The sequence below is a fragment of the Sparus aurata genome, chromosome 6, assembly GCF_900880675.1.
Source record: "Sparus aurata chromosome 6, fSpaAur1.1, whole genome shotgun sequence".
In the NCBI taxonomy this organism is placed as follows: domain Eukaryota; kingdom Metazoa; phylum Chordata; class Actinopteri; order Spariformes; family Sparidae; genus Sparus; species Sparus aurata.
The window spans coordinates 24,162,390-24,234,478 of NC_044192.1; the positions used below are offsets into that span (position 1 = coordinate 24,162,390).

The window sequence follows — 72,089 nt, forward strand, 5'->3', positions numbered from 1 at the left end:
GGCTGAAGTCTCATGAGGTGATAGAACAGATGCTGCGTATGCCACAAAACACTTTTTGTGTACTTCTTTGTTAATTCTCAATTTTTTCCATCTCCCTCTCTACCTGCGCCTCTCTCCCCTTGCAGGTTTGGCACATGCCCTGCAGCTTATCTTTAAACTTGTGCCGCGCTGTGGATGTGTTGCCACAGGGAGAAAAAATGGAAACTGGCTGGATGCTTTTTTGGAAAGTTGAAACTTTGTTTAATCTTGTGCTTTTAGTGAACTTCTGCGTTAGTCAGCTGGGAGGAAACTCACTCTTGACGCTTAAATCCCTGTGACATTTGGTTTTGGGAAAGACCCCATCTTAAGCCTATTTCACACACACATGCACACACACACACACACACACACACACACACACACACACATACGCATACAGAAACACACTCACTGGCATGCACACATCATGAATACTAAGCAGAAAGTTAGTATATACTTGCACAAGGTGAGCCAGGGTGCAGAGCAACACACAAAGAGGTTATTCTTGGCGTGGCACAGTGGTGTTTGGCATAAAGCTGATACTGAAGGTCTGAATGTATTTCTTAATGCTCATCTGGACAGAGTGAGCAGTAGGTGTGTGTGCACGAGTGTGTGTTTGCCAACCAGTTTGGGTGTCTGTAGAATTTGCACACGTTTTAGCATCTGCTTGCCGGTGCATGTGCATGGACTTGCAATTCTAAATCACCATGCAAGTGTGTGTGTGTGTGTGTGTGTGTGTGTGTGCACGCGCGCGTGCGTGCGTGTGTTTGTGCGTGTGACACTGTGGGTGTGGAGGGCTGCAAGTCCCAGCAGCATGGAGAGCACTGAGGTCCAGGCAGACCCTGTGAGTCACAGAATAAATTCACAGAGAGCCATGCTTACATCTCCGTCTCTCCCCGCTTCACTCCCTCTGTCGTCCTCCTCATCGCCTCGTCTTCCTCTCCTCATCTGTGGCTAAAGGAGCGGGACGTCCTCCAAACTACAAACAGTGCATTGACTCACTCAAAACAAACTCAACATACTGTGGATCATGCGTCCACATGGATCTGCTTACCCAGTTTAATGAGCTCAGACTCTCCCTCTATTCCTCTTATTTCTATTTTTTTTTTATTTACCCTATGGACTGACAACTCTCGAAGCACATTCAATGAACTGATAAAACCTTGTATGATGTTGTTTGCTTTGTGTACATCTGTACGGCTTTAATTCTAACCATACTTTATATCAAATATGTAGAAAATGATCCTTTTCTTTTGCACAAACTGGGCTTCATACTGGATGAAGATGTCAAAAGTTATTACGGCTATGCTATATACACTATGTCATTATTTTATTTATTTACTTGTTATGTTACAAATGTTTTGGGTCAACTAGACCGGAGTTGTAGTTGCTTTGAACACACGTTCATGTACAAACAATGGCTGCCTCGTGTGCCTACGTTTGTTTTGCGCACATCCACAGAAATTAACGCTGAGATTCAATACAGACATGGACCAGCAAGACCAGTATGGGGATGTGACATGGTCAGAGGTCAGGTTAGCGAGGTTGGCTGACAGGGTAACCTCGCTAAACACCTATGTGATTATCTACATTGTCAAAAAATTTGAAAAACACTATACACAAAAAAGAGCTGTGAGCTATTAACGATGTAGACTAAGCCAGCTGTGAAAAGTGAAGTATTTTTTAACTAAGTCGGGGATGAAAAAAAACCCCACTGTGAATGCTACAGATGAATACTGTAGAGTTGGCACTGTAAACAAACCCCTGTTGAATCATATTGTCATATTCCTAAGGTGACTTCTGAAAGTTCTTAGAAAATGTTAAAGCAACACGTAATTGTAATGTAATTTTTCCCCTTAAAATAACAGCTTCAGAATCATGTTGATGGTTCAGTGTCTTGTAACAGGGTGAACGGTGTCTCTGTCTCAGCTATCACTTGTTTCTGCACTATGCGGCTTCAGTGAGAGGGTAGGATCACAGCGTTACATACATGTTTACTGCAACACACACGTTTTCAGCATATTGCATTGTTACGATGTAATAGTTTTGTCTGTGGTTAGCACCTACATTATGTCTGAAACATTGTTACAGACCTGGGATTTGTATTTACGACAGTGGTGTATTTATTCAAAACACTTTAAAAACGAAGCTGCAAAGCGCTGCTCAAGATACAGATAAATGAACAACATACATATAAAATAAAACACAAAGTAATAAATATGTTGAAAAATGTTTATTGAGCTTTTGAAAGAGGGTCTCCTGGATATTATGATTCATTGTTAAGTTTTGAAAATGTTCCTCGCATGCTTTCATCATGTTTTTATTCAAGGTCATCCAAACATATGCAAAATATTCAAAAAGCGACGAACGATTTGCTCTGGTCATCATCACTTTTTCAGCCGTAATCAATATCACATGCTTTCACCTGATTTTGAATTCACATGAAAGTAACTCAATTGTAAGCAACATTTAAAAAAATAATAAAAAATGGAAAGAACAAGTTTCCCAGATGCTGGGTCATTGTCCTGGTTTTTAAATAACTAGCTTCCAATTGTTTGAGTCTCACAAGTATTCTTTTTCCTCCCAAGAGAAGATATGAGACTGATGAGAAAGTGGATGAAGCTGCACAACTCCATGTGTGGCAAAGAGAGAGAGAGGGAGACAGAGGGGGAGACAGAGAGGGAGGGAGAGATACAGCGAGAGAGAGAGAAAGGGTAAGAGAGGGAGAGAGAAGGGGGAGGGAGAGAGAGGGAGAGGGAGAGATAGAAAAAGAGAGAGAAAAGGGGGAGGGAGAGAGAGAGAGAGAGAGAGAGAGAGGGCCCCAGCTACAGAACAAAAGCATCTTTGTGAGTGATTGGAACCACATTTTCACCCTCCTCTCTCTCTCTCTCTCTCTCTCTCTTTCTCTCTCTTGCTCGCTCACTCTCACAGTCACACCGGACCGTTCACCACTGTAACAATCAGCGTCAAAAGTTTAAAATAATACTCAGAGACGGTCTCAGCAGATACTCTGTGTGTGTGTGTGTGTGTGGCTCCAGTTTCGCTCCCCTGTGAACACACACCTACACACACACACACACTCTCTCTCTCTCTCTCGGCCTCTGTCTGGACCCCCTCCCTCTCTCAATCTCTACATTTCCTCTGCGTGCCCCTCCCACCCCGCCTGTCTGCTGATCTGATGCCGGGGAGGGTCTGGATGTGACACCTCACGCAGTCTGGTCAGTTGTCCCGGAGCGGTGGAGCAGCTCTCACCTCAGTCCTCCAGCGCTGGCGAGCTGGAGAAGGCAGCCTGCTCTTTCTCTGCTGGATCTCAGTGGACTGGAAAGCCTTGAAAGCCTCAGAGGCCTAAGCCAAACAAAGAACAGGTCTACGTGCTGTGAGGAGGGTAGAATCGCTTTCGACATAGTGAAGCATGGCATGATTGCTTCTGTGAGGACAAGTTGACCTTGGTGCAGTATGTAGCAGAACTTAGAAAGGACCTGTATGCTTTGGTACATAAATTATACCTTCCAGCTTGAGGTGTGACTGAAAAAAAAAAAAAAGAGAGAAAAAAAGACTTTCAACTAAGCAGTAAAATAAAAGGGGGTGCTGTATATTTTTATTTCAATGTTGGCCCTCTCTGACTGACACACAGTAAAATTCCCTTTTATGACGAGAACATCGTTGACTTTCAAGGCAAAATATTGTAGAAGCAACTCATCGTTACAGTGCACCATGTGAGAAATAATATTCTATCATTTACTATATCCCCAAAAATGAAAATTGACTAGTTATCTGCTCACCCTCATGTAGATGGACAGTCAGGTGAAGTTTCCTAGTCCACAAAACATTTGAAGAGCTCTCAAATTAGCATTCTACTCAACAACTGACGTAGACGGGGACCTGTTTTGAAACGTTACGACAGAAAATAAAAATGAAAACAGATTGTCTAGCATAATGCTTTTCAGGAAAGGCCCAGGGTCCCAGATTGACGCGCAGTCTAGTGATACAGTGAGGATCTCAACTTTAAAAGGGGTGTAAACAACGTCTTTTATACATTTATTTGGGATCTCAGGGCTTGCATTATGCCGGACTGAGCTGTAAGGAGTCGTTTTATGTTTGTTTCCCATTCTTTAATTTCTTTAGTCCCCATCCAGCCCTGTGGTTTAGGAGAATGTTGCAACACTGTTGTTTTTGCAGACTGAGATATGTCATCTGACTTTCCATCAGCATTCGGGACGGTAGACAATGACAGAATTTTCATTTTGGGTTAACTTATCCTTTAAAGCAGTATTTTAGCATTTTCTTGCCGAGAGTTAGATCATAGGCTGGATACCAATGTCATGTCTGGTAATTACGTACCTTAGTAAGGAGCAGCCGGTTAGCTTAGCTTGGCATAAACATTTGAAACAAACGGTAACAAGTGAGATTAAAGATATTACCGTAATTAATGAGCTTCAAAGGTGCAGTTCTGTGTATTTGGCAACCATTTAAAGAGACAGTCTGGCTGTTTTTGCATTTCCTGTACAGGCATTAGTGCTTTATCAACTTTGTTATCTGACTTTTCTGCAAGAAGACATTTACTGTTCAGGATCAGGGCCAAGATGTAATGTTATTTGCAGTTATTTCTGTCTCTCTGCATGTAATAAAATCCGTGTGTGTGTGTGTGTGTGTGTATCTGTGTGTGTGTGTGCTTTAGCAGCGGCTCTTGCTTCATAATTGGAAGCTGATTTGATAGTGCTGTTGGAGGTGAGGAATGTGGAGGGACGCTGCCATGTTCTTCTCCAGCCAAGAGTCCCTGCTCACATCTGAAGGGAGGCTGCCACCAGAACAAAGGGAAACAGCAACTCTATAAGGTGTTAAGCACCGGCCACCTCCTCTGTGATAAGTGTGTTTAAAAACCATTAAATAACCGTTAAATGAGGTTTGATTTAATTACCACAGAGCACCTGTGAATTGCTTAAAAAATTATGTAAAACACAGAGCGAGGAGTAGAAATGAAAGTTGTGTGAGCGTTCTGTAGAGGGCCTCGCCCTCGAGGGTGCGGTGAACGGCGAGGCTGGGTGTGAGTCATGAACGGAAGTAAGAGGAGAGAGGGCACGGAGCTGTTCAGGAAGCCGATGACAAGAAAACGTCTCCGCTCTCATTGTTCAGAGCTGGATTAGGTGGAGGGACTGAGTCTTGTCCAAACACACAAGACTTTAATGTAGCCACGGCGTCATGTCAACAGTCCGCAGGCTCTTTTGAAGCTCGCATCTGGTTTATTTACGCAGCTCTTCTGTTTTGATTACACTCTAATTGTACTGTATCAGGTTCAGCTGATGTGATGATGCCTGATAAAAGACAAAGCTTTTTTCTCATTAACACGTTGTGATCCTGCAAATTAGCTGAAACGGGTTTGAATTTTAATTTGATACAATTTGGGACTTGTCCCATCCTGTTAAAAATCCCCTGCAGTAAATGACACATTGGTAAGTTATGCATGTAAAGCAGTGGGGAGCCAACTTTTTGAAAAATGCTTATATCAATTAGCTCAAAGAGACTTTGAAAATGCTGCTGTTGGCTGTCACTGCCATACCTCTGTTCAGCGGTAGGGTTTTGTTAAGATCCTTCCATTTTAAATGTTAAATCTGTAAGAATTATGTGTATGAAAAATATTTGGATCATAAAGTGGGTCAGGTCTGCTGAACTGTAAGTACACAGCTGTCCTTAGTAAAACAAAGTATGTCTGGATTTCTTTCACAAACCAAAAAATAAACAGCCAAAAAAAAAGAAAAAGAAGATTCCTGCTGGAACTAGATCTCTCTAACGCTACCATTGCCCACACACACTCTGACCCTCGTGCCCAGACAGACACTGAGCGCCCACAGAGCACAGATCCTACAAATACTTCAGTGTCAAAGCCTGTCTGTTCCGGCTGAGTGATAGTGGACACAAATTGAGCAGGAGGTTATCATGTTGTTAGTAAAGATGGGGCCTGTCTCAAGTAGATTTGTTGCTGTGAATTACCTCGCGCCCCTGACACGCCTTCCAGCAATCAATCACAGGAAACCTCCTCGTCATCCGCAACATGGCAGGAGCAGACAGGGCCTGTCTGTCGCAGGCTGTGTTTTCCTGTATTATGTGGGACCCAAGAAACGCCACAAACTTCTAATTGTTTGGTCATTTGTTTTATTCCACCTACCTTGTTGTTTGCAATATTAAACAATAAAGGCTATTATCAGTTATACCTTCAACAGAGTTGGAGATTAATTGTTGTTTTATCAGTCACAAAGTTATTGCACAAAGAAAGAAAAATAAAGGAAAATCGTAAACAAGGGGAAAAAAAGGAAACCAAGGCTGAAATATAGGTACACAGATTAGACCCGAGGCTCATAAATCTTGCTGTAGTGTTTTGGCATATGTTGATGTCATTTCACATTTTCATAACACGGTGCAGGATGTGTTGTTGCTGTTTATAAACACACCATTTAGTCCTCCCCTCCTCTCCGGCCCAACAGGTGAGCGAGAGAGCAGCATTGGTAGAGCGAGCTGGAGAGTGAATGAGGAGAGTTAGCAGCGTTTGTGACAACAAAGCAGTGAATCTGAGAAAATAAAACAGTATTTTCTCATTTGCTTCATGTTGGTTAGATTTAAAGCACAAATCAGAATCAGAATCAGTAATTCCTGATTGCAGGTGTGTGCGTCACCCTGTCCATTATTTGCCCCCCTGCCCTACCTCTGTCTGTGTGTGTGTCTCAATCCTGTGCCGCCCTCAGTCAAACAGACTCACAGAGCTGCAGCTCTTGATGAATCTATGACAGCATGAGTCCTAATCTCATGCAATTATTGGCTCAGATTTATGCTCAGAGACGTCCCGAACACAGCGAAAAGGAGGAAGGAAGGATTATTTTTATATGAGTCTATACAGTATTTTTCGGGTATCTTTTTAAGGAAAACTCCTGCAAGTAACTTCCAAGTAACATTTTTTGAAGTCACATGAAAAAACTGTTGTAACTTTTGAAAAATAACCAGCTGAACTCGGTGGCATATGGCTATTAGTTGGCGATGTGCTTTGAGCACTTTTTTTTCAGTAATTACTTCTGAACCCAAAGATTACTATAATGGGGATGAATAATGGCTCGTGAGTCATCACTGAACAAAACGACCTAGTTTGGTTTTGCAGGGGCATCTTTAAAGGCCTCGTCCAAACCAGAATGAATGAAGAAAAAAAGATTCCCACAGTGAGTCACTACACGTGTGAAGTAAAAACAGTGAACCCGCAGCTGACAGTGATTTGGTCGACTCATCTCGGAGTACGATACATGTACCCCGCCTGTTATCAAGCAAAAAACGTGACTGGTTTGAAGAATGAAAGATTTTTTTCAACTGAAGCCCTGACAGAAATACAGCAGCACTGACAGCACAATGTTAAGGTTATGTTATAGCATTAAAAGGTCAATAGTGACCCTATCTGAGCACCTATGTAACATTGCATTCAAGTGATTAAGAGTGAGCATTGTTTGCTCTTCTACACACACACACACACACACACACATATATGAAAAGAAGTTCTCCCCACAAACATTTGTTCTATTATTAATGACAAGACATGTGGTCCCTGGGCTCATAAAAATCCTGATGAAAGCTCCCCTGTGTTAGTGCAGTGTCTGGTTCAGGTTAAGGGGTAATTATATGACAGTATAGTTCAGCCCAAGCAGTTTTCTAGCCTGGAGGAAGCACAATCACTGCTGACTGTAGTTTCCTGTCCAATCGGTGCAGCACAGAAGTCTGCGGCCAGTGTAGTGGGAGTGAAGGGAGAGGAGACAGCGAGCGCACGGGACGGATACTGCCCACACTGCTGGAAGAGTTCAAGCAAGTTTGGGGACGGTGCTGGTGGTGGTGTTGGGACGTAGTTTGCAGAAAAAAGCAGTAGAAGTTGAGGAAACCTGCAGCGCAGACAAAGAGCACTCGGCGAGCTGCCTGCAGAGGCAACACAAACTTCCCCAACATCTGGTGTGCTGGAGGACGGGGCGAGCCGTAGAGAGAAACTTTGGAGGCGGAGAGAACAAACTATCCTCGCTGGAGAAAAATGCATTGAATTCTGAGGGGTTTTTATTGTTTGTTTTTTTTTTTGGTGAGGGGCTAAGTACATGAGTCGAAAACTGATTTGGTGGCCGTGTGAAGTGACGAGCGTGGAGGGAAAGAGGACGGGAAAGGTGTCGGAGGGCGAGAAGTCCACCTGGAGCGGTCAGAGAATGAATTAGCCGAAGGTTTGGCTGCACCGTGTCCCAGCCAGAGAGAAGGTAGGAGGTTGTTTTTTTCTTTTTTTCTTTCTATGCTGCTGTTGTCGTTGTTGTTGTTGTTGTTGTTGATCAAAAGTCTAAATCCAGACACAAGAAGGATCCCCACACTGCTGCTGAGCTCGGTCTGAGCGTGCAGAGACTCGTTTTAGGGGAAGCAGGGCGCAGACATGCAATAAAGGTAAACAGAAGACGTTACCAAACAACAACATTTAGTACTATAAAGCTGAATGTAAGCGTAAATGTCCCTGTAAACGTAGACGTTACTGTTTGAAAACCCGGGTAAATGTTCCTTTATTTAACCAGAAGCTTAAAGTTTCGAAATGTGAGGTGCGTCTTTTTCTCCTTTCCCGAAACTTCTAACTACAACTGAACCTTCTCACCTCCCCTGAGGTGTAAAACCCGGTCAATTACAGACATTTCAAGGTGAAGAAAAGTGTATGAGTCGAACACAAGCTCTGTAGAGTTGGCCTCATCGAGTGCCTTTCAGAAAAACTCAGCTTAACTTGTCAAAAGTTTTGGGGGGCAGCGAGTGCGGAGCGGAGCCGCGGGAGCGCGCAAACAGCTGTCCAGCTGAGCTGCTGTGGCGGGGGAGGCGCGCCCCAAACACACGTTGGCACGTGACACATACACTGAACTTTTTCCCGTATTAATGAGCTAAAGAAGGTGTCCAGTAGCGTCCTGGCTCTCTGTTGCTGAGTGAAAGATCAGATAAAACACACCAGTGGCCTTATTACGGGTAAATAAACAATTGTGAGGGTTAAACGACAGGAAGACTGTTTGTGACTGAGCAGACATCTAGAAAGAGCCACGACTGCGTCCTTATGCCAAAAATGATATCAGGCTAATATTATTGAAGTATTATAGATTTGTGTTTTAACTTTATATCAACACAAATAAGGCCTACTAGATCAGCTCAGCCATGGGATGTAACCAAATTAATTTACTTATGTGCTCTACTTAAGTACAATTTAAGGTACATTAGATTAGATTAGGTTAGATTAGATAAGCTTTACTTATCCTCCAACGGGGAAATCCACTTGTTACAACAGCTAAAGATGCAACAAGTCCGGGAAAAAGACTCAGACAAGTATGCCAGAAGTTAAATCATGCCACCACGGTGTCATAAAATGTTCAAAGTAATGTCCTCTGCACCCCGAGGGACCTCTGTCTGCTCAGCAGATGGAGGCGACCTTGGCCCTTCTTATATAGGGCATCAACAGCATACATGTGTTTTTCCTTAAATATTGCCATTTTCTACTTATACATCAAATCCAATGCATTTATTTGATAACTGCTGCAGTGATTCAACGTCTTTACTCAAGTAAAAGTAATAAAGTACAGGCTCTGAAATGTACTCAAAGTATAAAAGTAATACGTTTCCCTCTGGAGGACATTTCTGCTGTCCATTTTTAAGACTATTAAACTTAAACATTAAATCAGTAGGTTTTGTGGGAGCTATTTGTAAAAGCACCAGGAAGATAGCTGATTGTTGATTGTCTCATTCCCAGGACGTGAAATATCGACATGTTGGGTTGGTAAAGCGCCACGTGCACGGCAACAAATTGAGAAAACGAGAAGATCCTGGCAGAGGGCTGCAGGGTCTCTGCAGTGCACATATGAGACATTAACACGTCTCCCCCTCCGTCTGTTTCCGGCTTTTTACGCTGTTTTGTCTTGCTACTTGTGCCGTGCCCGGTATGCACGGGCAGGCGTTGTGCAATGATGAAAAATAATAAAAGAACCCATAATTCCCCCCTCAAATGCATTAAAACTAGAGTAAGGAGCCTGATTTGAACACGTAAGGAGTATAAAGCACAGATAGCTGTGTTTAAAAGTAAAGAGTTAAAGTAAAAAGGTTGTCAGAAACACAATAGGTTGTAAAAGCTCTCTGCCGTTGTTGCAGATGTTAAGTGAAATACTCAAATCCAAAATTTTCATGCACATTTCTAGTGCGTGAGTCAGCACGACATGGACGATTTGCTACTATCTGAAAGCTTGGCATCCTTTTTTTCGGTAATGATTTGGTCTTTTCTTCTCCGTGCTTCTTTTTTCCCCCCCCCTTTGTCTTTTCATCTCATGTTTGAGCGTTGAAAGGATTCATCTTGACTGCTTGAAACTCTTAGAAAGGCTGTACACATATACATAAATGAACAGAGACCACTATTATTGTTCACAACACAAGTTTAAAGAGACTGAAAAACTATTAAATCAAAGGAAGCTGTTATTAGGCACTTCCTGTTGTGGTGAGAGGGATTCATGCTGCGTCAAGTCCTGCCTGCCTGACTAAGCATGCCCTGATGGCTTGATACCCAATCCAGACATCAGTGACAGAGCTTTCGCGTCACAGTCATCTACTCTATGTCATAATATCTTCGTCTACCTCCTCTCGGCGACTCAGGCTCACTCCTTGGCCCCTCCACCTGCTTCCACGCCCATGGATGAGGAGAGGAGCGCCCCTGCCATCTCCCCAGAGCCACCTGATGATGGGGACCCCAGTTTTCCCGCTGCACCACCCAGTTCACACACAACCTCGACCACAGAGACAGCAAACGGCTGCCAGAACCCTGATCCCTGTCCAAGTGAAGGTAAGGAGAATTTTTTTTTAAAACAAACAGCTGTCGGGACTCTGGTGTGTAGCCGGTTATTCTTTCTGCGTGTATGTGCTTAGTGTTTGAGAAAGAGAATCAACAAATAGTTTGTGATGAGTCTGAACATGCCTTGAATAGACTTATGTGTATAACCACAACCACCAAGTTCAATTAAACCTCCTTTTGTTTTTTTTTGTTTTTTTTTTGGTGTGTGCGAGCCTTTTATTATGAAAAATGGGACTTAGAGGATTAAGTGCTGAGAGCGAAAGCCTCTCCATGCTCTTTCATTCATGTCGACCTGATTGTGGGCAGAGGTTGGCCGGCATATATGTGAATGTATGGCTGCATGAAACACATTTTCCTTCCTTAACAAGCTATAGGAGAAACAAGAATGGACCCATTTATTTACTTTTGTGATAGTGCATACACGTCCGTGTCAGTTTTTCCAAAGTGGAATGAGTCACACGGTTAAAAACTTTCAAAAGTCAGAGATTTTGTTCTAGTGACTCCCCACTAATTCCGACAATTAATCACTTTGTGTTTTTTGGTGGACGTCATAATGAGTCATCAGGTCAGAGGTCTTCTCACTGACTGATAAAACAGTTGTGTACCGGGGTGATGGGAGATGTGGGGGGACGTGCCGCCTTGGATGATCTGAGGGGTCAGGGACAATCCAGCTCCACGGAACGCTTAAATTGGACCCCTGGGAATTTGGGAATGAACTCATGACCCTCCCCCTTGTGTGATTGGTCATGGTAAGAGCTGACTGATGCCAGAGTGGGAACAACAGGACTTGTGGAAGTATTGTGCCTGAATGAGTCATCCGGGATCAGACAAAATGACTTGAGTTTCCTCAACTTTCAATGAGAATACAGCAGCACTGCCTGCTTCTCAGCAGGCTGCAGGTCCTATGGGGTAACTGGGGTAGGTGTGGTAAACAGTTAGGGAGGTGTGCAGAGATTTAAGTGGCCTGTTGCCATGGGAGACCGCCACTTCAATGGTTGATGGCTTTCTTTAAGTTTTTCTGTTTTTTTTCTCAAGTCTCAACCAAATGTATAATTATTACTGTATCCAATGTGTAAAATATATAGGACGCACACACGCACATCTCTGTTTTCTGATACACTGCGGTTCACCACGACGAGTCTAAGTACAGCATCAGATTTAATGATAATGCCTCTGCGAAGAGTTTTAGAGATATTAAACAGCTGGTGTGTGCCTGAACATGTTCTCGTGGCTGAGCTGACTTTACCTGTGCTCTCCCCCTTAGGAAGCCAACACAAAGTAGAACTGTGGCTTCACCCACTAAAGTTAGACTGCTGTCTGGCTGACTGGTCGTGTGTGTGTGTACATTGAGGGTAGTAGGTGAGCCAGGGTGGGGAGGAGAAGATTGGTCAGGCTACCTCTGTGGGCAACAAGGCCCTGCTTTCAGCGCTTTGCTTCCCACCCTGCCAAACCCACCCCCCTCTGCCTGCAGGGTGCAGGGAAACACAACAGGCACATATACAGTAAATCTAACTCAGGCTTTTTGCTCCTGGATACATTATTACAAATGGATTATAGGTTCCAAGATGGCAATCTGTATTCCTGTCCAAGCTGCTACACATGCTAGGAGCGGTTAAATTAATGTTTTACACATTGATCCAATGTCATTACTTCTGTAAAGTCATGTGTCAACCTCAGAGTCCACGTCAGATTGTTACCAAATCAATCACCAGAATAGATGTTGGCTATGCATGTGTCTGCAAACCATGGATCTGTTGAAGATCTGTTATGCTTGAGCTGTGGTTAGGTTTAGGCACAAAAAAACACTTGGTTAGAGATCAAAATAGATCATGTTTTGGTTTAAGATGCCTGTCTTGGTCGCCACAAACACAGCTGGAGATTTTCCGAGGTCTCTGCAAAAAACAGCCAGTTCTATCGCAGCAAACACAGCTGGTGATGCCCCCAGGTCATCTTGAAAACTATCCAGTGGTGTCACACTTACAGATGTAAAAAGCCGATGTCCCTTGTCAAAAACATCCAGTGTTTACACACTTACATGTTGAAAGCAGCCCTGAACTGTGGTCATTTTGTAGAAATGTCAATATGTGGCCTATGACAGTGACTAACTTAGGGAAACACTAACAGCCAACATTTTATCCCGGTACTGAAAGATGTGCTCTGATGTTGGATCTCCTTAACTCTCTTGTATTTTCATCAGTTTTGTATCAAACAAAGCTTGTCACTTGTTGTAATCAACAACCACATGCCAAGAAGAAAAACCCTTTAAAGACGTTCTTGTTGCTGCAAGAGTAGCGTAGCCCGCTGTGATATGTGTGGTTTAGCAAATGAGACAGGGCCAGAGGTAGGAAAGTGTCAGTGACTGGAGAGGGTGGAGCCAAGGGAAAGTTAATGTACAGTTTATGTGACCAATCACACAGAAATGCATCACCATTCTTTTCCTATGGTACGGTGCAACTGCACGCTCCTCCCTCGTACCGAGTGTCATGTTTTGTTAGCGGTTTTAAGAAGTTGAAATATTGTGAGGAGCAGAGCTGCTGTGTGTCTTCCATTAATACACATGACGGCTCATTGTGCACACAGGCCCACTCCACAGGTGCATCATGCTGTTTTGCCCAAAGCTTCTCAGATCAAGAAAAGTCTGGGTGTTGTTTCGCATTTTCAGAAAAAGTAAAGGGCGTCAGCTCGATTGCCCAAGCACCGACCCTGCTTACATTCAAGAGTTCTGTCTGGGGTTTACTGTACTAATACGTAACGAAACTTAATCAAACTTTATGGTGGAAACACGGCTTACAGTAAGTTAACTTACAACAACACACCACACCTGCTATTCATGAATGTAGATAGCTGGCTATTAGGAAGATGACATGCCCATTTATAATACTGCCTAAAGTTCTGATTGTTCGTCTTTCCCTTATTGGCAGAATCAGACCAGATGTTTTTTTCCCCCCAGTGGCATACAAGACTACACTGAAATGACACATGCCAAAAAATGTCCAGGCTTTGACTGACTTCAAGGTGTCAGACCAAAAGTTGCCCTGCCGTGCTGTGCCAAGCTCTTTTAACTGATGCTTTTGCAACGATACTCTGTGTGTTCAGTAGGTTCTTGCCAAGTCATCGTAACATACGTACAATTAAACACATTCCAAAGTAATAGCCCTGTGTCTGATAATGGCACTCGGAATCTCTCTGTTCAGTTTGGTCGACACTATGTCATGGGTGTGATTCATGACTATGGTTATTTTTTGAGGCCATAGTTTAATTATGGCAATGAGCTGGCAGCATCAGCATGGGTGACAGCCAATCACGATGCACTGGATGAGAGTTTGAGCCCTCTTGCTACCCCATGCTTGGCCAGCAGTCTTTTCTGCTGAAAGTCAATAAAGCTCTGCTCAGTCATTACAAGGCCACTGAATGGTGCTGCGTGTGTGTGTGTGCGTGTGTGTGGACAGATGTGCGCCTCTCGCTGTTGTGAGTGTTGCTCTCACTCAGGCATGAAGATGCAATGAGGCTGTCTGTTTATATAGGAGCCTCTTACCACCACGTGCTAGATTCCCACATTCTCTTTCACCACCGGCATCTCTTTCACTCTTTTTTTTCTCTTCCTTTTTTTCGCCCACCTCACTGCTTTTGTGTGTGTTTATGTTTCTTTCTGTTACTCTATGTTTCTCTGTGTCGGTGCTGATATACACACAAACACACGCACACACACACACACACACACACACACACACACACACATATATATACACACATAAAGATAGATAATGAAATGTCTGACCTGGATAAATCGGAATACAACCTTATGGCATGCAGATATTAGAGGTTTGGATCTTCGCTGGCCTGATTCATTTGATTTGAATTGATTTTATTAGGACGATGATACATCTCTGTATATCGTATACTTTATATTGCACAGGGCTGCTTTTATTTCAGTTTTAACCAGCAGTCAGCTAAATCTTAGCTCCCTTTTTATTTACAAAGTCCTTTTAATTGTTTTTCACATCTCAGCAGAGCACTTCTTGAATGTGGCAAATATCACAACCATGGCTCTGCTGCACACACCTCTCTCTGAGTTGAACCGCAACGTTGGCAGCGCCTCCTCAGGTCATGGCTTATCTGTCACTGCATGGATGCAGAATCTTCTATACTGGCATCGGGATGCAAGAACCACACCTCTAATTGAAATATCCCATCTTCCGATGACTATATTTGCCTGTGTAAGTCATTCAGCAACATCAGTATCAAATCGAAACTGTTTCATAACCAGATAAATATTCCTTGTAGTACGATTGCATAAACAACTTGATATAGTTTAGCTTGGAGTTTGCATGTTTGCAGTCAAGTAGGCCATTACTAAATGATTGACAGGTGACAGAAAGTGATTAATTGTTAGAATTACCCACTTAAACTTCTTAAGCACGTCATATTGTTTTAAACTTCTCATCTCAAGAGCCCTGAATCTGGCTCTTCAGGATTTGGGCTGTGAAGCACTTCATCTTTTCAGTCTGATAAGCTAACGCTAGCTTAAGCTAGATCAAGTGTACATCTGTTTGACTAGGGACTTATCAATATATCAAAACTTTTAGTCAACTGCCTTGTTAGACATGACATCATCAACGAATATATATTAATTATTGACCTCAGCAACAAGCATTCCCTTTGTGTAAAAATAAGATTAAGGATAACGCTTGGTAAGACGTGTCTTGTTGAATGCAGGCCTGGAGTTTATTATCACAAACCCAGTCTCAGCTGTAATTAATCAAAAAACATTGGTCTGATATTTTCAGCACTGCTTTCAACATATCAGCCCATTGCCACATGTTCAGACCTTTGCTCGTGTGACTTTGTTCATCCTCTTGCTCTGTTATACAGGATAATTCCTCCGTCTACATCATAGTCTGAACAACAGTGTGTTTATTTTATCTCTCCCTCTCTCTTTGCTGCAGTGTGTAGATGTAGCTATTTGCTTACTTGTCCCTTTTTGGTCCCTGAGGTTGTTGAGGCTTGTGTCTAATTTGGTTTCTCACAGAGATTGAAATAAACTAGGAGCAATTTGAGGCATTTTTACAGCATATTTGAACTAAGAAAATGAGCGTGCTTTTTTTTCTTCCCTTCACCACCTCGCAAACATTTGAGAAGCTGCTGCTGCTCGGGTGGCCTCTCTCTCTCTCTCTCTCTCTCTCTCTCTCTCTCTCTCTCTCCCACCCCCCCCCCCCCCCCACACACACACACACATACCACCTACTGACTCTAGTAATGTCTCCAAATCCTCATAACCCATGTCCATTACTGTTGACAGATAGTGTCAACATGTGATAGTAAAAACTACCTGGCAAAATGTCTGTTTTCGTTGAGATTCTTGAGCCAGGGGTCTGTACAGTGACGGGTTTGATGCTTACCTGTCCATGTCTGTGGTCATAGTCTCTTACAGTTTAAGGCAAATATTGATCCTTGATATATTGATATTGATGTGTTGAAATCAGTCCAGATCGGTCATTTTCATCACAAACATTTTGTAATAGGGTTATGTCTGAGTGAAGATATTCAACAGTTGAACAATAAAATCTATTGCAAAAATTGACAGTGATTTATATGAGATATCACAACAAGGTGTCATTTAACGGCGTTATTGTATATTGTATAACATTCAACCCCAAACTATCACAGAGATAATGCAGGGATAAACAAAATAATCAATTTGGACTCGACAAATGTAAAATTATTCATTCACAATCGTAATAAAGTTTTTGGGGAAAAGATAAACTTTTATTTTGCACCTTTCTTCAAGGTCTCTATATGTATTATTTATAAAAATGTTATCCTGTAAAATGTATATTGCTGCACTTTTCATTTTGCATGTTTGCCAATGTGCACACTAATACCAACATCAGCCTGCCAATATATGCATTCAAGCAGGGCGTATACGGTTTGTTTGTGATTATTTACTTTTCGTTAACGCTCCGTGAATTCCTTTTAATTCCGCCGCTCTCTCAACTCCGTGTGAAAGCCTGTTTGTCCTCCACCGCTTACAACCACTGTTTGTCCTTAGCATCCATATGTTGTCCTGTATGGTTTGTGTTTGTGGATCTGGTGGCGGTGTCCTGGTGCAGCAGAATAGCACTCAGTCAGCAAAGCAGCTGCTCAGTATTTTCCCAGGAACCAGAGGAATCTCAGAGACAAAGTAACACAATTAAACACCCCTTAAGTCTGTTCAACAGCAGACAGTTTTTGTCTTTAATGAGCTTACACTGCTTCATTCTCTCAGCAGCTATAATCTCTGATTTTGGACATATTCCAGTACTGCACTCTCACAGCCCCTCTGTGCAATGAATGCGTGTGTGTGTTAGTGGGTATATGTTTCTCTGTGTGTGCTTTCAGCTTTTGGCTGCTTTACAGCTGAACAATTGCCCCCTCTTTTCCTCCCTTTGTGTGTGTATTCATGTATGGGTGTGTATATCTGTTGAGAGATACACATAAAGCCATGCCGTTGCTGTGGTCTTCTTCTTCTCTTTGTATTATCCTTTGTCCTGGTCAGAACCCCTTGTGGTTTGTGTGTGGTTTCAATCAGTTCCAGTCATTAGTGCTGGCCAGAGAGCGGCTACTGCGTCGTCTCCACTAACTCCGCTCTGCTGAACATTCTTCTGCTCGGTCGCTCTTATCCTCATCTTATTGTGTCTCCTTTGCAATTTTCTCAACTCTTATCTCTATCGTTATGATTTTAGAGACGAGTCAGCACGAGTGTGAATGTGTGCACCCATTTGAGTCTGAATGGTGCACCACCGACTGAAGCAGTGATGGAATGTAACTAAGTATGTCTACTCAAGTACTGCTATTGAGTACAATTTCGAGGTGCTTATACTTTACTTGAGTATTTCCATTTTTTGCAACTTTATACTTCCACTTCGATACATTTTGCAGGAAAATACTGTGTTTTTTACTCACTACAATCATTTGAGAACTTCAGCTTTTTGGTTATCAAGCAAACTCAAAGGTGTAACACTGTATGAAATGGCCACCTTGAATTCATACTCCTAACAAATAGGAGCAGCATATTGCCAGATAAATTGCTAAATGCTGCTAACTGTATTCTTTTCTACATCCATGACTGTAGCTACTGTTGGCTTGTTAGGTCAGTTAGTGTGAGTGTCTGTGTTGGTGCTGCACCACCAGCACAAGAGCTTTGGACCTCTGGGAGAAAGAGGTTTTGAGGCCTTTTAGCATGTTAAATATTATATTCTGAACACATAGCATAGATGTCTTTGACAACGTCAAAATTGTTATTTATTCACATACTGTTGATAATGATAAATGTTTTGAACTAAAAGTCTTACATTTGCACCTTTAACAATAAACTTTATTTTCACCCGAGCACTGACAGAGTAAACTTTGCGGGGAATTTGATTATACTGAGTTACCCCAAGCATGTTTTTCTGCATTATGTTTGGTAAAAAAAATGTTTTTCCATATTGGCACATATCAGACAGCATTCATGTTGATACTGATCTGTGATAGGCCAATATCAGCTGATAATATCTGCTAACCAATATATCGGTCAGGCTGTATGTCTGTGAAAGTAATATTCCGTTACTGCATGGTGTGTATATTTTTGTCATTGTTCATTTACTACATAAATATACTATATACTATATGTATATACATGGTGTAGATCATAGATTACTTCCTTATTTTTAGTAATTCTCCTTATTAATTTCATTTTATTTCATTCTTTCACTTACCTCTCAGCCTGTCTTCCAGCTGCTATCACTGAATTTCCCCTCTGGAGCCAATAAAGGCTATATGATGAAGTTTCACTTTATTAACTCATCTGGTGTATTTTGAATGCCTGTTTGCTCTCATCTATGGCTGGTGGGGTGCATATGTACCGTGTGCCTTTGCCAAAGGGGTGTACACACCTACGAGACCTCCTTTTGTATACACATTAGAAGTGTGTCTCTAAAGAAGCCTCAGTGAGGCAGTAGAAAGGTATTTTAAAAAAGCAGCAGGTAACCTCGGCTCAGCTCTCTGTTGTCTGTGAATCAACACTACCCCTCAGAGATCATACCCAGAGGAGCAGCAGGTTGTGCTCCCCTGCAGGTGATCCAGGATATGTCGCACCACTTGCCAGATCACATAACCTGTATGTGTGTGTTGATATGTGTGTGTATCTGTTGAGTTTATGCTTAAACCACTACCCTTTGTGATCCACATGTTTTTGTTTCAATGGTTTACTGTTTGTTTACCAGGAAACTGAAATTCCTCTGAATCGCCCCTTCAGGTCCACTGACACGTGAACATACACCAAATTAGAAACACACATGGACACGCACATACATGAACACACACACACACACACACACATAGACAGTGAAGCGTGCACAAACAAATACACATACTCACCCACACGTGTAAACACACAGCCCGATCTCCTCAGCGGCTCTTGATTGTTCTGGTCTGATTTGAATTAGAGGCTCATCTTTCTCAGATCTCAGAAATGGCTCTGAGGTTGCGCGGTTTGGTGGTTTGATGCCGATGCCAGCACACAATTGGTTGAAGGCCTGCTTGGATGGCACTAGGGGTTTGGTGGGGATGTGTTTAGCTCCAACAATAGTGGTTTTGAACATTTACAGAGAGAAATCTTTGACTGAGTCACAAGACCTACACCCTTTAACCCGTGGTACTCCGTTGGCAGCAAGGGTCTAGATGAAAGTAAGGAGCAGACTACTACACTTTTCTATGGAGGGGTTCAGTTGACCAGATAAATAAACACATACTCAGGAGGAATGCACAGGTGTTAAACAGATATTTAGATACTCTGTGTATGTATTTGTTGCATATTTTCTATACATTAACTCAAGGGCAGAGATACACTGGTACTTTCACAACTAGTGCTTCTACTTTTGTTACATTCCCAAGGAGCTGCTTTGCAAGAATAATTCAAATCTGTATTTCCCGGATGAAGTAATACTGGCCTCTTCTTGAAATGATTGTTGTGGAGTCATCGACCTTCCACCGAAGAAGGCTGTCCTTTCCTTTCCCCGAAGTTTGCTTACACTGAGCCTTCGTGTGGCTTTGATAATGACATAATTGCCCCCAAAAGCAGCTTCCAGAGAGCGAGATCAAAACAACATGAGGAAGAGGATCAGTATAACTAATAAATGCCACCTAAAGCGCTTTTTGTTTGAATGATGTTACTGACCTCGATATTTTCAAAAGCCTGCCAACTGTCTACAGTCATTAAAGTCAATTGTTGCCCGCCAGGGCATGGTGAAATATTAATTTTTCATGATCCATCCTCAACATTTGGATAAAATGGATACCAGGTGCATAGAACAATGGACTATTATCATTTACTAGCTGATTTTGATGGGCTAATTGCTAATTGATTAACTGATTATAGGAATATTAAACATGATGTGTAAACAGAGAATTAAAAAATGGGACCTTGAACTGACTGGGTCTTTGGAGAGAGTAACATATGTCACCTCCTTTAAAACGTCCTTAAGAGTGTCAAAGTAATTACAAGAAAGTAAAATAAGGATGAGCAGGTGAATGGTAATGACAGATAGACATGTACACTGCTAGCTAGTGACATAAATTTGCTATTATACACACATATCTTTAAACTAGACATTAGGCAGTGTTGAGGGCAACAGTTCTCACTAGTGGCTTTCATATCTGAAGCCGGCTGATTGAGACTAATGGATACAACATGTGTCTTAGAAATGGCTTCCACATGTAGGAGACATATGTTTGTGTGGAGAGAGCTGACACTAGATATAGGAACATTGACGTATGAGCAGATATGTCTTTTATACTGGTCTGATAATGTTTTTACCACAGAGAAAAGGTTAAAGATTCATAACATTAAAATTAAATGATGCATTCTTGAATGAAAGAGAAAGTCTTTGCAGTAAACAAAAAATCATTAGGTGAAAGAAAGGGTACGCATAGCAGTAATATAATCATAAAAAACCTTTAAAGTACATTTTCTATACTATTTTTGGTTTTAAAAAAATGATCAGAAACAGGGTTCCACACTTGGTCCATGTAGAATCATAGTCCACGGTTGGTTATATGGGAATGTATGTATGTACAGGTATGTGTGTGGTGTTTATGTACTACTGTCTACCCGGAAAGCAGGAAGTGCTTCCTGTTCCTTCAGGTCCTGTTTACGTCTTCAACTTCACACGCACAGAAATCCCACAACACACCAAAAAGTCTGCAAATGCACACACGCAGAAACACACACGCAAACCCATGAAAGTGAAGGCAAACACAAATCCTCCAATGCTCACAACACTGTTCCTCTTTAAGGTTAGACCACCTTGCATAACGAAGCGATTCAGACTGTGAGCTTTAATATACTTGAAAATAAAGATAGTCTTCCTTCAGGCAGAATAAGGGTGCCTGCACGTTTGCACATGGGTAATATTCCAGTAATCCTTTTTTGTAAACAAATTCATGATTCTGGGTACACTCTGTCTACAATATAACATTAAAACACACAAATAAACATTGCAAACATTGTTAGCAAAGCCAAACACATTTGCATGCGTATCCCGCATTTAATTAGTAACTCTAAAGACTTTTATTGAATTAGTCTGTCAGTCCTTTGTTGTTCTATTTTTTGGAGGGGCTATACATGAATATGATGTAAATTAAATGCGGTACCAAACAACAGCAGAGAAGGGCTTGACAAAAGAATAGAGAAATGTTTGTCAAACAGCCTTCAGCATAACCAAAATATTTTGCCATGTTGCAAATCTTTTTTCAATTAATTAATCAATAGCAAAAATCTTCTGTTCTATGTCTCTTTCCCTCTGTGTGTTACAGACTCCGGATACACACAGCACACAAACAGCAACATGTTCTGTTTAACAGAATTTACTAAAGACATGTGGCTATCCTTGCCTGTATCACCATCTTTAGCTTTTACTGCATCACACATGACTTACTGTTAGTTAGTCATTGTTCCAATAGGTGAACAAAATATGTAGCTGTGATCAATCATCAAACACTCCTTTTCTTTGCTGTAACGGTTAGGGAGTTGGGCAATAGAGAGAAGATGTTGCAAAAATTAGATCAGAATGTCTTCAAGAAGTATGCTCTGATGTTTTCTCCTGTATTAAAACTAACACCGAAGCAGGAAAACTCATCTCATGACGTCAAAACAGCTTGACTTTGGTGTGTTTTTTTGGATGTTTTAAAGGAACATAAAGGAAGTTTCTCATTTTGCCTGATTAAATATAAATGACTTTAAACAAAGAAGAGCAAAATATCCTCACATGTGAAAAGATGGAATTAGAGAATTAATGACCTTTTTTTTGCACAAAATGGACAAAATTACTATGAATTGATTGGCATAGTAGTTGCTGACTAAGTTTTTGTTGATCGACAAATCAGTTAGTTGAGTAATGGTTGCAGCTCTAGAATAATAGAGTGCAGACCTCGTCCAAGGCCCAACAGTCCCCTTTAATTTAATAAAGCCTAATCCACTTTCAAATAATAAAAAAAAAGGTAGTCTGCTAGATCCAGAGTTATATTTGGATTCGCATCAGAGCGAGCTCACTTATAGATACTAACTACCTAAATATCCCAGATTTCTTTCAGCAAGATTCATGTATTATTCCAAATTAATGAAAATGTTAATAAAAGGCCTTATCTTGCAATGTAAGGAAAAGTGAAAATAAATTCCAGGATCCGTCCCTTTATCCAGATCCACACCAAAAGTTAAAGGGGTCTATTCTGGTCAAACAATGATCCTTGAATTTTGTGGAAATCTGTTTAGTAATTTGTGTGTAACAAAACAAACCAACAAATCAACCAACATGTGAAAACATAAAGTCCTTGACGAAGGTACAAATTATTTTGCAGATTCATTTGAGCCTTGATATCTCAGTATGAGTGTCTTTTTTCATTTTGTCATTTCAATATAGGCGGAGACTTGATGATATGATATCTTAGCAAATAAACGAAGTGTACTTTGAGGTATAGTTGTAAATAAATAGACAGCTAACTCATGTGTATTAACTTGTTTGTGCATTTTTATTTTGCACTTTTTGAGATCAGCTGATGATGTGCTTGGTGGCACTAATGACTTCTTTCTCCTGCCCGGACCTCGACATGCACCCTGTTTGTTTCCCCTTATACGTCAATGACTAAAGCAACATTTTTCAATTAAAACGCAATATCAACCAGGTCTAACCAACTACTCAGCTCATCCTTACAAATTACTTTGACACTGAACTGAGCTGTCTGCTATCTTTCTCTTTCAGCTCCCTGTAGTGGAGATACCTTTGCACAAACATTATATATGTTTAGCCCTAAAAGTGGGAATTCACGTATAGAGTTATGCCAAATATGCAGAGGAATTTATTTGTAGGAGTGGAGAGGGAATGTGAACTGGAGATGAAGAGTGTGAGAGGCAGGGGACAGGAAAGAGAGGACAGATAGAGAAGTGAGCCAGAGTGGATAGAGTAAATAAACATAGCCGGGAAGTGTTGAGTCCACGCACAGGACGTGGTTTGGTTTGTGTGTGTGTGTATGTGTGTGTTTATCAAACCCAGCTGGCTCCCATTTGCCCAGGAATGAGTCTGCACCTCTCAGAGGCCCAAGCCTGCCCTGCTTTGAAGGCCTCTGTGTGGTGTGTTTGTATGTATGTATCAGTGTGTGTGCATAATAACAGCTTCATTAGAGCACTGCATGGTACCAGTGAACACATAAAACACCCAGACATACATTTACTGTATGCATATTACGTGTGCATCCTCCTATATGTTCATTTTAAACACACACACGCATACAAACACACACACACCCACACACACCCACACACACACACACACATACACACAGACACAAACAGCCATCCCTGCACACACACAGACCCACACAGATTTCAGGTTTCACAAGCATGCACATAGACCCCTAAACAGTCCCAAGAGGTTGGGATTTAACTGCTTCCAGATGATAGTTCAGGACAGAGCACACACCAACAGACAAAATCTTCTGCGTTGTCGAAGTCAGCAGAACCATTTGGTTTAAATTAATTAAGTGCTAGTAGATGGGAAATGACATGGGAGTAGACACGTTTACTACAAGAGGGAAAACAGCTTGTTGCTGATGGCTGATAATATCTACATAGAAAGCAGTTACTCATTCAGGAAAGAAAACTTGGACCTGAAAACCTTCAAAACAAACTTAACATAAGCATAAAACTTTGTGGTCCGCTTTAATGTCTTAATTGTATTTGTTCTGTCTTTTAGATGTGGTCCATACCTATACTGAGCCGCTCATATTGAGGATAAACGGCACCCAAGAAAGGCTCCGAGGCAATGAGGGAGACAAGTGGAACAACAGCCTCTCTCACACAGAGCTCACAACACCCAGCAAGAGTATCACATGTGAGTAAATAGCACACACACTCACACTCACACACACACACACACACACACACACACAAAGAGAAAGACGCTCAGAGACTGGTGAGAGTTTTATTTCCATTACCGATCACTGGTCTGATGAGTCACATTGTCCTGACCTTTAACAAATACATTCTACACACCCTGAAGAAATAGGTCAGGTAATCATACACACAGACAGAAATATCTACATTGTCAGCTAAGTAGGTTAAGTTTCTGATTTCTGAACACAAGCGAGTCTACATACTTGAAATGAAACACATTTCCTTCTCTTTACACTTTCTTCTGCTACTCTTCTTCTGCTAGTCATTTTATTCTCTGTTTGTCTGTTGGAGCTGGGTTTGTGAATATCACCATAATAACCATGACAATCTAGGTGTGCGTGACTGGCTCTGTGGCCTTTACCTCCATGTCTCCTTAAATTATTCAAGGTTCATTCGAATTCTGGGTCAAATAAAAAAAGATTCTCAATAGAGCGGAAGTCCTGTTGCATCCAGACTAGCTTCTATTAGCTTCTGTAACTCTGAGCATTTGTCTTTCTGAGGAAGTCAGCTGTGTTTTGGGGGGTTTACCATCCACATTCAAAGATGCAGCAGCTGAGTAGCTTCTTCTCTAATAAAATCTTTTGTATGGGTTAAATGCACCAACAAAAGACAGAGTTTGATGATGTCACAAAGCAGCGTGGGAGAAAGGAGTTATTGTCTGCATTCTTAAACAACCACTATTGCTGATTAAAATGAACAGTTGTGCTCCATTACGAGTGAGCAATACATATAATTGCAAACAATGAAGTGGCTAGCTAGTTACTTAATTAGTGATCCATTAGTCTTAGCACCGTTACCTTGAATAAAACATTTAGGATAATGTAAGTGGAAAGTTTAACTAAATAAAAAACAAACATCTAGTTTGTTTTTTAAACATTTGAATGCGAAAATGGTGCATATTATATCTTTAACAAAGTTGTTGTTTTTCTGACATTTTAGCCGTAATCACCGTTGTTAAAAACAATTCAGCGCTGGCAACCTGGCCGCCTATTGGTTTAAGATCAAGTTACATGTCATCCACCTGTTCCACCCCTCATTTCCTGTCACTTCTCTGCTGTCTGTAAATAGAATAAAGGGGGAAACAAAATAATAAAAAAATGAAAGATAAAGGAAAAAAATAGCTGAAAATATGCAAGTTGTCCCTCTCTGTCGTTTCATATAGCTTACTGCTCAACTTTAGCCAACAACAATCTAGGGCTTATGCAAAATTGTGTTTGTTGAAGGTTTCTTCAAACAGAAATATGAAATAAGCAAAGCAATTATATCCAGTTTTGAAAAACCTACCATCCCTGTCTAGACACATGGACTAAACCACACAACATACAGTTGAAACTGTGTTCCACGGCTGAATTTGTAGTAATTTGTGTTATTATAAATGTCAAGGTGATTTTCCAGAAGTTTCCCATTTGACCTTGGCCCTCTTTCTGCGATCTGTGAAACGGATTCTTGAACCAATCCATCCCAATCACAGTAGTCATTGCTGCAACACAAATAGCTACTGTAGCCAGCAGTTTGACTAATTGCAGAAAATTGCAGGAGGAGAGATGAATGTGTCTCACATTGTGTGTACTTTGTTTACACACAGCTCTCCAAGTCTAAAGTCTACTTCCCAACATCTACAGCTATTCAGTCATGACACTCCCTTCTGGGTGTATCAGCAGGAGTGTCACAACACCTGGAAGTTGTCCTTTGCCGAGTCATATCCCTAACCGCCACCATTCCCCTTATATTACAAGTCCGACAGTTATGTCTCACCCTCTTTCACTCCCCTTGATGTGCAGTCACTCCAGCGCTCTGTATCAAAGCCAACGATTACGCAAGTATGCTATGTCATTACCCCACCACATATATTTTTCTTGCTTTCGCTCCAGTTTGAAATAAGCAGAATCTCAACCTAATTCTCAAACTAGTTTCACTGTGTCATTCGTTCACTTAGAAGACAGAGCGTCACATAACAACGCTCTGAGCTAAGCCGTCTGGATGCTTGGCAATGTAAAACTTTTTAAATGCCCTAGAGTAGTCTAAATCTGTCCTTCCTGCCCTTCAAAGAAAAGGAGGCATGGTGTCAGCGAATGAGTGACGAATGAAAGGAGGGATTGAGGGGTGAGAAGACGGTTGAGCAAGCTGACATCTGAGCATGTGTTAGAAAGCTACGAGCATTTTTCCTGGAATTCAGGGCCAGCCATGGGTGACAGGCACAATCACACAAACCTGGCCCCGCCGTAATAGCTAGTTTGTGGTAACTGAATAACCAGCAGTCAGTTCAGCCAGGAAGTGGATAAGTAGGTGAATGCAGTGTGTTTTGAGTTGAGTAGGTGTGTGAATGTCTGCTGTCTCTGTCTATGTTTGGGCCTCTACCTGTCCTGTCTGCTGCATGCTGTGTCTATTTTCAGGGTGGAAGGGCGGAGAGCGTTGGGTTTGAGTTTCTCTCTCTCTCTCTCTTTCTGCTTTATTTTACATCCCAATAAAACCTTATGAAACCTACCGGTTCCATATGCTGTGTGGGGAGGGTTATGCAACTACAGTAGGCTTGGACAAAATGTACAGCCATGCTCACCAGTCCTTACTGGCCTTCCATATGCCTTCATGCGCCTCCTCCTCCCTTCATCCATAGCTTCCTCCCTATGCAACATGCACAATCACACGTGTGTTCATGGGACTTGAACCGCAAACTAAACAGTGCCAAACTCAGGTGAACGTGGACAGCTCACGCCCGCCTGTCTGCTTCATGATATGTTTGTCTCTCTGCCTTGTCTGAGTGTGTTTGTGTGTCTTCTGCGAAACCACTATCAGCCTTTAAATATGGCCTGCGATCAATCAATCATCAGGCGTTTGTCTGGCTTCTTAATGAGCGTGAAGACATAACAACATAGCTGTGACTCAGGTCTGTGGTGAGGTCATGGCTGTTTGACATCTGTGTGTTTGTGAGCGAGAAGGTGAGAAAACAGAAGCGAAAACAGACAATTTCTCCGTCTCGCAGTGATGACATCAGAGCTGCAGTATGTGTCTGGCCCTGGGCCTATGACAAGCTGTCTGAGAACAATGTGCAGAGCAAGCTGTTAACATATGTGCATGTGTGTGTGTGTATGTGTGTGTGTGTGCGTGTACTTCTGGCTGTCAGTGATGTCATGAACACACTGCCGTCGTTGACGTCACGGTCACAGCAGGAAACACATGTTCACAGATGTTGAACTGATTGCACTCTCATAGACTCGAAACGATGACACATGTAATAATGCGTGACAGCATCACAGTAGCGTTTATGGCACTTTCAGTTTGTTTATTTTTATCAGTTTGAACTATTTTCACAAAAGGAGTCGGAGGGCAAGCGTTTTTATTCAAGTGCCAAAGAGTGTGTGTGTGTGTGTGTGTATGTGAAGGGGAAATGCTGAGCGGGGCTGTTTGTTATTATCTCTCATCAACGGGGAGGAGTGTGCAGTGTGTTGCTGGTGGGAAATCTAACAGGACTGTGACATCGCCTTTAATTAGAGACCAGCCACCGAGCTGAAACTGTTCCATCTCTGCCCCTCTGCCCTAATTCTCTTCTTCTTTTCATCTCAGACTTTCTTGTTTCTCTGTCCGTCTTCTTCCGAATTTTGCTATCTCCTTCTTGGTCACATAACCACATACAACCATATTTTACATGTGCTGTCAGTTCAATAGCGGTGACACAGAGCTGAGTGTTGGAAAGTCCAGCTGTGTGGGTGGTGAGTGGTCACGTCAGGGGTCATCTGTGATTCAGGAGGTGGGTGGTTGATGTCTCAGGTCAGAGATGAGGGTTGCTTTGTGTCATTTAGTTCTTGCTAATTTTCTGCTTTTCTCTTCTTTTCCTCAGAATATAGGTCTCTATAAATTTAAATACTTGCATACAGTTTCCATCCATATGTCAGGTCAAATTCATGATGATGCAAATGATGCATTTAGGTGTTTTTCCAACAGCTGGGCTGAAGGAAATAAACAGAGTGTCTGAATGTCAAAAAGAAAAACAAAAGAAGACTGGAAGTTTTTTTCCAGAAATGGAAAGGTTTTGGTGCAAGTTGTTATTCTTTTGCGTCAGCTGAGGTCATATTTCACGTTTTCATGCGAACAGGAAAACAAAGAAATGTACATGTCAATCACAAAACAAAACACAAAGGACTAATTCCGATGCACAGCTGTGTTTTTGCAAGAAAAGACTTCCTCTGCGAACATGTGCAGGCACGAACACATCAGTCAACGTTCAATCAGTTGACACATTGAGTGGTGATATAGTTTGGACATATTTAGGATTTGTTATGTAAATACTTTACGGGCTAATGAGAATATTGTAGCTCAATAATTCACATGTTATGCCACTGATTTGATTTATAGATTATGTGTGATGTTAGTGAATCTGAATCTGTGGCTGATTACACGTAATAATAATTGAATAATGAATAATTACCATAATGTTGAAACTCTGACAATGAGGCAAAACAAACCAGGCACAGGCAAATACATAACAGTAATATAATTCATGAATATCATCTTAAGTGGTAGACTATATATTTAGAATATACATTCATAGTGGGTCTGTCCATGTTGGAATTAAAATAAACAATACCTTATTTGGATAAATATTTGAATGTTTACCCATAATTAGGGCTGTCATGATATTAGAGTTTCACTACGCGATTGTCATTGCCAAACTAACTCACGAAAACGATGTGATCACAGTTTTTCGTTTCTTTTTTGGTGAAAAACTACCCTCAAAGTGTACAAAAAGAGGATTTATTTTCAGCTACTGAATTACTAGTGAAAAGGCAATGAGTTTATGAACTCATAAACATAAGATGTTGATATTATCACATGTGTATTATGAACACAACTATTCTACATATCAAAGCACTACATACAAATTGCATTCGACTCATTCTACTATGAGTCAGAGGTTGTCTGTCTTGTCTGTTTGTCAACAACAAACATGCCTGGCCTGCCCACCATTGCTGACAACAAATATCTCGCTGTAGAATAAGAACACCATTTGGTTAATACACCAGCTACTTAAAAGTTACCCCAGGGAATTTTTAAGTTTTAGGTGATTCTCTGCAATCATGAGGAGTGATTGGGTTCAAAATGTCCTCAAACACTTAACTGGGATTCTTTCAATCCACTTTGCTAGAAGTGCAGCTATCCAGTCCCCCCTTCAGTGGCCAAAACAAGCCCCAACAGCTAAACCTTAAGAGTGACCGAAACGTGTCTATCTCACACAGAGAGTGACCTGCCTCATTTTAGCCAAAAGTTGTGTCACAAATTCTTCTTGCAGTCACACCTCATTCTGAAGCAGCGTTCTCGTGCGTCTGTCTGAACACTGTGTTCACATGACTTTTTATAATGTAATGAGAGGGTGCAGCTAACAGGCCTAATAACGCTGCAGTGCTGGTTAGAGTGCTGCGCAGCACGCAGAACTGTGGGGACACCTCATTGAAAACTGTTTTAAGTAACATTATACAAAACCAACTTATCATTTTCCCATTCTCACAGTTTTAGTAGTTGGCACTTAGGCAGTTAAAAACAACCCTGTAAGGAAAAAACCCCCAGAAGGGACTCATTGGGTAAGATGTTTTATGGGAGACTGGATGTTTTGGAGTTTTAGTGGATTTTGAAATGTTGGGCAAATGTTGAGAAACCTTTGTGACAAACAAGCCCTGGCTGCACGGTCTCTTATTTCCATAACTGATAGCAAATGTCCTTGATACCAAAAAAATTACACTGCAGGCAATCACAGTGAGCCGTTTGGTTTCAGCATGTGTTATTCAGGACTTTCTTGTCTTGACACCCAGATACTTTGCTTCTGCTCTGTTGTGTTAACAGTGTTATATTATTATATTACAGTACCGATCTGTGAGTGCGCACATAATTTTTCACTGTTTTGTTTTCTTTCTCTCTGAGCATACAAATTTGGTCTGGTGAAACGCAAAATCTCCATTTTGGTGGATGTAATCTCACGTCCATGTAGTTCAGCAGCACTTTCAACCCTTTAGCCTACATAGGCAGACAAACTGCAGCAGAGGAGACGGTAGGATAAAGCAGCTGGAACACAGACAGACAGACTTCACTGTCACTCTGGTGACTCATTCCAGCAGAGGATAAGTAGAGAGAGAGGGATGAACAGCAGCTCTCAGGGCCGGGAGGGAGGTGTGTAAGTACAGGGTAGCTGAGAGACGCCAGGAGAGGAGGAAGAGGTGGAGGGTGTGTGAACGGTGGGCAAGCGCGCAGGGGGAGCGCTGATGGTGACTCACCCATGCGCACTCAGTAGTCTAACGGTGCACGTACACACATTATACCTGAGGTCGCTGGACCCCCAGTGGCCAACACTGCTGTGTTAGCACCGCACACCAGGATACACACACATATGCACTCTGCGGTTTTCCCTGTCTCATCATGTTAATCCCACAGTCATTTGGGCTCTTTATTTGCTGTTATTTTTAAGCAGCTCCCACTGCTGAATCATTGTGTTTATGAGTCACACCCATGCATCCTCCTGGTCCAAATGTGCACAAGCAGAGACCCATTTCTTCAGCTTGCTTCTCTCATTCCATCTTACGTTCTTCATTTCAGACAAAGGGACCTTGTATTTCTTTGTGTGTCCACACGTGTTCCCGCATGCATATATTTGTGTGTCTGAGTGGGCCTAACCTCAAACTCTGTTTGGAGACGGTCCTGACTCTTGAGCCCTGTCTCTCTGTCTCTCTGTCTGTCTGTCTGCCCGCCTGCCTGCCTGCCTGCCAGATCCGTCTATCCACTGTGTTCATACACTCGCACAGACACACCACAAGCTTGCAAGAAGTATGAATTTCTCAAGAACTCACAACCCCCCCGACAATACAGACCTAGAGGGAATACTGAAAAATTGTGCACAACTTCCCCTCCCCTCTCTCTAATCCCCCTCTTCTCTTACCGACCTACATCCTGGCCAGCTCCGAGTGTTAAAATACAGCATTGTGCAGAAGCCTGAAGAGGGAGACAGAAAAGGGAGGACACAGAAAGGGAGGAGATGGAGTGAGGGAGAGAAAGAGGAAGAGAGAGATAGACATAACACAGGAGAGCAGCAGGTATTGACTTTTGACATACTTTAGAGGAGAAAGTATGGCTGCTTCGCACTAGCCTTGCGCATGCATGCACACCTACACACTCCTGCACACACGCACACACACGCACACACACACACACACACACACACACACACACACACACACACTGGCCCTGCAGCGTGCCAAACATCTGGAGCAAAGTTAGAAAACGCTGAATGAAAGAATCTTTAATAACACTGGATTGGTTGTGTGACCACGGACATCAGCCAATCAAAACAGGCCTGGATGGGTTATCTGTCTCCAAGCGGTTATCGAACGGACGCTTTTATTACCAGTCGTGTTTCATAGCTCATGCTCAGGACCACACTCTGTTTGTCTCTCAGGCATGTATGTGTGTGTGTGTGAGTTACAGAGTTTCTGCTTTGATTTTCTGTGGCTCTCTTGTACTCTACCCTGCCCCGTTACTTCTCACCACACCTCACGGCACCATATGCTTTCAGGTCAAGAAAATATTTAGGGCCTCAATAGGATGGTATTAAATACTACCATAATAAAATAAAAACCAGGCTTCCATTTTATTCTTCTTTTCAGGTTGTGTGTTTGGTTTGGCAGCCACGGTGAGCATTTCTGCCACCCCTTCTCTCCTCTCGCTGAGCAGTTAGTCCTCCTCGGTAGCACTTGGAGGTAAAATATACCAAGTGTTACACTCATCCAAGATTAATTGCGTGCAATGTTGTGTCAAAACTGCATTCTTCCATGAACCCAGGTAGAGAAAGGATGGGTTTTTCCAGAGACAAACACTCCTCTCTCACACTCTTTCATTTATCTTGTCTTCTTTTTCCTGCAGTCTCAGTGCAGTTGTGCAAGAGTCTAGACAAGCAGGATCATGGGTCAGCTTAGTAAAATGCATAGCTCTTCCCTTGAGCTATTGCCTTTGGGGTGGGCTTTGTAAATGGACTCAGTTTCCCAGAGCCTCCCTCTCCATGACACTGAGAGGGGCCTCGGCCCTGTCTCAGAGCTGCGTGATCAGCTATGTGTTCCCATGAATGTGTTTTATATAAATGCTTTAATGATATGTTCACATTCCCATAATACAATGCCCCTATATGAATTGAAAGCACTGTTGGTCACTGTAATTGTTCCTCCAGTCTATAGTGGCTACAGAGATCCTTTTCTGAAAGCCAAAGCAAATATGATGAGTCTGGAATTGGAAGATATCTGCTTTATTTGTCCAACTCATCAATTTAGCTTCAGCTGAACTCTCAACATTGACATTTATTTTTGAAGAAAAGCTCGTTGTGGTCAGTACGCACGAGAGACAACAAAGAAACCAACATGCTTTGAGTGCGCTAACTGTGTGGACATATGAGTATTGTTTCAAGACAAACTCGAACAAATGCGAACCTATCATTACGTTATAATAATAACTGACTCATCTTACATTTGGGATCCATCTTTACCGGAATCATAAGAGGAAAATGTTCAGCTGGACTGAATAGTACAGTGCAGCTGTATTTTGATTACTCAACGAAACCATCAATAATTTTGTCAGTTGATTGATGATTTAAAGTCACTTATCAAGCGAAAATGTCAAACATTTCCTTTGTCCAGCTCCTCAAATGTGAGTGATTGATCTTTAAGGCATTCACAATCTAAAGTTCTAGTGAATCACAAAGGTTGCAGTGTTAACTGTCTTTTTATTCTGTTTCCAAATGGTGCTGCAGGGACGACATTTTTTTGTAGGTTAACCTAGAACTTAGCATCAACCTAGTTCCTTTGTCAAACAGCATCAGGATTGTCCAGTTGGATTTTCGATTTATTCAAGAAAATAAGTTCTGTGGCAAACACAAGTTTAAGATTTGATCACATTTTGTTCATCAAGGCAATCTGCACAGATGAGCACCGCTTTTATGTTTTTTTAAGTGTAAATTAAATTGCCAGAAGAGAAAAGCTAATGTTAGAGTCTCTAACCACAAATTGATCAATCAGTGAGTTGTAAAGTTAGTGGAGTTAGAATAGTTTGCAACAAAAGTCCGCCTGTAAAGGTGGGTTAGTGAATAGATGAGTCTCCATGTTCATCGTGATGATCTTAAATATCCCCAATAACCAATGTCGTTTCACAGAACATGAACGCACCTTGAGCATGTGTTATCGACAGGCCTTTTTTTGAGGCATTTTACTGAAAACCCATTCAAAAAACTCATTGACTCTGAGACAAGGATACATCTGCAAAAAATGCTAACTTATTTCTGGGTTTAAGGACTCATTCCTGCAACACTCTACTAATTTATGTGGCTCTTCCGTGGGTGACGTACTGTAACGTGAGTTATAGCTAGTGGCATTGTGGAGGAGGAGCCTGTGCCAAAGAAGAACTGAAAGGACTGTGTGGATAATGATATATTTTGGACATATGCTCAACCATACTCATGATGTAACAGGTGTACTGTATAGTAAAATACAACATCGTAAAACTTACTTAATGGTGGAGGTTATTTTGTCTTCCTGTTTTTAAATGCTATATTTGTATTGTCACATCTTTAATTTAAATAAATACAATTCTTAACAGATACAAAATGACTGTCCTCTTGTCCCTCCTCAGCACAACCAGCAGCCAGATCCACGCCCGTCCACCACACCCAGCCATGTCGGACACAGCCCAGCAGCCAACTGCGCAACGGAGCCAAGCACCACGCCCATACGCACTCCCCTCACACGCACTGTCCGCACCACACGCACACGCCTCACACACATGCAGTCCAGTCCAATGGGGTCAGAAACGGGGGCCCTCACCCTAAGCTGGGCTCCCTCCCCAAAGGCGGCTCATCCACCTCCTCGTCGTCCTCGTCAGGACCCAGACACACCAAGAAATTGCAGTCAAACCCCTCCATCACTTCCCAGAGCAGCAAGCGGAGCAAGAGCAGCTCCAAGAGCAACAGCTCCCAGATTCCCACAGAGGCACAGGACGGTGAGATACAGAAACTGACGGAGGGCGGGAGGAGAGGGAGGGATGTTTACTGAGGTTCACCATCATAGTTTTTGCCTCATATCTGATCAGAGAAGAGGAATTCTTCTTCACTAGGCACCCCCGAACCCCCAGAACGCCTGGAACATAGTTTGTAAGATTTTAGGATCGATGGTTTATAATATAAAGCAAAATTGATCATTAAGAAGAGACACTACTAAGAAATTATGTGAATTGCATTAATAAATCTTTACCAACTGCAAATACAGAAATGTGATTGATTAATTAAAAATTTAGAATTTAAAATCAAAAGAGAAATTCATCAGACTGGACAACAGCTTGGTGACAATTTAAAGCAAAAAAAACAAACAATATAAAATGTCTTAGTACTGTGTTGGGCCAGCATGTGCTGCCAGAACAAGTTCAGAGTCTGTAATATTACTGGAGTTAGAGAACACCACTCTTCCAAAATATCTCCTTACTTGGCTTTTTTATGATAATGATGGAGAAAGCTGTCTCCACCTAGATCCCACTGATCCAAAATCTCCCACTGGTGTTCAATTGGGTTGAACGCAGGTGATTGTAAACACCAGAGCTTATGATTCATAACAGTTTCATGCTAACCAAAGCATTCAGTGACCCCTCAAGCCCTATGGCTGTCACCCTGAAAGAAACCACTGCCATCAGGCTAGACAAAAGTTTTGGTGAGCACTCAGAACAAATATTGATTTGCAGGATCTCAAACCATGCCAGCAAAAATGTCCCCCACAGCACAAAAGACCCACTGTTTTGTTTTACTTCTCCACCCATTTATTCAGTGCTTTCCTGTTTTGAATTGTCGCCCATCTGTATCTCGCTTTATTAACCTTGTTATTTCTGCACTCCTGGTGAGGCAGCTGCTTTGAAAAGCAGGTTTGTTTCAGTACCTCTTGTCATCGCTTTAGTGGCTTTGTCTTGAAAAGAAAGCAGGCTAAATTAACCACGCTTAATGCCGAGCTGCATGGTGTGCATCAGTTTCAGCTCAAGGTTATATACTGAAAGGCACCTTTTCTTTTCTTTGATACTTAAAAATGCAGATTGTCACGTCTTTTACGTGAGTAATGCTGATACTGAGAGCTCAACAAAGAGGGAGTGTTTCAGTGTTCCCAGCAGAGAGAGATACAGTAAAGATAACAGGCATATTACCAAAGTTGATTTGGTAAGACATGAAATTTGTCATAGAATGTTATTGCTATTAAAGAGCAAATGTTGTAGCAGGTGCGCCAACACCACCAGGAAATTTGCAGTCTGCAGATCTCTCTGTCTTGCGCTGATATTTCTTTTTCAATTTTTCAGTCATCTTACATGATTTCTGAACCACCTCCAAACTATTCCAACAACCTTAGATCCATTTTTCAATTTGCTTTATTGGCATGACATTTAAATAAGTTTATGTTGCCAGAGCATAGAAAAAGACATTGGATAAAAGAGTGAGAGGTTTAGAATATAAACTGCTTCCATAAGAGACGAAATATAAATGATGAATTTCTGTCTGTGTGTCTGTTTTCTCTACAGACTGCTGTGTTCACTGTATTCTGGCCTGCCTCTTCTGTGAGTTCCTAACTTTTTGCAACATCGTGCTGGACTGTGCTACCTGCGGCTCCTGTGCGGGGGACGACGCATGTTTCTGCTGCTGCTGTGCGACGGAGGAGTGTGGCGACTGTGACCTGCCCTGCGACATGGACTGTGGCATCATCGACGCCTGCTGCGAGTCCGCAGACTGCCTGGAGATCTGTATGGAGTGCTGCAGCCTTTGCTTCTCCTCCTGAGGCCCGTTAGCTACCGCAACGGGGAGCATCGTTCATGTCTGCTACACACTCCCACGAGCCCAGATACAACATCGACTGGTGTCTTCATGGTGCCGAGAGGCGGTGCACCCGGTCTTTGTTGCCTTGGCTCTATGGTTTACACTATATTGGCTGGCCTAGTTGGCTCCACATTATGTCCAATGTTTCTTACAGGGTTTGCCAAGCAAAAGATGTGACCTAATGCTGAGAGCAGTCACTGGTGACTTCTTCCTTCCTCTATTGATCCAACGATGAGACAGTAGCCTCTTCTGCCTCGTCTTTGCCGTGGTCCATTGCTACACAGCTGGGTGTATGGTGCAGAGTGAGTTCCAGCTGTGGTCCGTGAGTGGCTGCGAGCCCATGCAGACCAGGCCTCTGGACCCTCACAGAACAAGCTATTATTACAATGGAGCCCCTTGTGCCATCTGAATGACTGGAGTTCTCCAAGCATGAAAAATGACCTCCAAAGTCAAATGAGAAAATGGCTCCATTTAACCGGATTTTAGTGTTTCTGTAGATAAGAGCAGCAGCATAATGGGAAAATGGACGCTCAGATCTCAGTAGAAATGTAGTCTGTCCCCCTGTCCTTGGCAAGGTTAAAGTCTTCCAGTTTGATTGCATACAGTGGCCTTTACACACACACACGCACGTGTGCGCACACGGACACACACGCCGACACACTGACACACACACCCTAAGTGGAGGATTGCTGTCTTTGTCCTTGTTGCAATGCACAAGATAGAGAAAACGTTCATGGTGGCTTGTGGCAATATTACAGACAAATCTCTTTTGTTAATATGCATCTCAGTCGACGGACTTATTCAGAGAGAAGAACCATGAGAGCGTCATGTGTCAGCCTGAAGATGGGCCCAATTAAATGAGTACTGTAAGTGACGGACATCCCAGAGCGAATGGTTGATAGCATCTGCCATGGACACGTTCTCTACTCTAACATGTGAAGGGAGAGAGTTCTTTAATCAAAAGCTTCTCCTCATTTAATGTTTCACATCCTGTTTATTTTTTACTGTTTTATTTTGAGGGGCTTTGGCTGTTTTATCAGTGAATGGTTCCTCGTCTGAATGGTCAGAACTGGCAAAGGACAGGTAGAGGATTGGAAGGCATCATCTCCTTTTGCACCTCCTTTTTTTTTTTTGTTCTTGCTATGTGAACAAAGGGCCTTGGCTTAGCTGAAGGCCTGAATTTTCAAGTAGATTCCTCGCCTTTACCAAATCTCTATTAATCCTTGTTTTGTAGATTTTAGTTAAGATATTTGCATTTTCTCCTCCAATGTGAAAATCACATTTCTGTGTTATCGGGTTTTGCCGGGCTCTCTGTAAAGCAGACATTGCTCAACATCTAATTTAATTCCTTGAATGAAAATCTCAAGACATTATGCTAAGTTAGATCCGTATGCTCGTAGAATGAATGGTACGCTTTTGATAACAGGCCTGCGCTCCTATATGCTCAGATTCACACCTTCTCCAACTCAGTACCTCTTGAGATGTTACCTAGATCTGTTTTTAACATTTTAAAATGACTTGATGCAAATCTCTCTTCTCTCTGATCAAATACTATTTGTGCAATCCTTTTTTTTTTTTTTGGAAACACCAAAGAGTTTTCCTCTTACTGGACCTGACTTTCTAGACCTATAAGTAAAGGGTTTTTGCTATGCTAATGTGGCTGTGGTTAATTAAACCCTATTTTAAGGGCTGATATATAACACTGTTGTTTAAGAATAAACACTAAGGCTGTAAATGACCTGATAACACCTAAGCAGAAAACGCAAGTTTTTTGGGAATCAACTAATGCAACTTAAGAAGATATTTTGGACATTTGGTACATGTTCAGGAAAAAAATCCTGGAGAGCCCTGGAGGACAATGCAATTCTTTACAATACAGATAGATTTATTGAAGGGAGAACTGGATGATATAATGTTATGTACAGAAGTGAAAGCAATGTTTTTGTTGTATTACTTAGAATATATTCCAAGTGCAAATTCTGGTGCTGGTGCTTCATCCGGGGACATTTCATCTGTCACTGGAATAAGAATAAAAGAAAAAGAATAAAAGTGCCTTGTAGGACATCTGGTGTAGTATGGGACTCAGATGACACCATCCAGGGTAAGCCAATGGCTTTGGTAAGATGTGTGCCTGAGTACCACGCAGCAGCTTTACCTAACGATTGAAACTATGCCAACTCGGCCTGCCATGGCTTGTGATGTCGGCCCACGTGCTTGCTGAGATCTGGTGTGTCCAAAGCCAACCCATATGAATTTTGAAACCAAAGAAGAAACATTTTCCTTGAACAGCACTGATGTTGTGTCATTATAAATATTTGAGAAAAGAAAAAGTTTTGTTCCACTGGAATACAATTTGTACACAATGAGCCTCCAAAGGTTAGCTAGCTACAGAGTCAAAAAGCTAGTGTTAACACAAGTGGTCTCAACTGTAGACAATAGCATATCTACTCTGTCCGTTAGCTGACAGTGTTTAAATAAACAGTTCACTTTGCTTTCATGCTTTGTTAAAGCAAGCAAGAATATGATTGTGATGTTTTCAGCTGGCTCATCTTACTGCTAAAACAATTGCTTCACTGTTTTGTACCCCAACCCATTTGACATGTTGTTTCCTATCATTTATGACTCTGCATAACCACAGCCTCATTCAGTTTTACTCAAGTTTCAAGACTTTTACCACTCGGCTGCAGCTTCTCAGCAATATAGTCCAAAGTTTTAGGCCTTCAAAACCATGATAAATCCAGCTTTCATGAAGGAGAATCTCACAGACAGGCTTATCGGTGGCCTTGATCTCTGTTATGCTGAATTGATTTTATTTTGGTCAAATTCCTGTTTCCAGCACAGATGTAACTGGAGAAATAAAGTCAACAATCCTTGACAGACAGCATGGCTTTGCAACTCTCCTTTTAGCAGTACATTTTATAAACATGTCTGAGGTTGTTGGTCGCCAATAGAAGCTTCACCTGGGTCTCTAAAGAGGTAAAAATTCTCCTGTTGGATTTTAAAGTGCTAAGTAAGTCAATACTACAGCTAGAGTTTGCTATGCAGCATAAATCATGTGAAACAACATTTCATTTAGGACTTTGTTAATAGTAAAAAAAATAAAAAATAAAAATCATTTAAGCTTGATTTAATGATGTTGGAATATCTTTTTATGACTTAGTCATTAAAAGCCCTTTTATGTCTAAAGTATACTGAGAAGTGCTTCACAATTTGTGGAGAATTGAGGCAGTCTGGAGGGATTGAAAACTCTTAATTGGTTCATCTGGATGTAGAAAGTCCCCAGATGAACACCCGTCTTGCATTTAAAGCATTCGCTAGACGATTTAGAGATATGGATATGATGTTGTGTCTGCACCACACAGGACATCATCTCATTTCAAAATATTTCCCTTATATTAAGTCAAGCTATTTCAGTCATACTGGAAGAAACACAAGTTTACTTTCAATGTTTTGCATACTCAGTATTATCATTGTTTTTGTTACAATTACCATGACCACAGAAATGTGTACCTGTTGACTTTCATGGATTTCGTATTTACTTTGAAATGGAATTTTGGATATTGGTTTAAAGGGCTGGCCTCCCCTGCTTGTTGTCTGGAAGTAACCCGAGCCCGGTTGAATCGTTACTAGTCTTTAGTCCACTATAATGTCATTTTGTTTACATTACCCCCATTTAATGTCCGTTTGAATTGCTGTCCTGGAAGTCACATTAAAATCTCTTTGTTATACTGAATAAACAATGTGAACTCCAGGTTACATGTATTATTCTTTCTTTATTTTCACAGAGGTTCCAAGCTTATTACATTATGCCTTAACACCTATATAAATACTCATTTTGCACTGTAGTCTAGCCTTTAAAAAATGTCTGCATAGCAGTGCTATAAAATTAATCCAACAAAATCAAAGAATCAATTTTTCTTCACCTGAATAATGTTGAGATACTGAAATGCAATAAGCAGCATAAACTATTAAACATTTGATCTTCCCATCTGCAACAATTATTAAGATTGTCTCTGATACTGTAACTGCCAGCACTTAATCTGATCTGACAATAATTCATCTACGTTGTCTTTGTGCACAAATTTAAGTGTATTTGCCAATGTCGAGCTCGAGGGATCAGATTTCTCGTCTGATCTTTACTTGTCCTTTCTTGACCCCATTACACGACAACTGCCGTGCAGCTGATGTATGTTCAGACCAGCCAACTAGCCTGAACCATGGGTCAAAAAGTCATATAGGATTTTACTTTTTTGCATTTTTGAGACAGTTCTTGAGGAATTCTATAGGAAAATGTTTTGGTTTCAATAGGATTTTCAGTCCTGTTCGAAATCTATAATTTTTTCTATTGTTTCAAATAAAATCCCTTTAGATTCATATACATTTCAAAAATGTTTTTGTACAGGTTCGTGTAGATCTGTTTTTTTCTGTTGGATCTTACATAGAAATATTTTAAATGTCATGTTTTACAAGAATTACCAATAGGACTCTTTTTTTACTAAAAATCTAACATGGTTACGATGGATTCTTTGAAAATCACATTAAGGTATGGGACACAATTACGCTACAAACAGCATGAGACCATGTACCATGGTGATTTTGCACTTTTAATAATAAATTGATTGATTGATTGATTGATTGATTGTTGAAAAGTGCCCAAGAAAGTTACACAGTTTCAGCGTCATATTCTGTAGACTGTAGTCGTTTTGAGTAGCTGGTGACATGCATGATTTGACAAAACCACACCCTTTCTGACAAGACCACAGACTATTTGTTTTTCTGATATGTGACAATGGACAGGAGAAAATAGGCAATGTTAGTCTAAAATTTAAAAAGTGGAATATATTCTTTGTTTTTTGTGATATCACCAATTTGGGATGTTGACTGATAACCCACATTCACCATTTTCTCTTGCAGAAGGAAAAAAAATGGGGCCACTAACAGCACCCGATGTTTGAAGACTTTTAGCTGGTAGAATATTGTGGTGCACAGGCACACTGTCGAAGAGCTGCCAGTTCCTTGTGCTCTGCTTCTTGCTCCCAATTATGTGCAGCTTTCACAGTCCTTGGAACCCTTGGCACATCAGAGGGGTTTTATGGACATCCCGTGCCTGTTGATTCTTTCAATTTCATCTACTAAGTGCTTGAGAGAGAAAAGACATTTCAGATTTCTCCTTTCCAAACCAAACACTTACGAGAACAATGTTTTTGAAAGAAATATATGCTGGCAGCTCACAGATTTCACATCTGATGGCCCAGAGAGAATGTGATGAGGAATTTCACGCTTTGAGTAAATCACAGTTCCAAAAGGAGTAATATGTCATCTTTTAAGAAGGAAGAGCTTTTCCTATGCACACATCACTTAATCTATCCTCATATTTAAGAGTATTCTTTTCATTCTTTAAAATGTTCCTCATTCGGTCTGCCAAAGAAAGAGGAAAGGCAGATAAAAACATTACATGCCTTCAAATTTTCATCTTCATTATACGTGAGCAACACTCCTGACATGCTGTGGCTTCTTTTGGTAGGTATTGCTTTTCAAAATAAGTGATTGCTGAGTGAATCAGTTCAAGCCTTGAAAGTCCTCATGAATAGGTGGAGAGACTGTGGCAAAAGGTTGTTGCACCATGAAAGTATACAAAAAAGTTTAAGCAAGTTCTCCATGGCACATACAGTCACGTTGTGCCTTGCTGTGAATAGGACAGTGAAAGTACCACACACTGTGCAAATGTAATTTCTGACCCCAGGATAAGAAAAGAGGGCACCAACATGTATCTTTCTAAGGAAAAATGTCTTGATCATTGTAGACCTTATTGACACTGTCTCCTGGATGTCCATTAATTTGAGCTATAAACTCAAGTGACAGAAACAGTGATGCTAATTCTGACCATTTAGGACGGCTGCGATTCCCAAAACATAAAATAAAGCCTGGCATTGAAAATGTACTAGTAACATGGAGCTCAAAGCAGGAAAAAAAAAGTACCCAAATGCCATTGTTTCACATTAACGTTAATTTAGCAGTTAGCATTAGCATTACAGGAGCAGAAGTGTTCAATTAAAGCTTTCTAACTCAGTGGCCTCTTTTGTTATCGCAGGTTAAAAGATAATGGATACTGCATAGTTTTTAGCAAGCTTACATTAGGGAATCAAAACCTGTTGAAATTATTTTAACAAGCATTAAACTAGATTGAAAAGTCACTGTAATAAATGCTTTTTAAAGGATGACTGTCTGATGCTTCTCTGGTCTGTTCCAGCCTGAACTGGTCTGATAAAACAAAACAAAACAATCTTTGCAATATTTTTCATGGTACAATCACAAGTTCAGGATCTCATCTGGTGCCTCAAAATGGAGCATGATCAACTGTAGATTGAACTGTGAACTGTGTGTTTGCAGACAGGCCTGTGGGAGATGAGCAGTAGAAAAGCAGTGGATTGTAATTTTATGAATAGTTGACCCTAAAGAACCAGCTAAAAGTAATGAATCAACAAGTCCAATTGATAAGTAATAGGAATAAACAAATTAAAGATAGCTAGCTAAAGTCCAAAGGCTAGATAAACAGCTTGAATTGTTGGTAAAAGTAATGGATAAACAGCTGATCCTCCTGCCACATAAGCTGAGTAATACGAATGAGCCAAAAAACAATATCCAACCTGTTTTAAGGGCATTTGAGCTCATTTTACAGGGCCGTAGGGGTAGGTTGACAACAAAGATAAAGAAACACTGATGCGGGAACAAACTAAACAAAGTTCAGTATAAAGTAGAATTGGGATAAAACTGCTCTGGAAGCAGCCATTAGTGTTTATGTACAACATGTGCAGTGTTTGTGCGGCAGCAGCTCTATGTGCGGGTAATTTTCCCCTATGTTTAACAGCGCTGTTGTTTGTCTTCCCCCCGCTGTGTTTTATTATTTCTCCATTAATACAATGTATTGTCACAGTCATCTTTTAGCATCTGCAGATTTTCCCACAACCCCACCAGATTAGCTGTCTCTGAGCTGAGAGAGGCAGAGAGAAAAAAAACACAGGGGGAAAGGGAGAAAACAGAGCAACAACTGGGCTCATGCAGAACAGAGCCCTTTAATGTGTTTTTTTAAAGGCCTGCCAAAGTCGTTCAGTAGGAATGTGTGTTCAGGCCAGTACATCAATGTGTGGAGAAATGCAGGGGACTTTTACTGTTTGAGATTTTCTTCTTTTTCTGCTTTAATCTTTCCTCCCTCTTTTACTGTCTTTCTTCATCGCGTCTCCAATGTGGCCCTGCACTTAAGTCTCATGAGCACAGTTCCCATCTTCTGTACTTGTGTATGTGTGTGCTGTCCTGTGTGTGTTTGAAATGTTGGACAGCCTCAGTTTCTTGTAGACTGTGTGTAGAGTTCACTGATATCAAGGTCAGAATTTGGCCCGGCAGCGAGTGCCTGTCAGCTACTGTATGCCTGCGTGTGTGTGCCTACAGTCGTGTAGATGTTTGTGTGAGTCACAGAGAAAAGTGTTTGCATGAAGGAGGTGAGTCGAATGACTCAGATCAGACAGAGAGGCAATTCAAGCTCCTTGGTGGGAGAAGAGACTCAGGACATCTCTGGACATCTGCAACTGTTTTGCAGGAAGCCACGCCGAAATCGACCCTCGTTTCTTTTCCCATGTACATGCGCGCGCACAAACACACATACCCAAACTCGACAAATCAAAAATGATACGCACCCCCCCCTCCAGAAAATTTCACATGCACAAAGCGGGCGCATGGGACAAGTGGCTATTGAATATTAACCATGAAATTACAAAGGCTGCATTCTAATGGAGGTGATGAGGTCAGAAGCTGGGATGGAAATCATAAATTAATACCCCTGACATGACAAGCCACTCGCCCTTGGCTCCCAGCAAACACAGCTCTCCCCTCCTCCACTGAAGTCAGAAAGACACCTCGAGAAGGAAATACTCGATTTATTATTAATTTTGGGTCAAAGGAATACCACAACAGACACAGAACTCATCCAATATGCCTGATACTTTTCTGATGTGACTTTTGTATGCGACGACAATGTTGTAACCTTCACGTGTGGTTACATTTACAGAGGTTATTGTCAATGGGTGCCGGAGGGACCTCTATCACATTGTGTACGGTTTTGCATTCTTTGTAATCCATTCAAATCGGTCCTTTTATTTGCACTTTGTCAGCATATTTTCTGAGTGGCTATTGTGGTCGAAAGTGCACTGTTTGCTGGAGAGTATGACACTGCCCGACACAAAGGAAAGAACGCTACCTTCTGGTGCAAACGGATTATCATGATTATATGACAAGTGGTGCCTAAAAGAAATGTTGTCATATGGACGCATTTGTGCTTGAGTATGAAACTGACCAGAACACATTTATCATTCATAAAACTGGAGTAAAGCGATCAGACCACATGGGCTCATAACACAACTGCAAACATTGTCATGTGAAAAACTGATTATTGTACTGCCTGTACTGCACAACTGTACACTGTGAACATAACACCATGTCTCCTCTCAAGCGCTACAAAGAAACTCTATCACAAAAAAAGTTCTCCCTCGAAAGTCTTTCTGATCATTCAAGCAGAAAGAAATCTGCAGCGAGGGAGGACATTTTTCTGAAGTGTGCAGTTCTTAAATCTTCATAAGGAGCAATGAAGTGTAAAATGGACTTTGTTTTCAAGCTCACCTGATTCACATCAAGAGCTCCTTTCTTTTTTTCAGAGAGACCACTGACTGTTTCTGTGGCTAATGTGCCTGCACTCAGTTACATACACACTTAACATGCTTAACAACTCACAAAATTGAGAGATTTTATAAGGGAGTTGGGGAATTTCTCTCCCTCTTCGTCTTTGGGTCCTCCTGCCAATTCAAATCAATACAAGAAGCACAATTGTCCCACACTATTTACTACGTCATCATACAGACTGACCTCTTTGCACCACCCACTGTGACTGACTTGCAGGGTCCCTGATTCCAGTTCCTATTCTGGAATAACAATAATGACACCTCAACACCTTCGCATTAACATTCGCGATCAACATCTAGGCTCACATGCTTATGGGCAGAGATTTGACCACAGATATTTTAACAAGAATTTGGTTAGAAATTGGGTTATAACTCAAATGGCCATTAAAAAATACAAAACTAGTCCGAGCTGGGGCCCAGATCTCCTGCTAGGTATTGAATATCAACTCCAAAAGAAGATTTTTTTTCAATTCAAGTCCAGCAACACTGCAGTGAAATCAGCTTAACTCTTTCAGGGCAGGGCTCTGATGCTATTCTTTCCTCTAACCGCCGTAAATCACATGCATGCATGTTTCCCCAAATGTCAGACTCAAAACAGTGCAGACATCTCAGCACAAATTGCGGAAACACACAGATGGATTGAACGTGCCAGTAAATAATTCTGGAAAACAACTAGAAATCTATAATACCACCGCTGGCTGTAAATCAGAGGGAGGAGAGCTCTATTGGGTCAGCTGTGTGAGTCAGTGGAACTAGTGCCAGTGAGTCCCTACAAAGAAACATCTTTTCTTCCTACATGTGAGTCACAGGCGATGAAGAGGGTGGGGGGCCGAGACAGAAAGAGAGTATGAAAGAGAAAGGCGTTTCTTTGGCATCATCATACTGTAACTGTTGGAGTGGAGTTGCAAAGATTAGCTGGTGTTCAGATAACATTTTCAACCTTGTTTTTCTAAAACACTGAAAAAACGCTATAGTAAAACAGGCTTTAGAGCCATTAAAATGCTAAATCAATGCCCACAGCAACAAATCAACTTCATTAAAGTGCATATAACCATTTTTCATAACACGGCACACTGTGTTCATTAGATGCTGATTACATGTTCTCCTCTTTAACGGTGCACAGCAGTGTTTTACAACAAGTTGAACTGAACCAAAATCATGGCACACAGACAAGCTTGGATCAGCAACAAAAATGTGTGTGTACAGTATCAAGTTACTGCCGCTGCAGGACTACTGAGGGAACCACATCCCAGTGGGCTTCCATGGAATTCACACATGCACATGCACACAAAAGCATATACGCACAGGGTTGGCAGGGCTGAGACATTTGTTTCTGCTTCGGTCTCACGGAAGCAGCAGAAGCAGCGGAGCTGTGAGAGTGGGTGGAACACAGCCTGGGTGGAGGATATATGACCATTTGCATTTGTGAGCCTTAAAACGTATCCCAGACCATTCAATATGGGTTTTGATGTCAGTTAGTGTGAGAGAGATGAGACAATGTAAAGCTTTCTACAGCAGCCAGAGCTGTGCTTCAATAGAATAGCTTTAAAAGAGGGACTATTTGTGCTAAATGTCTCCTTAGAGGACAGAAACACAATAGCTCCTGACTCCCAATATGATCTTAGAGTGATGTTCTCATTACAATCTATGTCCAATGCTCATACAAACCCACTGCCTTACTTCATCCCTGCTCTGCTGAACAATGACCATATATCTTCCTTATTCGACAATGACAGTTAGATTAATCTAGTGAGCTAGATCCCTCTGCTGCGAGAGCATCCGTTAGATAATGAATCACTGATGAATCACCTGAAAGATCTCAGTCTAAAGACATAAAGTCATTTGGTTTAATGGCCATGTATTCCAGTGGTGCAGCAGGCATTACCTGGTCAATCTGAGGTGCTGACCTGGGGTCAGTTTGGTCACTTGAGGCAGGTTTATTTTCCTTCTGTATGGGAAGCTCAGTCGCCAGAATAAAATACTGTTGTAGCCCAGTCTAAAATACATTAGTCATTTCAGACTGATAAATATGCAAACATGTAATTTCAGACTAACAAATGTTTTCAAATAAATAAGATAAATATCTTCCTAAGAAGAGATAAAATGTAAGATAAAATGGGTTCATATGAGTATTGAAAATAGAAAACTGTGAAAACAGAGCTGTATCAAGTCTTTGAGCGCTTAAGCGCCAAGCTAACTTGAATGGGGATAAAATAATTGAATCGTGCAGGTCTTCTAGACTTTGGCTCAGCTCAGTTCACAACCTAAACTCAGGGCATTAAGTTGTCTATCTTTAGTTTTTGTTGATTGCATTTGCTGTCACGATCTTGTCAGCAGGTGGAGGGGCGGTATTTAATGGCAACCATTGCCCTACTCCGCACCCTTTGACCATCCTGCAGATGAGACCAGATAATTCACCATCCTTCTCCCATGCTGCAGATAAGAACTGGGATTCATGAGTAAAAACTAACCAGTGCATTTTATTTTCTTTGCTTGCAGAAAGCACACAGAAGGATGTGATAAATTTTAAATGAAGAGAGGGCACTTCACCATGTCTTGTCCACCAGGAGGGCACCCTAGTGGGCACTTTGCTGCAATTTTTCAAACGTTGACTGTAGTGAGCAACAGTTATCTATATCCAAAAATGTTTCACTGCTGGGTTTTGGAAAATCAGGTCGATTCGAATGAAAGAGACTCCAGAGCACGGGGCTGGGACAATGTACATAACTGAACTTTGGAGGAGGGTTTGGGGTAATAAACCATTCCCACTCCACCGGCCACAATCACTTGTGCAATTTTTAACCACACTACCCTCGCCTCAACTTGAAGGCAAGTTTAAAGCAAAATCAGTTAGGGATCATTAAAATGCTTTATCCATCCCAGCTGCTTGTGAATTCAGCATAAAGGGAGAGAAAGGCAAACAATAAAACAGGGAGAAATTAAAAAACGGAGAGATACAACTGAATACATAATGAATGCCATGTTAGCAAACACACATGCAATCAGCTCCATCACAGTGCTGGCGCTTCTCCCTCTCTCTTGGAGCTCAGCGCCTGTGTCAGACAGGGGAGGTGCATGCAAAGCAGACACTGCCACTTAAGACTTGGCTTTCATCTGTGTGGGTGGGAGATGCCAGATACCCAGTGCTGGCACTCCGGCAGCAAAGCAGTGCCTAAATGTTGGCCTAACGTTAGCTAGGAGTGTTCCTCCTGTTTGGCTGCTGCTTCAAGTCTTGTATTTTTGGCCTTATGACTCACCTAAGGCCTTGTAAAAACAGTAAAACTCATGCAACTGACATTATAATTAATTTCAATAATGGATAATTAATCAGTGCTAATTTGCTCAGCTTGTTTTCACATTCAAGTCGCTAAATGATAGCCCACAGCTAAATGGCAGAGTAACTTACTGCAACCAGAGGAAGTCAATGGAGGAAAAACATCATATGCTCCTGGAACGAGTAGAAAGACCTATATACAAACTTTAGAGGAAGCTAAAGAAGACTGGTTAAGAGGGGAAAAACACAAGGGTATTGCCTATTTCTAAGAGTGAATATGCTCATCCATCAAGGACTGCCGTGATCAAGGGAAACATTTTTGATTTTCTTCCAGTGCTCCAACTGGTTAGTCTCAGCTGGGTCTGTGCTTAAAAGTTTTTCAGGAGAATAGCAGCCTTCTCAGATACCTGCTTTATTCAGGTTCACACCTTTACTACTAGAATGTTACTACTAAATGTTAACATGCTTTAATGTTCAAAAAAGACTTTATTTCTCAATTCACCCCTCTGTCTGAATACTCCATTATAGGCCCCTCCTCCCAAAAAGTCCAGTCCTCTCTGATTGGTCATCTCTCACAGTCCTGAGCAGGCATTGCCCAATGTGTTTACACATTAATACTGTGCTGGGAGCATGGCTGAGGTTGTGACTGTATAGGTGTGACATCGTCACATAAAGTCAAGTGAAAGTTCATCTTGGTGTTCCTACTGAAATGAGTAAAATGACTCTGTGATATTTGTTTTGGAATGCAACAAACAATTGTGTGTCATGAGGATAAACTATTCTATCACATCAAGATCATTCATGTCTTAACGCCTGCTTGAAGTCTGCTATCTCCCCGTATTTTTCGGATTTCCCTGCCCTGTCTGTTGTAATTTACGCAAGAGCTGAACGGATAATGTGGTTTTTAGTAAATAGCACATTTGTCACCGAAAGATGCAGATAATTCATTTTATGTGATAGCGATGTGTATTTATGACAACAGGATTGTGCTTGTGAATTCCACCTAGAATTACTACACTAAAATTACACTTAAACTAATATTATTAGTTTCAGTAGCCATGTCCTTTGTAATTAAGGAAAACATCCCAAGATGTTGCTCAATCAAGTGGCTTTGATTGTGGTTTCTGGACAACAATGGACTTTAGCTGCACAGACAATATGTGTTAGTGAGATCAGTTAAGTTTTTCTGATCCATTAACTCCAGCATGCTCCAAAAAGTAAAACATATTCACAGTATATTTCTGCATATATTGATTTTGTGTGCATTTTTATCTTTATTTAATATGTGAAGTTGAAAAATATAAAAGTTCCACTGACTGTCATGTTGAATTGTTGCCGCTGTTAAAGACATGACTGGATCCTGACATAAAAACCTCTTTATGAAACAGTCAATTCCTAAGAATAATAATTGATGGCGGTACACGGATGCTTCATCTGACAGAGGAATGAATAGGATATTTAGATAATCGTGGACAAAGTGAAAAGATAAAAAGGAATGGCTGGTACTAGAAATGTACCAACAGGAAGAGATTAAGAGCTGAGGTGATAAAAACTAAAGAGAAGAGAGCGACAGAGAGGGGAGGAGAGGCATGGCACCCTGCTGGGTTTTAGGGTACGATTATGCAACTTCTGGCTTTCAGCCAAACACCTCCGGCTCCTCATAAGCTCAGTGACGTGGCTCTGAGGGGCACAGGGGAGGAGGAGACAAGGAGACTCGCCCCATCAACACATTCATATCCTCCCATCCCTGATCCCAAAAACAAGCAGCTCTCAGCCCTCCAGATGTGCCTTCAACCCATCAAACATCCCTACTGTCCCTATTCCCAGCATCCAACCACCATTTTTTTACACCCAACACCCTCAGGTAGTCCTGTTCTGACCTTATGCTTTACTTTGGTTCTCAAAAATCTTGGTTCTGTATGAAGAACGGGAATCCAAACAGAGTTTATTTACTTGTTATTACTTTTGGTGGAAATACGAGCTCAGAAAATGACAGAATTGAAAAGTGAACATTGGGTCGATGGAGAGCCAAAGGGCCAGCCTTGCTCCGCAGAGTGATGTTGACTTGTGGCTAAGTGAGTGTGTGGTTGTAAGACTCTGGGTGTGTGTTTGTGTGTGTGAGAGAAAGCTAGCTAAATGTCAGACAGGCAGTTGGCAGGCCACACGAAAACAGCCCCCTGTTTTTGAGTTGAGCTGACTCATGCCACCTTAAGCAAACAGGGAGCACAGACCAGTGCCTTGTCCTTATGCATGCACACACACACATACACGCACACACACACACACACACACACACACACACACACACACACACACGCACACACACAGAATGCAACGTTAACAAGTCAACATCTCACAGGTCTAAACAGCCTCTCCGGTTTCTGCTACGTCTCTGTTTGGCTTTGATACACACAGTTCTGTCTACTCCACCATTGACCTACTGCAAAACTGGAGCCCTGTGCTGCCAGTTGAAAAACCCAATGTGAACACATTTATTGGGTCATGTGAAAGTGCCCGTAAAGGTAAAATCCACTAACAAAACTCCATTGTTTTCCGCAGCCAGTAAAAGCAGAGAGGAGGAGGGCGGGAGTGACACAGTGAGGATTTAAAAAAGAAAATCAAGTGTTAGAGAAGTGAAGAGAAAGAGAGCTTTTAGACAGAATTATATCCAGTTAGTGTTTTTTAAGGGTAGGTGAAATCCAGAGACACACACCGAGCCTGGATAAGGGGGTTGGTGGCCCTCGGGGAACGCACAGGAAGGGGCGCCTTGTCCACATAAACACTTATTTCCTGCCCTGTGTCAGACAGAGCACCTTGGACCATTGTCTGTGTGTGTCCACATGTGTGTGACTGAAAGAAAAAAGGACACAGTAACAGCGTGGTGGGTGGGTGCGATGGCAGGGATTCAAAAAAGATCTGGTCCAGTTGACCTCAACGCAAGACCCACACCTCTGTGACTGTGAGGGGAGGTGGAGTGGGGAAGGGGGTCAGGAGACGGGCAGCAGCTTGGGTTGGGGTAATAGCCTGGAGACTGTTTGGGTCATAACGCTCTCATTACCATGACAACCTCAAAGCCCATTTTCTTTTAGCGCCTGTTGCTCTTGTGTCGTTGCCCACCTGCTGTCTCGTGTCCGCCTCTGAGAAGAAGGTGGCTTTCAAACACAGTCAAAGTGCTGCACATCACAGCCCACCATCAAAAACACCACAATCACAATCACTGTTTTCAAAAGAAAGAAAGAGAAACCTTAATCCAAGGCATTAGTTTATTTTATTGCTGCAGTTTCCGACATGTATGTCATAAAATGGCCTACATAACTCACAGTTCACTGCTGTTTACAGAACACTGGCACTTAAAGGGTCAGTTCACCTAAATCACAGAGAAGTACATTTTCTTACTAACTTCTGCTGTCTGCTAAAGCTAGTTTTTGACTGAAAAAACTAAACGGAAATATCACAACAACCATTTGGTACCGACATTCATGATACCCCAAAGATGAACATTTAACTTACCATTTGAAATATGTCAACATTTACTAAATAAACTGGCATACAGTGGAGATTTTTGTGATTCCTAGATTATGTATCCTGAAAACAGAGATCCCGTGACTTACTTCAGTGCCACTGTACGTTCACATTTATGGTTTTGAGTAATGTCTCTGCAGCTACTGGATTGACTGGATGGAATGTTGCCATGTCGATGTCCAATCACTGTTGATTGTTAATGTAGTCCATTGAAACAATAACTTCCTCTGGGCTGTCTGTACCATGATGCATTGTGCTAAAGATCGTATCCTCATAAATTCCTCTCCATTCATATTTTGGGATGCCCTTTTTCCTTAAAATGGAGCTAGTTTACAAGCCAGTCAACAACTTTCAAGCTATCTCTAAGTGGAAATAAGTTGCAATCAACTCTGATCAGACCTCCGTATAAAAAGAAGCAATATCCATTTAATTATGCACCATCATCAGGCCCTCATTTCACTGTGTCGGTTATTACCACGTACTTCAAATAGAAATGATATTTCCATCAGCCTTAGCGGTACTGCAATTGCATGCTCACATGTGAAACTATAATGGTAAACATGGTTATCATCAGCATACATTAGTATATCAGTGTAATTGCTGTTATCATGTTGGTATGCTGATGTTAGCATTAAGCCTCCAAAGTAAAGCCTCACACAGCATAGCATAACTGTAGACTCTTAAGCTGAGTTCAGACTGTAGATTCACAGTGAGACGTATCTGTTTAAGAAAGTTGAAGGGAAAAATTGAATCAGTGTCAACTGACCCATCTCAGCTCAATGTTGTCGTCTGCGACTCAGCTTGTCAAGTCTCCGGGGGCTGGTTTTAGAACACAATTTGCATGATGCAATCAGCGTGTTTCACTGCTTTTCCTCTGTTCTTCTCACATATACAGCCACTCTCGACTGCTCTCTCTCTCTCTCTTTCTCTCTCTCTCTGTCTCATTCGTAACGCACATACCTTTTGTTTTTGTCCTTTCATCATTATAGCAATGGAAGTGTAGCAAATACACTAGCAAGCAAAGCAAAACGAAGTTACAATCACAGTGCTCATTCATATTGAATTAGATCCAGCTATAAAAAAACACATGAGAAAAAAATAAAAAGAGTTGTTGCAAAAGTCGAGATTTGCCATCTCAGCTAGTCGCAATGGTATGAACTGGCACATTGCAAGCAGTTGCAGGTTTCAACGCATTGGTCTAAACCGGGCTCAACTGTTATTCAAACATATTCTTATTCTATTAACTCCTGGGCCAATATACCCAAAAACTATCTGCATGGTTAGACTTGGTGAGGAGTAATTCTTTTGGAAATTTGGTTGAAATGGATAGCCTCATAATGGACTTTAACATTCAGTGGCTTCAGACTGGTCTTATCTGCCCTTCATCTGTGACAAAACTGCTAAGATTGAACGTATCTCAGAGTCTCGCGACCTAGATGGTGTCTGAACATTTGAACTTTTGACTTGATGAGTCACGAGCATCACTCCATTATCAGCCTGACGGAGGCTAGAAAGCGTCCAGCAGGCTGCGGCTATCTGGGTGTTCTATCTGTTTCTGTGGCAGGTGGGAATGAGGCTGTTCTCAGTTGCCAGGACTGCTCGGGTTCTCCTCGGACCGAGCTGTTAGATGGGATGGTGTCAGCAGAGATAGGGGCAGGAGGCAGCTCTGCAGACAGCCAGTAATGATGTCCTCTCACATGCTGCACCCCGTGGATAATGGCTGTGGCGAGGCCCGAGCGAGATGAAGCAGAATAGTCGGCGTAACTGAGTCCAGGGTGCAATCGTCTGAACTGCTTTGTCTCGTCATCTCGCTCTGATTCTGAGCCACCACGAGTAAGTCAGCGTAGCGTGTAGCTCATTTCACACTGTGATTCTCTTTCTCCTATCTAGATCTGCTAGCTGCCAGATTGAGTTTAGGGACACAATTAACTATTTTTTCCAGATGTGATGAGAAGTTATAGGATTGGATAACTTTTCCCCGCTCTGCTTTCAATGGCAGGCATTCAGCTTGGCCTCGGATCCAGCTCTGAAACAATAGCATTCATGGCGCCAGGGTACATGCATCTCTTTTATCATTCTGACAGAGCCTAATATCTAAAAGTAGCTTTTGAAAATTGCTTCAAAAAAACTTAAATTTTGTGAAATTCTCTTTCTGGAGGAAGCAGGAGTTTGTAGCTCTCGCTGTTAAAAAAAAATAAAATAACCTAGACTGTGCTATAGCTGATAATGGCCCCCACCTGTCAGTGCTCTCCTTATGAATTTCCTGTGTGCCCTGTCTGTGTGACAGTGAGGAGCAGAGCTGCGGTGTCAGCTGCTTCATGGATGAGGACATCATGGAGGCCCAAGAGCTAGATAGCTCAATTACACAGCACCACTACTCCTGTTCTACTAACGACAGATTGACTGGTCGGATGGAGATATTTAAAGGGGAAGACACACAAACACACACACACACACACACATGCACACAAACACACACACACACACACACACACACACACACACACCTTTCTTCAGTCCTCAGTTCAGCCTGACTACCTCTGTGTCGTTGTGTGTGTGCGTATGTGTGTGTGAGCGCGTTTCCTCTGTCGGGCCCTGCAGTGGACGCCGCTGACCTGCTAGGGAAAGGAGAGGAGGAGAAGGGGAGTGGAAAAGCCAATTAAAGGAAAGATCACTTGTGTGTCTGCTGGAGTGTCTCTGAGAGCCTCTCACGGTTAACCTTTCCAGCTGGAGAGTGAGGAAACGAGAGAGGAACGAGGGAGAGGATGGAGAGGAAAAAGCGGCCAGGGAGATCAGGCGTTTCGACTTTAATGGTCCCTCAGTGTTAGATGGAAGCTGGTTAATTTGCCTTTCCTTCTCTGGGTGCTGCAGGGTTTCCTTTCTGTCAGGCCGGCGTTCTGCGAGGAACTTATGCAGGAATAATAGAGGCCGCACGGATGTGAGATATCGTGCGTGGCAAGGTGGAGTTATTTGCTTGCTATAGCAGCTGATTTGATGGAACACTTTACACAGCGCTGACACCGACTCTGCATGAGGTGCCTACATGAGTGTTTGGTGTGTGTGTGTGTGTGTTGCTCTATGCATTTGCGATTGTGAACCCAAGAGTGTGTGTGCCATGCATCACAGCAGCTGAAGACAACACAAATTGGGGCTAAATTAATGGGTATGTGTGAGTGCGTGTTTGTGTGTGTGTGATTGGGGGGGGGGGCAGGGTTGCAACTGACAGTGTGTGGCAGCATAAATTGGGGTTAGATTAATGCGATGCAGATTTGCCTCTGTGCTCTGACCCTCATCAGGGCAGAGATGAGCTGTGTATCTCAATTAACCTCGGCAGCACACAGAAAGCATGCATACAAACACACACACAAATCAAGATGCTGGGGCCAAATCACAGCGCTGATACACATCATGCGCAGATGTAATCAAGCCAGGGCTCACACTTCTCAGACAAACACTGTGCATTAAGATACAGATGTAAACACTTTAGCACTGTGTGTGTGTGTGTGTGTGTGTGTGTGTGTGTGTGTGTGTGTGTCGGTGTGTGTGTGTGTGTGTGTGTGTGTTTAGGGTCGTGCAATGACTGCAAGGAAAGAAAGTAGGACCCGTCGCTTGCTGTCCTCTCCCTTCCTCTCTAATTGTATGCATGGCATGTAGTTCCCTGCAGTGCTGCCAGAATGATTGCAATTAAAGGGAATCCCTTCTTCTACCCTCCTCAACCTCCCTCTCCACACATACACACCTCTCCAGTCCTCCTTCTCCCCTTGAAGGCTACTGCCGACGGTCTGAAGCAGCACCACCCAGACTGGAGTGGTCTTAATCAGACTAGAGAGTCCCATGCTCCATCCCTCCTTCACTGGATCGTCGCTCTATCCCTTGAATTGAAAAGAAAGACAGGAACACATGTGTGACCTTCAGGTTTGCTTTACATGTGAATTCCCATGATGGAGAGCCATATAGAATACAATATAAGCCCTGGCTATACAGATTATAATAAGTGGCAGTGTCGGTTGGAAGTGTATTGTTGGCCAGTCACAATAGGTGATGAGACGAGTGCCTGTGTTTGCAGTTTGGGTGCCCTGTGTTGAGCTTGCTGTTGCAATTTAGTGCTCACACACCTTCATACATTACCAGGAATCATACAGCTGTGGACAGCTGTGTGGCAACTCTGGTAAGGAGTGAGGTCAAAGGAATAGGCATTGCTCCTCCCAATGGCAAGAGGCTGCATTACATGCAACTGAGGCAGGTAATGGTGAGGAGAAAACAAATGTAGAGACATGTAGGGACTCTGTAGTTTGGGGGAAGAAATGTTGATCAGAAGAGAAAGATCTTTTTATGCCTTGACAAACTAAATAAACTCTCTTTGTTTTCATGACAGACTGAATAAACAAACAGACCTTAAAGGACAACACAATTTCATACTGTTTGACTTTGTTTATATGTGGTGGACCCTGCCACCTTTCTAGCTTTAAACAGTGTTCTGGGGAGTTTGTATATTACCTCAGTAATATTTGTAAATGTTTAAGTTCAGAGTACGACTTTCTTCTCCAAAACTACATATAGCCCCTTTAATGGACTTTTAATTTGGCAGACACATGTGAGAGATACAAAATGAACTCTTGTATTTGTTGGTGGTTATTTTTCTTATACTCACAGGCAATAGGTCAGCTTCATGCACTTTTCAATGAAATCATGGTTGACGGAGGAGAAGCAGATAAAAAAAGATGCATATGTGACACCTTGGAGAGTGTGCGTTGCCATTTGTCTCTGTGTTTCTGTGTGGCTGGCCCGCTGACTGGCCCAGATGTTGGCTAATTAACACCAGTGTTAAAGACGCTCTTCATCTGGATGATTAAATAATCAAATAATTAATTCATTAAGCAGGGGCTTGCACTGCCTCTTATGATCTCTGGCACACAGCCTGCTAGGCTGGGAAGACAGGGGGAGAAGAGGTGTGGGGGGGGATAAGGGCCAGAATGACAAGAGGGAGACTCAGCACGTCAGCCAAAAAGGTGTATTTCAAGCTCAGGCATGGCATCTGTCATAGATACACATGCATTTATCCATTTTTCGAGCAAAAAGTGTGTCTGGTGGCAAAGAGGGAAGAACTGTTATTTCCCACTGTGCTGGAGCTGAAAGCCTTCATCAAACAGATTAGACTGCGGTGATGGTGCCAGGGAGCTCTCATACTATAAAATGGTCATAACTCTAAAACCCCAAACGCACACGTGGGCCTGTATTTATATGTTTCATTATCTTCCAAGGCAAATGAAATTAAACAAAAGCCAAATGCAGTGGAAGAAAAACTTCTTCTTTTCTGCGTGTGTGTGTGTGTGTGTGTGTAAATGTAGGAGTGTGTTAGCGACAGAGAGAGATCATCTCTCATTACTCGGAGAGAACATTGCCCCGCGTTAACAGAGTCAGACCAGACAGATAGATGGAGCAGAGATATGAGCTGATGGGGGCCAGCAGGGAGGAGAGACACAGAAGGATGAGGAGAGTGACAAAGATGTTTCATCATGCTTATTTCCACTGGTGTAAGGTGGTAGCATCAGCTGGGCAGGGCAGGGCGGGTGGGGGGGTGTCGGAGGGGGGTTGAGGGGGGGATGGCATGCACCACCTTCAAACAAAGCCGTACACACACATTCACACACACACACACACACACGTCCAGGCTTCCGCAGCCCTCATTTTAAACACTCCTTTAGCCATAATCATTTTCATATAATTCACTTTCATACAATTCCTTCTCCTAATCATTATCAGGCCCACTAACGTCTTAATGACTTCATAAATTTAAGCTATAAAAAGTAATGGAGAAAGACAAATGAGATAATTAGGAATAAATCTTAGTGGAAAGCCATTTATCAAAACATGGAGAGGCCCTGAATATTCCCCACCATTAGGCTCTGCTGTAATTAACACGGGCTCTCAGTTATGAAGGAAACCTGGTAGCAGAGATATTAAGATCCAAAAGCCTCACTGTTATTAAATTGACCGATGAATCTGCGACGTATAATATGATGTGGATTATTAGGATCCTTTTTAATTAAAAAGAGCGTTAAGGTTTTTTTTTTTATATTTAAATTTTTAACGCTTTAATGGTGGCTTGAACTCATCTCTCTGTGGTTATGGGGCAATGAGACGGAGAGAGAGAGAGTAAAAACAGAGGAAGAGAATGAAACAGAGGGAGAAAAAAAGTGAATGAATGAGTGTGTGTGTGGGGAGAGAGAGAGGGAGAGAGCAGCAGCAGAGCAAAGAAAAGCAATCTCTCACACTCGTACTTTCACACTCTCCTTTGGTGGAGACTGTGTAAGTACATGAGAGAAAATGGTATTCTAATTTAACAAACTCCTAACTAATGCATATATGGACTATTGCATATACAGACAAGATACTATTAATTCTTATTATCTTTAAAAGTGTAAAATGTAATGTAATGGTTTGCTCTGATTAGTGAGCGGACGAATCACGTTCAGCGTTTTCTTTAAATTAAAAACTGTATTTCTACACTCTCTTTTCTCTATGTCACACACACACACACACACTCTCTCTTTCTCTCTCTCTCTCTCTCACACACACACACACACACACACACACACACACACACACCATCGCTATCTTCTCCTTTGTGCTCTAAGAACAGCCTCCACACTTTCAAAAGGATGTCGTTGAAAAAAGTCGTGGATTTTCCATTTTTTTTTCACTTGACCTTCAATCTGGTTCTGGTTCTTAAACAATGGGTCCCCTTTAAGATTCATTAGATCTCAACTGATTATTATTTCCGTCCATTCAAAATGTACTTATGCTGTCTGTGACTTATTTCAGAATGATGATGTGAATGTATTATATTGGACGGGATAGCCATGCATATTTAAAACCCTTCTTTACCATATGAATTTAAAAAGATCGCAAAGCCTCCAAAAATTGCAGATGTTTTCGCTCGGATAGAAAATATTTTGAACAATACATGAGACCTTGAAGCATTATATTCAGATACAATTTATGCTGTTTTTTTGAGTGTAGATAAAAAAGGGAATGCATGTACTTATACAATGCGCCGTCTTGTGAGGTTTCACTCTGTACTGAAACATAAAGCTGCAGCCACTCAGAAGCAGAGTGTCGCACTGGGAGAAGAAGAAGAGCAAGGAGCCCTCGTCTGCGTGAGCTTCAACATATAGAATCTGTAAAATGCTATTGAGGGAAAAGTACTCTCGTGCCTTATGCAAATTATCTTCATATAAATGACATGCCAACCTCCAATCACTGACCAATTAATGACCTTTGGGGGCATCTTGTGACACATCAATGGCACTAATTTATACTTGACAGGTCCCCTGGTGCGTGCCGGCAAAGTTCGCACGTGTGTGTGTGTGTGTGTGTGTGTGTGAGGTCCCCTTCTGCACCAGTTGAGCTCATTACCATGGAAACCCAGTTTGCAGATGTGTTGGTTTTTGTCACCAGGGTGAGTTTCCTCATCACAACATACTGCTTGTGCATGTATTTAATTCTATTTGTATATTATCCCACATACATGTTGGCATGTTTCAGGTGTGTGTGGGTGTGTGTGCGTGTGTGTGTGTGTGTGTGCGTGTGTTAGTCCAGTTTTGGTCAAGCTGATCTCCGTCTCCACTGTATCAACTCCATCAGCTCCTGTAACGTCCCATCGATCACTGTAGTGATCTCTGTCTGCGTGTCTCCACCGTGTGTGTGTCTCTTTCGCTCATTCACTCCCTAACTGCCTTATCAGACTTCTGCACCAGCAGCTCTCATTAGAACATTAATTGAAAAAGTGTAATTAATCCTGAGAGGTGGTTAGACTGGACTGTGGCCAGAGAGAGAAGGAGAGAGAAAGAGGGGTGGACACAGAGCTGGGTGTTTAGTGTAACCCAACACTGCCCCCTGTTGTCGCTTCACAGTGTTTCTGAGTCTCCTCACTGCCTGAACGCTGCTGCTTCCCCTCTCCATCTACCACTTAAACCTAAAATATGTCTAAAATGTGAGGCTAAAATCTTTGTTTCTTATACTTCAAGATCATTAAATCGCACAGAAAATATTGGTCATGTAAGGACTGCAAACGCAAGTTTTTAACTGTTTTAATTTTGAGTTTTCATTATAAAACATACAACACACATCATTTAGACGTAAGGATGATGTTTGTAGTGTTCTTAACTTTATATTCTTAAAGATGTGTCTGATGTGTGAGCCACATGAAACAACAAGACATTTTCTTTGCCTTGCGCTGAACATTTTGCTCAGGTTTTTTCTTTGTGACGGTGCTAAAAGAAATGTAATCTGCATGCCAACACCTCATCTGTGTTGTGTAATATAGTATAATCTTTGAAGGGGCACTATGTAGTTTTGGAGATGAAACTCAAACTCAGAATTTTAATATTTTCAAAATTGAAGAGGTAATAATACAAACAAGGAAATATTTATTTTTTCAAAAACTGAATAAAAAAGCTGTTCTCAGAGGAAGATCTGGTCCCAAGAACACTGTTTGAAGCTAGAAGGGTGGCAGGGTCCGCCCCATATAGATAAAGTGAAACTGTGCTGTCCTTTATGGTCAGTTGTTTTATTCAATGTTAACTGAGTTATGAAAACGAAGATGGTTTGTTTATTTAGTTTGCTGGGGCATAAAAAATCAGTCAATGAAGATATGTTTTTTATGGTTAAAAAGCCTTCCTCAAAAAACTACATAGTTCACCTTTAAATGATAAATTGTAAATAATCTACAGCTTTTTTAATGAATGCACATACATATCACATTTGGACAATAATAATAATTAACATCAACAATGAAAAAAAATTACTTATTCCAAAAGAAATCAGTGATTCTTCTCTGGGTGTGGACACTCGGGGGCAGATTATAATCAGCTGCGTTTAACAATCAGTTCTTTTCAGAGGTCAATGGTAGAGTTACAAACATCGCACAGATGCTAACCAATACTATATGGTGACAATGAGGGTGAGGATGAAGAGACTGAAATAAATAAAGAGTTCTGTTTCCACCGTGGCCCCCTGTGTAGAGGACAGGGGTGGTCGAGCCGGAGGAGGAGAGGAAAGGGTGGGGGGGCAGAAGGCCTGCTCTATTATTCTAATCCTCGGTTATGTCTGTGTGACCTTTGGAGGGATGATTGTTTCTCATTTAGGAGTGTGAGGTGTGATCTTCCCACCCGTTTGATCCCGCTCACCTGACCTTTGTAAATTGGCTGTTAAGCATATCGCAGCTCGACCCTCGTGCCTCACACATGGCCTGTCAATACACACAAGCCTGGCAACTGCACCTTCACCCATATTTAGGCACATACACACGCTTTAGAAAAGGCACCTATGGATCCTGTTTGTTCATTGATGCACTATCATAAAAATCACCACCACACTAATAGGACCATTTCTTTCTATGCATGAAAAAGGAAAGAAAAATGTGTTTATGCGCGATATTTCTCTTGTCACACACACCGTATGCACACATTTTTGCTACAGGATGATTCATATGCATATGTGTGCCATCAAAAGGAAGAAAAAAAAAGACGAGGGGGAAAAAAAAAACATAATAAAATTGTCCATTGTGCCGATCACCTTTTCTTGCCTTGGTTAATGAGTGGCAGAGCTGAATGGCAGTGAGGTGATTTTTCCATCAGACTGATGAGAGGAGAATTAAAGCCCACAGCTTGGGGTCTGCAGCACCATTACAGAAGGAAGAAGGTCTGAATTCATTTGGCCTGGCCACGATTCTAATTAACAACTCAATCCCACACAGCCACACAGAGAGAGACAGACAGACAGAGAGAGGGAGAGGGAGAGGGAGAGGGAGAGGGAGGGAGCTCCTGTATTGTGTGGAAGCATCTCTGTTCTGGAGAAATGTCGGAAAGATTGGTTCATCTTTAAACACACAGCGTAGCTACACCATAATTTCGCCACCTCAAGCCTTTTCAGACACCCTGTTCTTTTCCTATCTGTTTGTCTCAGATAATTTTAAACATCCAAACATCCTCTACTTCTTCTCTCCCTTCAATCCTTTACCTCTGCTCAAAACTTATCCTACACTGTGTTGTCCACTGAGCACTGCGCCGTGCATCCCGCGGTTCTCCAAAGCTGCAGGCTTACGGGGGACATTTCCCTGGATTAAAAGGATGATTTCATTAGCCTCCACGGGTGTCAGGTTTCAATCTAGGGATTAAATCCTGCAGATTAGAGGCCAAGGCTACTCTCCAGCATCTCATTAATATCTCACAGCATGGGAAATGTAATTTGGAAAGCTTGTCTTTCTGATTACTAAGCATATGTATGCTTTGCTCTTTAAGACCATAAATTGGGCTTTGAACACTGTCTCTGTCCAGGGTTCAGCCCTCATCCCCAGGCAGGGTCACACCGGCAGCCTCCCTCACAGCCACGAAGGTCGAACGTATGCGCAGCAACTTTTTATCTTGCTGCGAGCAATGTTGATCACTAAATTGCCAACTGAATGCTGAAGAAATTCTGTAATCACAAAGCTTTACAGAAGCCGTACTAGGTCACAGCACATCTGCCGGTCTCGAGGGAGAGTTGTTCTGCGATCTGACTTCAGCGGCATCGAGGGGTGAGGATGCCCTCTCCTCCTCCTCCTCCTCCTCCTCCTCCTCCTCCTTCTTCTTCCTCCTCTTCTTCTTCTCCTTCTTCTTCTTCTGTCCCATCAGCGTGTGCTGGCCCGGGCCGGTCCCCACAGAGGCCTGTGTGTGTGCCTCCTGTCAGTCAGAATGCCCCTCAGCAGCCTCCCTCTCTGATGAAGTATGGACAATGGAGAACAAGGTGGGCGCAAGGGGAGCCAGCCGACTTAATGAGCCAATTTCTCAGATAATAAGATTGGTGGATATGCTAATATTTCTACCTTAAGGAGATAATTATGATGTAGAAGATAGAATATTTTATCTTAAAGCGACAGTGCACTGGTCCCAAACCTATCTGTGATTTCTTTTTCTTTTTTTTCTTGGTAGGAGGAGAGGAGGGGTGGTGGTGGTGGTGGTGATGATGATGGAGGGGGTGGGGGGTGATGTTCAGCTTTCTGTGTTTGAGCTGTGGGACAGTGGAAAAACAATGCCAGCAGAGCCTTGATGCTTTTAGTGCGTCGCATGTTTTTTGGGCTGAGCCTTTGATCACGCTGAGCATTTGACACGAGGAGGAGAGGCAAGGGACTTTCAGCCTTCATAAATATTTATCTCATTACTGCGGGCGAAAGAAAAAAATCACAGAAGAAAGGATAAGGAGATATCAATTGATCTTTATTGTTAATTGACCCAAAAGTATACTCTCAAAAAACTGAACAACAAAAACATTGTTCATCGCCTCGTCCTCTCGCTGTCCCCTCCCTCTTGAGTCTTAGTTTCCGATGCAAACTTCATCAACTTCTCTTTTTTTTTTTTCTTTCTCCATCCTCAGGCTCTTGTAATAACTCGCTGGTAATTTTGTTTTTGTGTTTAACTTTCTTATCGACACAAAGTCGCCCCCCCACCCACCCTCCCTCCCTGTCTCTCTCGCTCTCAATTCCCCAAATGGAACATGCTCTGCCACCTTGATGTGTATAACTAGAGGTTAAATGATAAAATGTGTTATTGAAATGTAGGCCTGCTGATTATGGCTGTAGTTCGTGGCCCGTTCCAAATAGCCGGGGGCAGACACGGGGAGAGATAGGGGCATTGTGGGTTAACAGTTTAATAGAAGGGGGGAGGGAGAGAGAGAGAGAGAGAGAGAGAGAGAGAGAGAGAGGTATTGAGTGCCTCGAGTCTCTCCCTCTCGCCCTCTCCTCGCTCTTTCACTCATTCCCTCTCTGTGCCCTGTGTTTTACCATTTTAATTAGGCCATAACAAGCTCAATCATGTAATTAAGAGCTCAGCTGGACCAGAAAACAAGTCAGCCATTAGGCCCGACCAACCCAGATTACCCACAGCAGCTGCTAAGCTCAAGTAGATATAACACACAGATGCCCACAGATGGAAGTGTCACAGATTGGAGGAATCGCTCAATATAAGCATTTTTCGATAGTGTAATCGAGGGTTTTTTTCTCTGGGCTCACTGTGGTGTTGTGCAGTTTCACCAGTGTGCATCACTATGATATCATCTATTGTTACGTTGCATTTTACCTCTTGCTGAGTTTGTCATGTGTACATCACATCAATAACATTTGGCAGCAAATTATTGGTTCCCCCTCTGATAATATATATTAATGCATTTAGTAGTCCTTGTACATATATTGGCACTCTTGGTGACTTTTAGGGTGATGTAGAGTGGCAGTAAGTGGTCGCAATTTCTCGTGATTTACCAGGTGAGAAACATTTCTGTACCTGTATTCCCGCTGTCTGTGAAATATGAATGACAATATGAATCTAAATGAATTTGTTGGAAGCAACATGATAGACAGTGTTATTATTTTTTCCACTTTTCTGACATTCTTTATACTTTATGCCCCAATGAAGACACTTTGAGTCAAAACACACAGGTGTGTCCATTAAAGGTGCAATACATAGTTTTGGTTAAAAAAAATTTATCAGAATAGAAAGAGCTTCACTGATTTATTTTATGCTTAAACAATCTAAATAAACAAACTCTCTTTGTTTTCTTGACTGAATAAATGACAGCACAGTTTCATACTGTTTTACTTTGTTTATATGCGGTGGACCCTGCCACATTTCTGGCTTCAAACAGTGTTCTGGTACCTTATTTTCCTCTGAAAACAGCTTGTTTATTTAGTTATTTTATATTACCTCATTAATATTGTAAATGTTAAAATTCTGAGTTTGACTTTCATTTCCAAAACTTGGATTGAATGAAGGATTTTTAATTAAATCAGAGTGCCTCCGATTCTTATAGTACATGTACCATGAAGTTTAATCGCAAGTAATCTAGGCCGACGCTGTTTTTTTCACTTTTATTTGTACTTAACCTTTGCTCTCATCCTTGAAGACTCACTTGATTCTTTACATCTGCATCGCTCCATTTTCACTCCTGACCCAGTGCAGCACTTTGCCGTATCTTTCTATGCGCTCCTCTGAAAACTTCAACTGTTGAAATTTAAGCCTGGTAGTGAAGCAGCCTGCACAAATATTTTGACAAAAAAGTTTTGATATCAGCCAAGGTTTCAACCAGCCCCAGATTGAACCTACACACACACACACACTTAACAGCATGCATGCACCCACACACACACACACACACGTCTGTTTTTGTACTGAGAAGAATCTCTGCAGTGACAGGTATCCCCCAGGTGTTTTTGTTTCACAGAAACACTTTAATTTCTTTGTTCCTAAAAAAGTGCAAAATGAGAGTGACAGCACGATGGCCCCTTTTTTTTTAAACAGAACACACACACGCAAACACACACACACACACACACACAGACTCATAGAAATCTCTTTATCAGACTGATGGATGTGAGCAGCTCCCTCACCTCCTCTCAGTCTGCGAGTGCTGCTGCTGCTGCCTATTGTGCCTCCCTCCAGTGCCAAGCGATGACTAATAGAATCCATGTATATGTAAAGATCCTTGCATCCTATTATGTACAATAAACTGCTTGCTTTATCCGTGGCAGCACCTGGTGAGTGGTGCAATCTGCCAAACACACCCTTTCCAAATCAAATTTATTTAGTTAGACCTCCATTCAAACCCACTCATGTAAGCTATCATGTTACACTCTGATCTGAATAACTACAGGCGGGAATCTAATTCATTTCATATTCACGGCACTGCCACACACAGCCCTCTCACAGGGTTTGTATCAGTAAATTGTCAATTGTAGATGCTCCACCACGCAACATTACAATGCAAACAAGGTTAGTTTTCAAACACCTGATTTAAATAAGCTCAACAAGGAAACATATCAGGCGGCGCTGCTTCAGTGGTCTTTGTATTGCTTCCAGGAGAGGTGAGGGAGGGGAGGAGCAGACCGGGGAGGCGCGGGGACACTTTTTTTTGCAAGGCAGGGTGATGCTGGGCCGATAGCACTGGAGGAATGGCAGTTAATTTGAATACGGCACCTCAAGCCACAATGATCATTATCATCACCAATTCAAGGAAATAAATGAGAAGAGGGGCTCCAAAAATAGCGTTCTGAGCCTTTTGTGCATAGCAGGTAGGCCCAGTGGGGGGGGAGGGAGAGTGTTCACTAGCTCATTATCCAGGGCTGGGCTGAGGGAACGGAGGGATCGAGAGAGAAATTGCATTAATGTGACCACGGACACTCTTTTCATAAGCACATACCACCCCCTACCCCCCATCTCCGTCTCTCTCTCTCTCTTTCTGACCCTTCCTTTCACACTGTCTCTCACTCTCGCTATATGCCCTGTTTAATTTGAGTGCCAGCGGGAGGTAATTTAGCCATGCTGCTGTCACCTGCAATGAGGCCAGAGATAGGGGTGGGAACGGTGGGAACAGATTGAAACTAGTGATGCTTGAGACCTTTCCCTTTTCACTCTCCTCAGCCCCCTATTCCATCCCCATCATCTTGTCATCTCTATCCCTCTGTATTTCTTCATAAGCGCTAATGGCTCTGTTTCAGAGGCCCTTTTCTTCTGTGGACAGCACAGATCGTGCATTCCCCCCATCGGGCCCTCTCTTCGTCCATCCCGTCCCTCCTCTCTGTGTGAGCGGGTGCAGAAGATGGTGTTGGTGAGTCATCTCGGCAGCAGTCGTTTGATTCATGCTGCTCCAGGCTCTCATCTCCCCGGAGAAATTACCAGTCATTTTAATCGGACCCACGTCTCTAATTCATTACACAACCCCGTCCTGACACACGCTCTCACGCACTGACACACACACACACACACACACACACACACACTGAAAAACCTCTCAGTCAGATAGCTACCTTCACATAGTCACCTCCGTCTTTGGTGTCAAACGGCACTTAACATCCCTGTCAGTCACACATATTCAGAGGAGAGCTGAAGGAGAGAACGAGAGAGGGGAAATGGGGCGAGGTGGGGGGGTATTTAGCCTGCAACTCATTTCTCATCACTTTCCCACACCATCTATTAGTTCTCCACTTAGGTCCCCTCTTCTATACCATCTGTTCTTATCTGTCTACCTTCCTAAATGGGTTCCCGGCTGCTCATTTCAAATCCCATCATCCGGTTCCCTCTTCTCTGTACTTCCAAGGTTCACTGGTGAATAGATGCACTTCTGTTGGCATCAAAAAAGTTGAAGGTAGGCGCCGTTTAGCTCAGTTGGTAGAGCGCACGTCGTATGTGCCAAGGCTTTGCAGCGGACCTGGGTTCGACTCCCTGACCCGGGTCCCTTTGCTGCGTGTCACTCCCTGTCTCTCTCACCCTGTTTCCTGTCATATCTTCAGCTGTACTATCAATAAAGCCAAAAAAATACTAAAAAAAAAAAAAAAAAAGTTTGAGGTGAGAGGTTCAGTTTTCCAAAAATCAATAGGAGGAGATGCTTTTGCATTATGTTCTCCCCAGTGCTTCCACGGATCGGCAGCGCACGAGCACAAGTACATGTACAAGTACAAGTACTTTTTTTACATGATGGAGATTTTGACATTCATGCTCAGGTGTAATTAATAGCATTATTAATGGCTGCATTACACTTAGCAGTCACAGTTTATGGACTCGCTATTGTGCATGCTGACTCCTTTATTTGATAGTGCACTTAGGTGGAACACGGCCATCATTATCAGTCCGCGATCGCTCTGCTTTGACATGTCAGAATGTCTGCGGTGGAAAAGATTCCTTGTCATCTTTTTTATCCACTGAGTTACGAAATTATAGATTTCTAAAACTTTTCTGCTGTTGGGACAATAAAATCGACTTGCACATAGTTCTATATGGAGTTAACTCTTTCTAGCACATCAAATAAAAGTGGACAAAAATAAATGTTCCCTTGAAACTGAGCGGAGTGTCATTTGCTTACGCATATTTTGGTGTTTCCTGTAAAAACGGTCAGGCAGGGAGGGACTCATCAAGGATAATGATTGGTGTTTCTTTTAGCCAATATCATTGGTGCTGAATGTGAATTACGCCCCTGCAGTGGTGTGTGTCTTTGCCTCTTATTTTCTAGATCATTAGCTTATTAGTTTTGCTAACCCAAACTTTCGTTTCCCCCTCAGATGGATTTTTTTTGCCAATAAAGCTGTTATGGTGATTTCACTCAAAATGCAGAGAGCTGTACACTATATGATGTTGCATTGGGTAAGAATCATTCTAATAAGTCATTGTAATTGTTGTTTTCTGTAAGAACATGAAGTTAGTCTTGCCAACATGCAGATAAAACCCAGAGCCTGTCTTCTATTGGTTGCCAGGTTTGTCTTTGTCTACCTGTCTCTCCGTTCAGGCTGTGTTTAATCTGTATACCACTATCCGAGCTACTGCTTGTTAGTGTCATGGCTAAGCTAACCACAACAACATTGCTAACCATGCCCGATGTGGACTGTGCACTCCTACAGCAAGCAAACAAAAAGATCTCTGACCTCAAGGACGATATCTGACGGCTCTCTGATGAACTCCAAAAGAAAGAGTCACTGCTATCCAACTTCATGGATATAGCATCCGTACAATCTAAAAAGATCGCCTCGCTCAGTGCAATCCTCCGGGACGTGGTTGTTTGGGACCCAGCTGCTGGGCCCACAACTCTCCTCCTGCTCAACACACAAGCAGCTACCTTGGACGGAGGTTTTGGTCCGTGGTCGAAAGAGGGACCCTGATGGGTCTGCTTCTCCGCCCTACCTGAACCTCTCAAACTGCTATGCAGCTATGTCGGCTGACAACCTGGCTCATCCAGATGACCCCCCTGCCGCTCCTCTTCGCCTGATGACGACGTCTGCTGCTCCTCTTCGCCTAACGATGATGCCTGCTGCTTCTCTTTGCCCAATGACTATGCCTGCTGCTCCTCTTTGCCTGATGGTGACACCTGCTGAACCAGATGACCTTCCTCGCTTCCTCATTTTCTGTACAGTTCCGGTAGCACAGTATCAGCAGCTAACATCCAGCATGCTGTCCTGACCGCTGCTCTGCGTGATTGACTGCTGACATGCCCCGCCCCCCACCACGTGGAGAGGAAGAAGGCTCCACTTCTTCCTCTCCACCTACTCTTGCAGCACACAGTACTGTGTGTCTCAAAAGCTCCCCATGGGAGTCAACCCAGGTACTGACACTCTCCATGGCTCAACGCCCCTGCCATGGTCCACTGTTTCCTACTGGCTGTAATAAAGCTACTTCCACTGCTGTGACTAACTGGATTCCAATTCCCGTTGTTATTTCACATCGCAAACCAATACACATGCACAGGTGTAGTCGAACTATTGATCACAGTGTGCTTGTTAATCCAACCAGATCAGCTAACACCAAACCTCACACCAGCAATCTAACCTTTTGGTTCTTTAAAGGTCCCATATTATGAAAAAACAGTTTTCTCTGCTCTCTACATATATAAGCTGGTCCTCCCTGAGCCTGCCAACTCCCAGAATGAGGAAAACAAGTGATTGCTGCATGGTCTCTGCAGCCCACCCACTGGTAACACGGCGCTCCTACAGGCTGTTCAGATTCTGCTCCTTTCGTTACGTAACGAAAGGAGTCATTTTCATAGGCCAGCCTCCTCTGTACGGTGATAGGAGATATCTGAGAGGGGGGCGTTCATCCCCGAGGTGAAGTTCGGTGTGTCCAGCGGTGAGACAGCATTGTTTCGCAACGTTGTCGCACAGAGCTAGACAAGCAAATTGCTCTGTTGTTGGTTGTAATAATCAACATAAGTGCCTATATTCTGTCCCAGCCACAGAACAACAGAAGAGACCGTGGTTGTGTTTAATTTTTAACGACAACATGCCGGCTGCAGTTCGTGTTAGCTTGTATGTGTGTGCTAACCACTTCACATCGGACTGCTTCAGTAACAAGTGTCAGTACAAAGTTGGCTTTGCCTCGACACTGACCCTCGTAAAAGGATCAGTCCCAACCATACCGGACCCAGAAACTGCACCCAAGCCACCGATAAGTATCGCCGCGGTTTGATAGTATTTACAGTTGCCGACGAGTACGGTGAAGTCAGCTGGAAATTGGCTAACTAGTTAGCTCCACTTCGGTCCGCTATGCAATGGCGTTTGAAGCAAGTTTAATGTTAATAATATAACGAGGAAGCTTGGTTGTCACAGTAAAAAGTCTGGAAACATGTGCAGACTGGAGACAGAGACGATGCGAACAGTGTGCAAACAGAGTTTGGAGACTGTGTCGGAGACAAACACAGCTTTCGCTAGCTGTTAGCCATTAGCTACATGGTAGTAACTGTAACAACACATACAAACAAACTATCATTATTCAGACACACTAACCATTCTGAAACGTCCTGCTGCAGCCGCAGAGTCTGTACTACTTCAGGAGCCTCTCCTTCTGGGTCCAATTCTGGGTCAAACTGGTTTGGTTGAACGAAAAAATCTCCGTGAGCCATAGTGTTACATCCACTGTAAACATTAGCGTGTGCTACCGTTAGCATAAGGGGCTTCCTCTCCCTGAGAGGGACGTAGCAGGAAGGGCTCCCCAAGTAGGCGATGACAGACGGAGCTCATTAGCATTTAAAGGTGCAGGCACAGAAACAGACTGCTCTGAATAGAGCTCAGCAGAGCGACTTTTAGACAGCTGGAATTCAGGACCACGGATGTGTTTGGGGCAATACATATCGAATACAGAGTTGTTGGATGTCTGACAGCTGTGTGAAATTGATGAAAAACAGTATACTATGGGACCTTTAACATCCGCTCACTGACCAACAAGGGACCTCTGCTTTAGTTCTACTAAATGACTGACATCATTCATTCCTCACTGACTTCTGGTGTTGTTCCATCATCACTAAAGACTGCTGCAATTACTCCAACTATCTAGAAACCTGGTGCAGATCCGAATGATTTGAACAACCTCCTCCCACAACCTCTTTGAGCAATTTCAGTCAGGCTTTCATCCCCTTCATAGCCATCGTGAAAATCACAAATGACCTCTTGATGGCATCTGACTCTGGTTTACTCTCCATCTTGGTTCTCATCAACCTCAGCGCAACTTTCAACAGTGTCTCTCATGACATCCTCCTGGACAGGCTGGCCTCCACTGGAATCACTGACATTCCTCTGGCTTGGCTGAAATCCTATCTAATTTGTTGCACATAATTGTTCAACTCAAGAGCCTAAGATCTGGCTCCTCTCCAGTCTCCAGCGGTGTTCCTCAGGGCTCTGTCATTGGCCCCCTCCTGTTCACTATTTACCTTATTCCCCTTGGACCCATTTAAGGAAATTGTATATTCAGTTCCAGTGCTATGCTGACAATACCCAGCTCTATATTTCCACCAAGCCTACTTCCACTCTGCCACTTCACAGCTCTATCCAACTGCCTACCGGAAATTAAATCATGGTTCTCACTCAACTTCCTTAAACTAAACAGCGACAAAATCAAGGTCCTCCTCATTGGTACCAGATCCACCCTAGCAAAACACAACCTCTTCTCCATGTCCATCGACAATTCCACTGTCCCGCTATCACCCCAGGTAAAAAGCCTGGGTGTCATCCTGGACGGCACACTAACCTTCAAAGCCCACATTAATAATGTAACCCGGTCTGCATACTTCCATCTACGCAACATAAACCGTCCCTCACTTACAGCAACCTGCACTGCTATTCCCGTAAACACCCTGATCACATCCTGTCTCGACTACTGTAATTCTCTCCTAAATAGTCTTCCTCAGAAATCACTCCATAAACTCCAACTGGTCCAGAATGCAGCTGCTCGTATCATCACCAGAACTCCATCTACTGAACACATCACTCCAGCCCTACAGCATCTCCATTGGCTCCCTATCAAATCCTGCATTGATTTAAGGATGCTAGTCCTCACTTTCAAGATCCTTCACAACCTGGCACCATCATATCTCACTGAACTTATCTATATCCACACACCCTCCCGCACTCTCCGACCATCTTCTACCATCCAGCTCTTTGCCCCATCAGACAAGAGCTTTCAGCTGATCTGCCCCCAGCCTTTGGAACTCTCTCCCACCAGACATTTGCAATTCTGACACTGTCTCCACCTTTAAATTTCGCCTGAAAACACACTTATTCTGTATCAGACTAATCATACAATCACACTCTTGCCTGTTCTCTATTATTGCACTATATAATTGCATTGTCTTATTTATTTATTTATCTTTCATAATTGCACTCAAATGTTTCCTGTATTTTGATGTACTGTTGTTATGTACGGTGTCCTTGAGTTCTTTGAAAGGCGCCTTTAAATAAAATGCGTTATTATTATTATTATTATCATCATTATTATTATTATTATTGTTATCTATTATTATATTGTCAAGGTTTCTGAAGGATTTTGTCCACCATTGAGATGGGGTTGTATTGAGAAGGC

At 42.3% G+C, this 72,089-nt stretch overlaps 1 protein-coding gene across 1 annotated transcript; it reads left to right on the top strand.

The window, feature by feature from the left end:
• Nucleotides 1-7,755: 7,755 nt before the first annotated feature.
• mdfi (MyoD family inhibitor) lies at nt 7,756-39,952 on the top strand. The gene is made up of 5 exons (XM_030418729.1): nt 7,756-8,282; nt 10,681-10,867; nt 24,142-24,279; nt 33,993-34,358; nt 35,910-39,952. The coding sequence occupies exons 2-5, from the start codon at nt 10,717-10,719 to the stop codon at nt 36,161-36,163; spliced, it is 909 nt and encodes a 302-aa protein (XP_030274589.1). The 5' UTR covers nt 7,756-8,282; nt 10,681-10,716; the 3' UTR covers nt 36,164-39,952.
• The last annotated feature ends 32,137 nt before the right edge of the window (nt 39,953-72,089 follow it).

What these genes read in the sequence shown, in the direction of transcription:
- mdfi (XM_030418729.1), top strand. Translation starts at nt 10,717, where the DNA reads ATGGATGAGGAGAGGAGCGCCCCTGCCATCTCCCCAGAGCCACCTGAT. An exon ending in TGATCCCTGTCCAAGTGAAG is followed by an intron (nt 10,868 to 24,141) that starts GTAAGGAGAATT and finishes TCTGTCTTTTAG; the next exon opens with ATGTGGTCCATACCTATACT. An exon ending in TCCCACAGAGGCACAGGACG is followed by an intron (nt 34,359 to 35,909) that starts GTGAGATACAGA and finishes TTTTCTCTACAG; the next exon opens with ACTGCTGTGTTCACTGTATT.